This window comes from Monodelphis domestica, chromosome 8, assembly GCF_027887165.1.
Source record: "Monodelphis domestica isolate mMonDom1 chromosome 8, mMonDom1.pri, whole genome shotgun sequence".
NCBI lineage: Eukaryota > Metazoa > Chordata > Mammalia > Didelphimorphia > Didelphidae > Monodelphis > Monodelphis domestica.
In genome coordinates this window covers 186637891-186709979 of record NC_077234.1, presented here as the reverse complement: position 1 = coordinate 186709979, position 72089 = coordinate 186637891, and the positions used below count along the sequence as shown (strand labels likewise).

The 72089-nt window shown below is 38.2% G+C and overlaps 1 long non-coding RNA gene across 1 annotated transcript; it reads right to left on the bottom strand.

Moving 5' to 3' along the window:
• Positions 1-40277: 40277 nt before the first annotated feature.
• LOC130455909 (uncharacterized) lies at positions 40278-64587 on the bottom strand. The gene is made up of 3 exons (XR_008914181.1): positions 64368-64587; positions 49633-49803; positions 40278-43022 (listed from the first exon to the last, which is right to left on the bottom strand). It is a non-coding gene; the product is annotated as an uncharacterized LOC130455909 (long non-coding RNA).
• Positions 64588-72089: the final 7502 nt, after the last annotated feature.

Below are 72089 nucleotides of genomic sequence, written 5' to 3'. Positions count from 1 at the left end.
ACAAGAAAAATATAATTTTATAAATATATACATCTTTTTGTTAAATGATGCCTTCCTTAGTATGAGAAGATAAGAAAGGGAGGGACACACTTAGGAATTTTAATGTAATAAACACATGAATTTAATAATTATTTAAAATTTAAAAAAAGAAACTGAAGCCCAAAGAGATTAAGTTGTTCAACCAAAGTCACACAAGCAGTACAGCTCAGAAACAGGATTTGAACCCAGATCTTCCACATACAAAAGCAAAGGTTTTTTTCCACTTTGCTCTGTATCTATCCTGCATCGTCCCTTTTTTATAGTTTCTGCTACTAACACTTTAACTAGGGCCCTCATTACCTTTCACCTGCACTGTTGAAATTGTTTCCTGACTTCTTTCCTAAGGAGTCTTCCATAACTAGCATTCCTCACCTTTAATCCATCCTATTCAGTGCTGTCTGGCTAATTAGTCTTCCTAAGGCTGAGTTGGGTCATGTCACTCTGTTCTTCAAAAATGTCCATTATATCTCAATTATTTAATTGATCTTGGACTTTTTAGTCTAGCATTAAAACCCTTTGTAACCAATACCAAGGTGCTATCTAATCATCATTCCTTCTTGAGTAGTCTACATTCTAGGCAAAGTGGATTATTCAATATGGATTCACCTCAAATAAACTAAAAATCTTACTGATAAGATGGCAAAGGCAGACTGCAGACCGACAACTATATCTTCTCATGTTTGCCCCAAGGCATCCACATACCTTCCTTGACTTTTCTTCTCTTTTTCTTTTTAAACCTTTACTGTCTGTCTTAGAATCAATTGGCTACAAGGCAGAAGAGTGGTAAGGGCTAGGCAATTGGGGTTAAGTGACTTGCCCAGGGTCACACAGCTACGAAGTATCTGATTTGAACCTTGTCTTTTCTTGGCATCAAGAAAATAGCTGTGGGCCAATGAGACGATCAAAGAGTAACTCTCTCATTTCATCAAATGACAGTTCATCTCTTTTTTTCCAATCATACCTTTACTTTGATTCTTCTTCATAGTTCCCTTGTTTATGTTTATATGCCATCCTCTACTTAGCTTTTGAAGTATCATAACCTGACCCCTTCTTTTATACTTTACCAGTCTTTTTATACTTTACTCATCCCCCTGTACGTTGCAATCTGGCAACACTGGCCTCCTTGCTGTTCCTCAAACACAATATTCCATATCCCAGGTATGGACATTTTCACTGACTTTCTCCAGTGCCTGGAATTCCCTCATCACCTCTGCTTTGTGGATTCCCAAGCCTCCTTCAAGTCCCAGGTAAAATATTATCTTCTCAAGAATTCTTTCTCTATCTCCTTCACATTTTTTAAACCTTTACCTTCCATCTTAGAATCAATAATGTATATTGTTTCCAAAGTAGAAGAGCAGAAAAAGGGCTAGGCAATATGTAAACCTCAAAATTTCTCAGACTTATGAATGTTAGGGGTTTCCCCCATTGGGGAATCTTCTACTTAAAAAAATTCCCTAGCAGATAGTGAGAATTCTACTTGAATGTGAGGGCTCCTTGCCTTGGGAATATCCCTACTCCACCCTACTTAGGACTGCTTTAGGACAGAGAGCTCCTTGAGAACAATGAAAATGCTTTGACCCATGCTTATGGAAAGGACAGGAAGTTCTTTGAGTCATGACTATTTTAGAATTGATACAATGGGATACTAAGTACCTATAAAGGTGGGGCAACTTGTAAACTACTTAAACCTAAAAGGGTGATAACTTATTCAGAGGTTTTTTCTTAATGAAATTTGTCGACACAGCAGCATTTTTTCCTGACTTACTAAAGAGATTAAAACTACTCAGCTGTGAATTCAAAGTGGGCGGTCCTTTAGAAACATCTACAGTGATTGGTAGATGTAAGGACTTAGGGGAGGTGACATAGGAGATTTTGCCCTTAAAAATAAGAGCTCAGAGAAGAGTTGGGGCTGATTCTGAGGGAGCTCATTTTGAGAAGACTCATTCTGAGGATCTCGATTTCTGACTCTCATTCTGAAGGAGAGCTCCTTGAGGAGCTCCTCTGAGGGTCTCTGTCCCTCTGGGGTAGGAGCTCTGGAGGCTCTTGAGAGAGGCCCTTTGAAACAATCTCTGGCTGGAAGACTCTTTGAGGAAAGACGCTGGCCTGGTGTCACTAAAATCCTTGTTTAGTCAGACCTTGTGGTGAGTGTTAAAAAACTGACTGATTCCTCTCTTAAGGCTCAGGTCTAGGCCATATTGGCTTGAGGCCCTTCATACTTATTCCTTTCTTACTCTCTCTCTCTTTCTTTGATTACTCATTGTATTGTTAATTAAAATCTCTATAAAACCCAATTGACTTGGGCATATTCATAATTGTTCTATATTCCCTGTCTCCCAAACATTTTAATTATAACAGTTTATGGCTCCCACTCTTTTATCTACAACAATTTAAGCCCCTCAACCAATTTTAATTGTAACAAATAGGGGTTAAATGACTTGCCCAGAGTCATACATGTAGGAAGTTTCTGAGGCCAGATTTGAACCCAGAACATCCCATCTCTAGGCCTGGCTTTCAATCCATTAAGTCACCTCGCTCCCTGCTCCCTTCATATTTTAGTAGAATTTTCTTTTATTTTTTAAAATTACATTTAGAAACAATTTTTCATAATTCTTTTCTGACATTTTGTGATTCAGATTCTCTCCCTCCTTCCCTTCTCCCATAAATTGGTTAGTGTAGGTTTTACCAGTGCTTTTGTAAAATACATATTTCCATATCCCCCATGCCATGACAAGACACAAATCACACATATAATAAAACTCATGAAAGAAATGAAGTGAAAGATGGTCAGATCAGGGAGCAATCAGATTCCAAGAGTTCCTTCTTTGACTTTGGATAGCATTTTTTATGATGAGTCCCTTGGTCTCCTTTGTATTAGTGCCTCTGTCTGTTAATTATCTCCAATGTATCCAGTATATATTTTGTTTGTATGTAGTTGATTGTATACTATCTCCTCAATTAAATTGTGAGCTCCTTGAAAGCAGGTATTATTTTCTTATCTTTCTTTCTGTTGCAAGTACAACACTTAGCATAGTACCAGGTACATAGAAGGCATTTAATTAATGCTTGTTGTTGACTTATGTGTTATAGGCTGCTCTCACCCACCATGCACATCCCCACCACATTATGAGTGATGTTCATTTTTATTTATTTGGAGGCTGTTGTATTCCATGATTTGTAGTCACACAACAGAACCCTGAAAAATGCTTCAATATTTCAGTAACTCAATGAATGTGTTGTCTTTGATAGTGTCTTTTCCTTTATTGGGATGGATTATAGCCCTCCACAAATGTCTGATCCTAATCCATTCTTTCTGATGTTTGTCCCTAAATCCTCAACAGAAAAGTCAAACAATATGGTGGAAATCTTTCTGCTAATTTTTTTAAACCTTTTTTTCTAATTAATAGAATTTATTTTCAAGTATCCCAGCCTCTCCTTTTCCTCCTTACATCACAGAAGTCATCATCAGGCAAAGAGATATGTATATTTAAAGATTATCTTTCATGACTCCATTTTTTGGTTCGTTTTCTGAAGGTAAACATTTACAAGTTATTATTCAAGTATGAAGTCTATATACAATGTTCTCTTGGTTCTACTTATTTCACTATTCATTATCCCATGTATTTCCAAGTTTTTCTAAAATTAATCTGCTCATCATTTCTTATGGCATAGTAGTTTTCCATTATAATCGTATACCACAATTTGTTCAGCCATTCTCAATGGATGGACATCCCCTTGATTTCCACTTCTTTGCCACCACAAAGAGAGCTACTATTAATGTTGAAACATATAGATTCTTTTCCTTTTAATTTGATCTCTTTTGAAAACAGACCCAGCCACACTAATGTTCTGCTGGTGGAGTTGTGAATTGAGCCAACCATTCTGGATGGCAATTTGGAACTATGCCCAAAGGGCTTTAAAAGACTGTCTGCCCTTTGATCCAGCCATAGCACTGCTGGGTTTATACTCCAAAGAGATGATAAGGAAAAAGACTTGTACAAAAATATTTATAGCTGCGCTCTTTGTGGAGGTAAAAAAAATTGGAAAATGAGTGGGTGCCCCTCAACTGGGGAATGGCTGAACAAATTGTGATACATGATGGTGATAGACTACTACTCTGCTGTAAGGAATGATAAACTGGAGGATTTCTATATGAACTGGAAGAACCTCCTGGAACTGATGCAGAGTGAAATGAATAGAACCAAGAGAACATTATACAGAGAAAGTGAAACTCTGTGGAACAATCCAATGTAGAAGACTTTGCTAATACAAGACAACCCCAAGGGGTTTATGAGAAAGAATGCTAACCACATCGAGAGAAAGAACTATGGGAGTAGAAATACAGAAGAAAAACAAATTATCTGTCATTTGTTTATATGGATATGTGACAACAAAAATATGCTTTTCAAGACTGTGAATTATCAAAACTGTAAAGGTTTTGACCAAACTGTAAAGTTAATTTTTAGTGTCTTGATTTATATTAAAAATAAGTGGTTGCCATGGGAAAATTCCCAAATATGAAAATACCCAAGTCAGCTGGGTTTTATGGAGATTCTAATTAATACAAATGAAGGAATTAAGGGAAGAGAGAGAAGAGAGAAAAATAGGAAGAAGGGTCTAGGCCTGAGCCTTAAGAGAAACTAGTCAGTCTTTTATCACTCACCACAAGATCGTCCCAAGCAAAACTCCAGTCCTTCACTGAAATACTCAACTCCTGAACTGAGTTCAGAGACCCAGCTCCTCCAAACTAACTCCAAACTCCAACTAAGTTCAGAGACCTCCTCTGAACTCCTGACCTCCTTTTAAAGAGAATTTTCTCCTATGTCACCTCCCCTAAATTTTCACATCTACCAATCACCGTAGATGCTTTTCCCCAGGACTGTCCATTCTTAGTTCACATCTTCTTTTGTTATCACCTTCTTTGATTAGATTATATCTTCTGAGTATTTCACATCTCTTTGCTAAGCTTGCCCTTAGTAAATTGCTTGACCTTTTAGTGATTAATTTAACCTTTATAGGTACTTAGCACCCTTTTGTATTAGATCTAAAAATAGACCTAGCTTAGAGTTTTTGCTTCACTATAAGTATGAGTTGGGGACTTTTCATTGTTCAATAAGGAATTTGCAACTTTATCTTCCCCTAAGGCACTGTCTGAGCAGGGTGGAGCAATTTCAAAGTTCTCAATACAGTCCTGATCAAGTTCCTCCATTTGTTACAATAGGGGAATAGCTTAATCAAATCTTCTGAAGTAGAGTCTGAGCAGTTTTAAGATTCACAGATATATGATTGGGAGTTTTGATTTTAAAAGCTTGTTCTATTGCAAAAATGAATAATATGGAAATAGGTATAAGTAATAAATGTAAAAATGGAGACTTGAATCCAGGACTTCGATCCCCAAAAGTCCTTGCTCCACTTCCCCAGAATGCTTTGTAATCTCACTGAATTCTCACCTGGGCTGAGAGCAAATTATGATATAAAGGGTCTCTGTCATAGGCGGGGTCTCTTCTCTTCCTGTCTCTGCTGGCAAGCAGATGTCTCTCATGATGTGAGTGAAATTGGGCCTCTTAGCCCACCTAGCACGTGCCTTTCTTACTTGTATTTTTCTTAAATTCTCAACCTTTAAGAAACCTCTAAAAATATAATACTCTTTGCAGAGAGAAACTTTTCTAATTTCTACCTGCCTCAGTTTCCCTAAATTTAAATCTTAACATAACATCTGTATAACCCAATGGAAGTGCTCATTGGATCTATGAGGAGGGAGGGAAGAGAGGAAGAAAAGAAAATGAAATATGTAAATGTGGAAAAATATTTTTAAAATAAAATTTAAAAAAAGAAAAGAAAACAAACACAGCAATAGTATTCCTGGTTCTAAAGTTATACACAGTTTTAGAATTCTGAGTGCTCTCGAAATTGCTCTATAAAATGGTTTAATCAGTTCACAATTCTACCAACAATGCATTAGTGTCCCCATTTCCCCACATCCTCTCCAACATTTATAATTTTGCCCTTTTGTTATTCTAGACAATTTGATAGTACCTCAGAAACTTTCTTTGAATTTTTTAGATTTCCTGGATGCCAGTAAAATACTCTGGTTATTCAACTATTCTTTTTCACCCTCTTTCCTCATGATTGACCCACTTCCTTTTCTGATTTATTAGCTTCAGTTTCTTCATTACTAAAATGGAGATAATATCAACCTCGCAAACTTGTGAGAATCCAAAAAAATGTTTCATGTAAATCACTTTGCAAATCTTGAAGTACTATAAAAATGTTTTAAAACCATTACCTTCTGACTTAGAATTGACATTAATTATTAATTTCAAGGCAAAAGCATTAAGAGCTACTCATTTGGAGGTAAGCTCAGGGTCACAGATCTAGGAAATATCTGAGACCAGACTAGAACCCAGGACTTCTCATCTCTAGGAGTGGCTCTCTATCCACTGAGAAACCTAGCTGAAATGCTAGCTGTTACTACTTATTTAATATTTATTTCTAAGAATTTCAAATAGATATAAGACCATAAGATGGAGAGCTAAAAGAACCTGAGTCCTTCTGATCCAATCTTTGCTTTTTGTGATAATAATTTAATGCTGTACATAATTCTTTTCATTGCTTGTTGTTGCTAAGTCTTTTCAACTGTGTCTGACTCTGTAACTTCATTGGAGGTTTTCTTAGCAAAGATAATGGAGACATTTGTCATTTCCTTCTCTAACTCACTTTACAGCTGAGGAAACTGAGGCTAACAGGGTTAAGTGACTTACCCAGAGTTGCACAGCTAGTAAGTGTCTGAGGCTGTATTTGAACTCAAGATGAGTTTTCCTAATTCCAAACCCAACACTCTAACCACTGCACCACCTAGCTGCCCTTCATTGCTTGATCCTTTTTCAGGAAAAAATTTAAAAAAATGCAATAGTGGGAGGAATAAGCATTTATTAAGTACCTACTATGTTTTACGCACTGTGCTAAACATAAAACTGCAACTATTATCTTTTTGATCATCATAGACCCTGTGAGGTAGATACTATTACTGATCCCATTTTACCATTGAGGAAACTGAGACAAACAGAGATTAAGTGCCTTGTCCAAAGTCATATAGATTTGAACTTAGATCTTCTTTGCTCCAGATCCAGCACTTTCTTTAATGCATCACCAACTGCCCCAAAGATCATTCAATGCCATGTTGATATCAAAGCATTGATCTTATCATGTAATTTCCTTTTCAAGAAGCTTTCATTGTTCCCTATCGCCTCATCTCAACTTAATATTTAAAGTCCTGCATGGTTTTGTTGCAACCTGTTCTTATTTCATTTTATTCTTGTGGAAAGGAAAAACTGTGAATCAAGCTTTTGCATTTCTGCCCACTGAGATGGAGCAGACACCAGCTGGAATGTGATGGGAGGGGGAGTGACAGTTGAAGTGAGAGAAGAGAATTGTGGGAGAAACTACTAACTGAAGGTCTTTGCCCTCTGAACTCTGTTGTAGAACAAAGATCTGGAGCTCTAGATCCCAACCTGTGGGAAAGTCTGACCTCCATTTCCCTTACCCAGAAGAAAAGAAGGTTCCTGTATGTTTGAGAGCATCCATTACAGGAAGAACAAACAACAGCTGCTGAGAAGGGGCTGGTCCCTTAACTTCAGGAGGTCACCCTGAAGATCCTTTCCATCCCTTGACCTTCCCAAGAAGGACACTTGCCACTTGTTAGGGTAGGAGAGAGACACTGCTTAGCTAAGAAGATAGATAAGTTGAAGCTGAGCTATCTTGGCTCAGCTGAAGAAAAACTAGAAACCCAAGTAGGGTTTCCTCTTCCCTCAAACCTATCACCTTTCTTGATTTGCTTTAATTAAATAGAAAATTGCAGTCAGATTCATCTTGAAGGGAGAACAAAGAATAAGAGGCTGGTGGCTAAGATAGCCATTAGCCTAGGTGAGATGAGAACCAACAGTAACAGTCTTTTTGCCTGACAAGGGGAACCCCTGGGGTTCAACTACTAGTCAAGCCTTGCTAAGTAATCTCCGCTTGTCCCCAGAAGTTCTCTCAAGGACGCTGGTCCTGTCATCCTTTACCTAACCTTACCCAGGATACCTTTCTTATGGGTTGAGTGTGAGGGGATTTCAAAGACAGCCTTTCAGCTACAGAGGGAATTCCTCCATTTTACCTCTCCAGCCCTCCAGCGTCTCTCTGTCCTTTCACCTCCTCCATTCCCTCTTACCAACCCTCCCTTATCCCCAGTACCTCTTCAATCCTTTCAAATTTACATTCTTCACATATTCTCCTTTTCAAGCAAATTGGGCTACTGGGCATTTCCCATATGCAACATTCTATCTCCTACATCTGTACCTTGCACAAATGTCTCTCTCATGCCTAGAACAAACAAACTCTCCACCAACTTCTACCTTGTAGAATCCCAAATTTTCTTGAAAACATAACTCAAGTACTGAGTTCTTTCTTGATTCCCAAGTTATTATTACTTTTTTCTTACTGAAATTACATTGGACTATTTGGCAGATATTTTGTATGAATTTACTCATATATGGTAAGATCTTACTACTGCCTCCCTTCCTTAATTCCTTCCAGTCTTCCTTCCTTATTTAACTTCCGTCCTTCTGTTTTTCCAACTCTCTGTCCTTCCCTTCCATCCTTCTTCTCTCTTTTTGGCCTTCCTTCTTTTACTTTATCTTTTTTCTTCCTTCCTTCCTTCCTCCCTCCCTTCCTTCCTTCCTTCCTTCCTTCCTTCCTTTCTTCCTTCCTTCCTTCCTCCCTCCCTCCCTCCCTCCCTCCCTTCCTTCCTTCCTTCCTCCCTTCCTCCCTTCCTCCCTCCCTTCCTCCCTCCCTTCCTTCCTTCCTTCCTTCCTCCCTTCCTTCCTTCCTCCCTCCCTTCCTTTCTTCCTTTCTTCCTTCCTTTTCTTTCTTTCTTCCTTCTTTCCTTTCTTTCTTTCTTCCTTTCTCCATCTCTCCTTAAATATCACTGCTAAACATCACTCCTACATACTGCCAATTATGTATCTGTTACTACCAGCATAGCTCATCTGCTTATGAGCCATGATATTATGTTAACAATATACAACTCCTTTAGGTATAGACAAAATGTCTCATTTTGAACTAAGTTGTTCTAAATCTAGAAATTACTAAATTAAAAAAGTCAAAAGTTATCTTTGTTTTCTAATCTTTGAGTATATAGGAATAAAGTAAAGGACTAAAGTAAACTTACTGAACAGTTAGCTGTGACTTAGTTGAAACAATATTTAAATCTTGTTGAAAAAATATAATTCAACTAATTTCATATTTGTAATGAAGATGAAAATAATGAGATATTCATATAGCACTATAATTTTTAAGTGCTTTCTTGACAATGATTCTATGAATCTGGTGGTGGAAATATTACTGTCTTATTTTGCAAATGAAAAAATTAAAAAATAAAATGTATATTATTGTTTTGGTGAAATTTAGATATCTGGGTTTAATGCTGAGGAGTATAGTAGTGAGCTAATGACTAGGATAAGTTTTAAGACTTAGAACATTCAATCTAACTCAGAAGGTGTTGATGAAAGACATAGAGTGTCAAATGAGAAACAGTTGAAGAAATTGGTAATATTTAGATCCAAGAAGAGAAGGCAGATGCAGGATGAGACATTCATTTTCAGGCATAAACAATAAGTGGATTTATTTTGCATAACTGTGCATTTAATTCAATAAAAGTCTTTTATTTTGAGAAAAAGGAGTTGGTGCTATTGCTACTAAAAACAAAAGAAAGAAAATTGAATTAATGATTTATTTAAAAAATAAACAAAAGAGAGTAGAATAAAATTCAGACGTGAACATAGCCATGAAATTCAAGGCAGTGTTGAAACTACAACAATAAATTTGAAATATACAAAAATAGCTCAAACTGTAATATCATGGAGATTCGCGATTTTGTATGCAGTTTTCTTTTTCCAGTCTTTGTACAGTGAAATATTCATATCTGTTATGTTTGTAAAGTTCATAAAAATAAAAAAAGAATTTTTTCAAAGAAAAGCTATCATGAAAAAGAGAGACTAGACTTCTTCAGTAGCTCTCTGTAGCAAAACTAAAACAAATACAAATTACCAGGAGGCAGATTTTGTTACCAAAATAAGGAAAATTTAAATAAATGGGTTTTCTATCAATTTCTTGCATATAGAACAATGGAACAACCTTAATGACAGGAGGAAACATCTTTGGCAAGCATACAATTTAATACTTCACTTAATATGAACAATAATAGAAAACACCTTTGGCAATCAAAGAACTGTACTTAATACCTCACTTAATATGAATAATAATTGAAAAGCCATTGAAAAAAGTTCTCTCTTTTGTAATAAAGGATCTTCTATGACTTTTTTAAAACCACATAGAATTTGCCTTGGACAAAAGTATTTAAGGTGATATTTTGCTTTATTGAATTATTCTTCCTTATAAGCACAATAGAATCATATTCTTTCCACCTTTCATGCAATTATTCCACTAAAGAAGTAGTTTGCTGCATTTGTCAAAAGTATTTGCTAGCATCAAGAAGAGGAAGATTCCAGGGCAGCTGGGTAACACAGTGTATTGAGAGCCAGGCCTAGAGATGGGAGGTCCCAGGTTCAAATTTGACCTCAGACACTTCCCAGCTGTGTGACCTTGGGCAAGTCACTTAACCCCCCATTGCCTAGCACTTACCTAGCACTTTCTGCCTTGTAGCCAATACACAGTATTGATTCCAAGACTGAAGGTAAGGGTTTGAAAAAGAAAAAAAGAAGAGGAAGATTCCCTATAGATCAAAGTTTCTATGCCTGCAGTCTGTAAACACATACATATATATGTTGATAATTACATTTTGATACAAGTTGTTTTTCTTTGTGATCCTTTCACTTAATTTTATTCATTTAAAAACATTATTCAAAGAAGTCCATAGACTTCACCAGACTGCTAATGGGTCCTACAAAAATAAATTAAGGGCTCTAATCCCTGTAGATAGTGAGGTCTCACAGAAACTCACCTTTGTAGATGACATTGTGCTTATTTTATTAAGCCCCCAATTATTGCAAAGATTTCTGAAATTCATAATCACACACACACAAAAGAAATCGCCTGAACTATCCACATAGGAAAAATCAAATGAATGAAATAAGCCAATTATTGTACAGATTATGAAGTGAATTTGGTTGAACAAGCCACAGGATACATTAATTCACATGCCTTAGATAGAAACTATAGATAAAAATTACTTAGGATCCAGAACAGAAAAAAGACAGTGATTTTTTTTTCTGTCTTTTAACCAGAACCAGGAGTTTATTAGCACGGGGAACTCCTGGTGAGGGGTTTCCCTCTATCTATCCAGATAAATAAACGTTCTGCAGCTTATTATCTTAGAAAGTTGTTTGGGGTAATTTGCCCAGCGCCACATAGCCACTGTGTTAAAGGCTGTAATTGAAGCCCAAATCTTCCCGACTCCAACACCTGGATTACAATTGCAAAATTATTTCATGCTTATAAGGTTCCAAGTCTTATCAATACTTTTCTGGTAATGCTAATTGATAAGTCATGGAAATTCTCCAAAGAATTAAAGGTTTGGTTCATCCAATGAACAAGGGCAAGGCACATGCTGGACATGAGTAGGCTATAATATATTACTAACAAAAACCAACACAGAGTAAGTGGCATGGAGGATGTCATGAGAAACATACAATCAGAATAGGACATGGGCCACTAAATGTACTAATGAACAACTCCCATGCTCCATTGGTTAGCCATGTAATGGCAAGAGACCTAGAAGGTTGAGGGTCTTCAACATACTGAATAGACAGTCCAGTGAGGATTCATTGGAATGTACATCCAAGAAGAAAGGAATGTATAGATGGAATGTACTCTGTACCATGGAAATGAATATCAAAAGTGACAAGATTACAGAGCCATCCAATTACAGAAATATACATTAATCAGTGGAAGGGGCTACCATACAGAGTAGAGTCTCAGAACTAGAAGAGTTCAAGCACTTTACAATATTAAAGGGATTACAGGTATCTCTTCCACATCATAGGGTTTAGGGGTAGAATGACCCCACAATAGGAAAAGTCTATAAAAAAAATTGACCTTCCCTTTGGACCAGAGAAGACTAAATTGTTTTCTTTTTCTTTTATGAGTGTTTACATTACTGACATGTGCATTGTACCCCCCAGAAACTCGGGCAAACTATTATCAGGGAAATTCCTTTGCTCCCTTACATCCTCATGACTCCTAACCTAAAACATCCAATGACCCCTATAGGACTCTGAGATGATTGTCCTCCTTTGATCCTCCTTTAGATTTAAGATGGACAAAGAGATGCACCTCCAGGCTACACCTCGATTCTATCAGGCTGTATCTCAGACATCACTCTGTTCCTTAAAACTAAGGAATCTTTTATGAGAGTCATTCCCTATATCTCCAGGCAGACCCCAGTCAGATGACCAACCCCCCTCCCCCACCAAATGCCTGAGTGGCTACCACTCTAGAGTCATGTCCATACCATGACACAGCATCTATTGTAAGAGTATAAATCCCCAGAATTGATAGGTTCTGGGAGCAGCCTTCCATCTTGCTGTTCCACTTGCACTATTCTCCTGACCATTCTCAACATTACTGTCTAAATTAATAAATTTCTCTTTTTATTTTTAAACTAAGTTTTGGAGTCTTGCATTCTTGCAGAAAGGTATCCTTCCGGAACCCAAGGGGTGCACCTCTTCACCCCCACAACAATTACCTTATTGTAAAATTTGGATTAAGTATTTAGTCAAAAGCTATGAATAGGTCAATGTTAAGTGAAAATGAGTTTCTAAACTTTTTCTGTGCCATCTGCTGGCCTTCACACATCTTCTGTGGCTTCCTCAAAACTCCCCCAAATTCCCATTTAATTTTTTGTGCTGACCCACATACAATATAGCAAAACCACAATGGGAAAAGTGACAGTGTGACAGGGATAGTGGTTTATTTTCATCTTTCTCTACCCAGAGCCTAGGATATGACCTCTTAATCAATTCTCTTTAAGTTAATTTGGAGGATAAAATGAGATATTTGTAAAAAGCAATTAGCATAGATAGATAGATAGGTAGATAGATCGATCGATCGATCGATCGATAGATAGATATAGTATATAGTAGAAACTTTATAAATGTGTATTCTCCTCCCTTCTCTCTATTGCAATTGTCCAAGCATGAAGGCATGAGGGTCTGTGTCAGACCATGTCAGAGAAGGATCCCAAGGGTATCAGAGGGGAGGAAGTGACATATACAAGAGATGAAGCGAATGCCAAATTGACAAGACTTAGCAACAGAGTCCATTCAAGGTGGTGAGAGCATGTGAGCAGTTGAAGATAACATGAGTTCAAGCCTGGGTGCTGCCTTTGATAGTAATAGAGAAGTTTCAAAGAGGGGAAGATTTGAAGGGAAAGATCACGAGTTCAATTTTGGACAGTGGAAAGAATGCTGAGGGTGAAGTCAGAAGACCTGGTCCTCCCTCTGTGGCTTTGGACCTCAGTATCCTCATCTATAAAAGGAAGGAGCTGGGCTAGATCATCTCTGTGGCCCCTTCCAGTTTTAGAGCTATGACCTTAGGAAAGAATATCATAGGAGAATTCTCTGTTGGGAGAGTTGTTGGACTAGCTGACCTTTTAGGTCACTTCCAACTCTAAGAGCCTATAATTTGTTGCCAGGCCAAAAAGTCTGAACCTTTTCCTGCTGCCAATATGGAACCATGAAAGTGATTTTTTTAAGCAAGATTAATTTGATTTCAATCAGATCTTCCCAGATTAGAGAGCCTGGCCCGTGCAAACAATCGCAAATAAAGCAGTGCCTTAAATGTTTTTGGAACTTGGAGGCATCATGTGCATGCATTCGGAAAGGGAAGGAAGGCTCTGAGGGGTAACTCCCAGGGGCCATGTGGTGTTAACAGGCTTTGGGCTCTGCCAGGTCAGAAACCACACATTGCTTAGCATATTATGAGAGGATAATAAATATCTCCTGATCCAGCACAAATCATCCACACCACATGCAACTCCTTCTGACTTCAAAGGCAGCCCTGGATGTGAGAAAAGCCATTACTGCCAAGAGAATAAGATTTTTGATTTTTGTGTAACAGGAGAGGTTGTTGAATGAAAATTGCCACCTTGGTGGTGCCTAAGCTGGTAGCTTAGCATTTTTTTTAAACTCTTACCTTCTACCTTAAAAGCAATACTATGTATTGGTTCTGAGTCAGAGGCACAGTAAGGGCTAGACAATGGAGGTTAAGTGACTTGTCCAGGTTCACATGGCTAAAGAGTGTCTGAGGATTTAGATTTAGCTGAGCATTTAGAGATGGAATAGAAGTTTTTTAATTCTTAGAATCACAAATTTAGACCTAGATCAGGATCATTAGATATCATCTGTTAAGTAAGATAACATTTGCAAGACACTTTGCTAACTTTATAGCATAGACATTAGCTTCTAATCTAACTCCTTAATTTTATTTTTTCTAAATTCCTACAATATTCTTTTATATGTTTTAAAAAACTTTTAATATGTAACTTTCAGCCCCCTCATTTTATGGAGGAGCAAACACAAAGCCAGAGAGAATATGCACTTTAGAAAGATTAGCTTGACAGCTGAGTGAAGAATGGGGATTGGGGGAGAATGGGGGAGTGGGAAGAGATTTGAGGTAGAGATAAAGCAAAAAAGGCTACTGCCTACCTTGAAGCTAAGGATAAAATAAAATAATGTTTGTAAAAAGCATTTAGTGAGGATAGTTAGGAGGTTTGATGGATTGAGAGCCAGGCCTAGAGACGGAAGATCCTGGGTTCAAATCTAACCTAAGACACTTCCTAGCTGAGTGACCCTGGCAAATAGATGATAATTGAATTCATGGGAGTTGATGAGATGGTCAAGTGAAACAGAAGGAGAAGTAGAAAGGGATAAGAAACGAGAGCTCTTGGTGACACCCATCACTATCTGATAGATCTGGATCCAGCAAAGAGGATAAAAAAAGAGTTAAGAACAAATAGGAGGAGAATCAAGATAAAGAATATGTAAGAAAAGAGAATATCAAGAAGACGGTGGTCAACAGTGTCAAAGGCTACAGAGGAGTCAAGAAAGAAAGAGGATTAAGAAAAGGCTATTAGAAGTGACAAATTAAAGATCATTAGCAACTTTGAAGATAGTAGTTTTGGTTGTATGATGAAGTAGAAAGTCAGGCTACAAGGGAGTAAAAGAGAGAGGAAATGGAGGTATCATTGATAGGTGTTCTTTTCAAGGAGCTTAGCCACAAAAGGAAGGCAAAATATGAGGTGATAGTGGGGATGGAGACAGTAAATAAAGTTTTTTTTGGAGACAGGAGGGATATTCATATGTTTGTAAGCAGTAGAAAAGCAGTCAGGAAACAAGAAGAATTTAAAAACAATAGAATGGAGATGATAGAGGGGTCAAGCTGTTGAAGAAGACAGAATGGGATAGGATCACTTTCACAGGTAGTACATTTTTCCCTGGAAAGGATGCTTCTTCATATGAGATGGGTGAAAGAAAACAGTGGCAGAAGGTATCTGGAAGATGAAAATTAAGGAGGAGAAGGAAAAGGTAGCTTCAGCAAATGACCTCAGTTTCTTCAGTTAAATATGAAGCAAGGTTCTCACCTGAAAGGGTTGGGAGGAGGAGGAGCTTGGGGAGGTATGAAGAGGAATGAAAAGACTCAGAAGAACTGATGTGTTGAGAGGAATAGTGACTTAAATAGGGAATTGTAAAAAGATTGCCTTTCCACAGTGAGGATCCAGTTAGAATTATGTAATATAAATCTGTAGTGGACCCAACAGCATGGTTTTGTGATTTTCTCCAGTAGTATGTGAGTGGAAGAAATGGAAGTGGATAGTAGATATAATTAAAGGCAGAAGCTTGGTAGGGAAAGATCAGCAAAAGGATAAACAAGCAAAGGATTCCAGAGAAAAAGGACGGGTAGACTTGAACTGGTTCAGCAAGGGGTAAAGATAGGGAAGAGAAGAGAGTAGGGATGAAAGAAATAGGAATGAAAGAGTGGAGATGAGTGACTGGAGGTCAAAGCAAAGATTAAGAACAGAGTTTTGGATTTTAAGGCAGAGGGAGAGGTAGAATGACAGTAGATTACAATCAGATAAGAGAATTTCAGAATTCATGAATATGGAAATGGTGAATTAATGAGTAATGCTAAAATCAAGGAGATAGTCATCTTTGCATGTAGTAGATCATGTGAACTGAGTAAAATGATGAAATGGGAGAGTAGGGTATTCATGAAAGTAACCCTAGTTTGAGGGCAGGTATTGGGAAAGAGAAAAATACTGTAAACTGGGCACTAAAACCTTTGCGGAAGGAAGGAAAGTATCCTAGAGGTGGAAAGACAAAACCTATTGGAATGTTGATTTGGTGGTGGAATGATTAAATGAACTTGAATGTCTTCAAGGAAAGGTTACAGAGTTTGGGGGAAGAGGGAGATATCCTGGAAGTGACAATGGGTGCAAAGAGTATTCTAACTCCCTCATCTCAAGCATTTTTGGGGGGAGGGGGAAGGGAAAGGAGGAGGTGAAGTTTCAATGAGAGGCAGAACATAAAAGATGTAAGGAAAATATTCAAGATGACATCAAATGTGTTATCTGTGGAAAAGGAATTTCAAAGAGCACAATGCAACAGATGCATAGTTTTAGTGTAGATATGGAGGGGTTTGAGATTGAGAGGATTGAGAAGAGAGGAACATCAAGGAGGGAATGGAGAATGATTGAAGGATTATTGAATGATGAGAGAGGTTTGGAGTTAGTGATTCAGAATCACCAGTGTGGGGAAGGAATGATCAGGTAGGATTTTGTTAATCATGGAAGAATTAGTTTATGTAGATCATTGATGGAGCAGCTAGGTGATGTAGTGAATAGAGTGTCAGGGGTAGAGTCAAGAAGACATCTTCCTGAGGTCAAATCCAGCCTCAGAATTTTACTAGCTGTGTGACCTAGTGCAGGTCACTTAACCCTGTTTGCCTCAGGTTCCTCATCTATAAAATGAGTTGAAGAAGGAAATGGCAAACCGCTCCAGTATCTCTGCCAAGAAAAGCCCAAATAGGGTCACAGAGAGTCAGACAAAACTACATCAACAAGGTTATTGACATCCTTAGGTGTTTCTCATTTTTATTCTCTTATGTTCCTCTACCTTTGCTCATGCAAGATCATATCTGAAAAAGATCTCCACCCAACCCAGATCCTTGAATTGAAGTCTTTCTCTTCCTTTAAAATCCAGTGTGAGAATCAGCTCTTTTGTGAAGCTTTCCCTAATCTCGAATTTCTCATAATACATTGCCTGGAGTATACTTTAGACTTATCTCACTCTCTGTTGTGCTTTCTTTACTTATTTTTTTCTAGCCCTCTTTTACATTTCATACTTCACAAACTTGTCCCTGAAGAAGCGAATATACATTTTATTCCCTACATTGGAGAAACGAGGAAATGAGATTTGGAATATCACATATATGTCAGATTCAATTGATATTTTGGTAAGTTTTGATGAATTACTTCTTTTTTCTCTTTTGCTTTTTGTTATAAAAGATGATTTCTGCTTGGGAGGGAAGAAATGAAGGTGATATCAACACACAAGAGAGCTATAAATTTTAAAACTCAGCTTTGGGGAAAAAACCCAATAAATCATAATTAACCTTTATTCCAGAGACCATCTCATGACACAAAGAGCCCAGGATATTTGAGGTACCTTTTTTTTTTACCTTTTGACTCATAGGTCCTTTCCCAAACACATAGGAAAATGTATGCATTATATGCTCTAGTTTACTGTGTCTAATTCTCTATATGTAAACACAGTCCTTGGGGTGTATGGGGTGCTCAGGGAGGGGTAATATCTCTGGTATGGAGGGGCTCTCCAGCCACTGACCCCCACCTGACACCCAGCTCTCACTTGTGGCTCCCAGTAGCTGCTAGCATGTGGCAGCGGCCACACCCCGGGCAACAGCTTCCACAGCCCGGCTAAACCTTGTGAGAGTAGCCATCAGGTCAACGTCGACCCCTGGTGAACTAGGGCTTTGCTCACCCAGCATGTGAAGACTGTTTTGGCGGAACAGGCGGAAGAAACCAACAAGAAGGTTCAACGGCTGAGATGGCGACGCAGCAAGGCACTATGGAGTGCTTAGGGCGTGATGGAGCACAAAAGACAACACGGCCATCCAATGCAGCTGAGGAAGTCTCCAGGTGTAACGACTTTTCGTGCCACTGGACCCAGGCTTCCAATGCCGAGAGAGTGGGACTGTCTCTGTGCATCGACTCTTCCACTTAAATCTTCATGCACAGGTGTCTTTGTGCAAAGCACAAAGACAATCATCATCCTCGGTTCGAGAGACAACCAACAAAGACAGTCCAGAATGTTAGAGAAATAAAATAGAAATACTTAAATGGGTGGTTGAATTTAATTTCCATAGCCATTTGAAATCACTCCACCTCCAGTGGAGGTCCTAACTCACAAATCTTGACTCATTTTCCCCATGTATGGGCATATGGGGTTATTGTTGTTGGAAGGTGGAATTTTTCAACAACAGTAATAAAAAACATTTCCCAACAATTATTGTTTCTCAAAAGAAGAATAAGCTGCTTTGAGAGGTGGTGAGTTCTTCCTCACTAAAGATCTTATTTTCAAGGAAAGGCTGGATGATTTTTTTTGTTGTTTGTGTAGTTACGGAAGATAGATATAAGGGGAATGACTGATACAAGATACAATCACCTACAAAAAAATTTAACTAATGTTAAAAAAAAAGATCACCACAGAGATAGCTAGGTGGCTCAGTGGATAGAGAGCCAGACCTAGAGACAGAAGGGTTTCTAACCTCAGGCACTTCCTAGCTGTGTGACCTTTATTAGGTCACTTAATTCATTAGGCAAGTCACTTAACCCCTATTGCCTAACCCCTACTGTTCTTCTGAATAAATACTCCGAGTATTTAAAAATATATGGGATTTTAATAATAATCAAAAGATAGGGGAAAAGAAAAAAAGGATTCTTTCAGTCAAGTGAACAGAGCAAAGAGAGTCAGAGATTCACACCTGCAGCACTTTACCAAAAGCACAAGCTCAGCAAAAAGAGCCCCACTGCATGGGTCTCAGCCAAATTTATCTCCCAAGCATCCTTATGTAAAATTAGGATGTAACTTAAAAGGATGCTGGGAATGTAGCTCAGGTGTGGCAAATTTTCTACCTGCACAGAACCAATACTTAGTATTGATTCTGAGACTGAAAATAAGAGTATCTTAAAAATAAGAACAATGAAGAAGCCAAAAAGCATCAGAAACCAACTCTACTAGTAAATACTTAATTTCCCTCCTGGGTCAAAAGACATGGCAGCTACAGGAACCATTAGTTCACATTATGGAGCAGGTAGGTGGCACAATGGATAAAGAACTAGGCTTGGAATCAGTAAGATTTATCTTCCTGACTTCAAATCTAGCCTCAGATACTTATTTGCTGTGTGATGCTGGGTAAGTCCTTTATTTTGCCTCAATTTTCTCATCTGTAAAGTGATCTGGAGAAGGAAATGGCAATCAAGTCTAGCATCTTTGCCAAGAAAACCCCAAATGGATATCCATCAATTGGGGAATGATTGAATAAGTTGTGAGATTTGATTGTAATGGAATACTATTGTGCCATAAGAAATGACAAACAGGAGAGTTTATTAAAACCTGAAAGGACTTGCATGAATTGATGTAAAGTGAAGTGAACAGAACCAGAACAGAAACAGAATGATCACCTGTTATTGACTTAACTATTATCAGCAATGCAAGGATCTAAGACAATTCCAAGGAACTCACAATGAAAAATGCTACTCAGCATCACAGAAGGAACTAATGGAGATGGAAATGCAGATTGAATTTCTTTATTTTTTCACTTTATTTTCTTCATGAGTCAGCTCTTTTTTCAATTTCAATTTATTTTTATTTTTATTGTCATGCAAAGCATACTTCCATATTGGTTATAGTTATAAGAGCGAACTCATACATAGCCAAAATCCCCAAATAAGATCAAAGATACACTGATGTGAAAGATGACTACAACAGTTCTTTCTCTGGAAGTGGAGAACATTCCCCAGCAGTCTAAGTAACAACTTTATTTTTTAATAGAAGATGTAACTTTTAGGAAGCATTAAAAATTTAAGGTAAATAAAGCTAAAAAAAGAATTAATCTGTAGATATGTATGAAGTTATCTTGGTTCTACTTATTTCACTATTCATTATACTGTATAGTTCTTTTAAAGCTCTTTTTAATTAGCCTGTTCATCATTTCTTATGGCACAGTAGTACTCCATCAAAATCATACACTATAATTTGTTTAGCCATTCCCCAAATAATGGGTATCCCTTCCATTTCCAATTCTTTGCCACCATAAAGAGAGCTGCTATAAATATTTCATAACATTTAGGTTCTTTTCCTTTTCCCCTGATTTGGAAAACAGAACTAGCAATGGTATTGAAGATTCTAAGGGTATACACAGTTTTAAAACATTCTGGGTGTAATTCCAAATTGAGCTTCAAAATCTTTGTTCAGGTCGGGTCTTTTCTTTATGAATCCTTAGAAGTCTTCTATTTTATTAAATGACCATACTTTCCCCTGTAAGAATATAGTCAGTTTTGCTGGGCAGTTGATTCTTGGTTGTAGACCTAGTTTCCTGGTTTTCCAGAATATCATATTCAATGCCTTTCGGTCCTTCAGTGTAGATGCAGCCAGATACTGTGTTATCCTCACTGTGGTTCCATGGTATCTGAATTACTTCTTCTCAGCAGCTTGTAATATTTTTTCCTTGGTCTGGTAGTTCTTGAATTTGGCTATAACATTCCTGGTTGTTGTCAATTGGGGATTAAGTACAGTAGGTGCTCTGTGAATTCTTTCAATCTCCACTTTTCCCTCTTGTTCTAGAATATCAGAATAGTTTTCTTGGATAATTTCCTGTAGGATGATGTCCAGGCTTTTTCTTTTGTCTTGGTCTACTGGTAGACCAACCAATGATTCTCAAATTCTCTCCTGGACCTGTTTTCTAAATCTCCTGTTTTGTGGATAGGGTGTTTCATATTTTCCTAAATTTTTCATTCTTTTGGTTTTGTTTTATAGTTTCCTGCTGCCTTGTTAAGTCACTTGCTTCTAATTGTTGTATTCTAGTTTTTAAAGACTGAAATTCACCCCTGGCTTTTTGGTCATCCTTCTCCTTGTCTGATTTTCTTTGGAGGTCATCTTTCATCTTATTTGCCTCATTTTCAAGCTTTTGATTTTTTTGATTTTGGCTTTCAAGACACTATTTTCTCATTTTAGTTCAAGTGCCTCTGTTTCCAGATGACTTATCTTGTTTTTTAAGTTCTTTTCCCAGTTGTCTTCAGCCTCTTGCAATTGTGTTTTGAATTGTACTTTGAGTTCTTCCAAAGCCTGTGTCCAATTTGCTGGAGTTTCTGTGTTTTTGTTTGGTGTTCCTTGATCTTCCTCTGTTCCATTTGCTCTTTATTCATTGCCTGGATAGAAGCTGTTGATTGTAATTTCCTTTTTCTTTTTCTGTTGTTTGCTCATATTTGCTCCTTCTTTTCCCCCTTTAGTTGCGTGTAGTCTTGCACCTCTCATTATGTGCTGGATCTGTGGATTTGGGCTTTTCTGTCTTGGAGTTTAGTCAGCAAGACTCTCAGAGTAGCCTGTGGGAAAGGGGTGTTGGAGCTTGAGCTTCCCTGCCCTTTGAAGGCTTGATAAAGATTAAGCTTGGCAGAGTTGATCTTGCAGAGCAGGATGTGCCCTAAGGCCAAAACCTCAGGAAAAGGGGGCACAGCAATATGGAGTGTCTCAGATGCAGTTGTGCTGCCTACTCTGAGGTTCTCCTCTAGCTGCCTCCCCACTACTTGTGTTCAAATCCCTGAGCCTGGCATATCTTTGCCCGCAAGCTACTCCCTCCAGACTAGCACCCTTGCCCACCCAGAGATTCTAGCCACTGTTGGAGGCTCAGTATTGTAGGTGGGGGAGGGGTCCTGGGAGCTTCCTTCTACCTTACCCTTAAACCCAAGTCTTCTCAAATTCAGGCTTTCAGGTGGTGTACCTTTTAAGTTGAGTCTAGCAAGAGGGTTCCTTAGCTCTGTCTTGTTGTTATATTTGGTTTTCAGTCCCCTAGGAGCATTTTGTTTTTAATTGGTGAGGAAGGGTTTTCAGAGAACTTTCACTGCCTCTACACTTCCATCTTGACTCCACCTCCTCTTCAAAATCTTTGGATCAGTTCCAGCTCCATCAATGAAGTATTCATTCATGTTCTCATTGTTCCACATCCCCTCTAACATTTTTCATTTTGCCCTTTTTTCATTTGAGCCATTTTGATAGGGGAGAGATGATATCTTAGAATTGTTTTGGTTTGCATTTCTCTAATCAGTAGTGATTTAGAGCATTTTCCCACATACTTATATATGACTTTGATTTCTTCATCCTAAAATTGTCTAGTCATATCTTTTGCCCATTTATCAATGACTCTTATTCTTATAAATTTCACAGAGTTTTATATATATATATATATATATATGTATATATATATATATATATATAAGATTTAAGACCTCTGAGAAACCATCTATAAAATTTCCCCCAAATTTTCTGCTTTCCTTCTAATGTTTGTAATACTTATTTTGTTTGTATAAATTTTTTATCTTTGGAGGCAGCTGGGTGGTTTAGTGGTATAAGAGTCAGACCTAGAGAAGGGAGGTCCTATGTTGAAATCTGGCCTCAGACACTTTCCAGCTGTGTGAGCCTGGGCAAAGTCCCTTAACCCTCATTGCCCAGCTCTTACTACAATATTGATTCTAAGATGGAAGGTGAGGTTTTTAAAAAAACATGTTATTTTTATCTGTAAAATGGGGATAATAATAGTACCCTATCTATCAAGGTTATTGTGAAGATTAAATGAGATAATATATATTTTTAAACCTTCTGTTTTAGAATCAATACTAGGTATTGATTCCAAATCAGAGGAGTGAGAGCTAGGCAATGGACTTGCCCATGGTCATATAGCTATGCAGTATCTGAGATGAGATTTGAACCCAGGACCACCTATTTCTAGGCCTGGCTCTCAATCCACTGAGCCACCTAGCTGCCCCCAAGAGATAATATTTTTTTAAACATTTAAAAATCTTTCAAGTGTTACATAAATGCCAACTATTATTATTACTTATTCATACCTTTTTGACCTATACTCCAAAATTAAAGACAGAAACCAAAAGTTCAATCTATACCAAAATATTCATTGCAGGATTTTTTTGTAGTAACAAAGAAATGGAGACAAAATAAGTGTCCATCAATTGGGTAATGATTGAAAAAAATTTTTGTATGAAAATATAATGAAATATTGTTATAAAATAAGGATGAACAAATATGAAGAATTTAAAGGAGCATGGAAAACATTTTTTAATTAATGCATCAAGAATGGAGCATAAACAAAATACCAATATATACAATGACTACAAAAGTCTAAATAAAAAAGTTCAATAAAAGACAACTGAACTCTGAGAAATTTAAAAACAAATGAAGATCCTGGAGAACAAATATTTCCCCCAGCAGTAGCAGCTATATAACTAGATAGATGGATGGGGGAGAGACAGAGAGAGAAAGAGACAAAGAGAGATGGATGGATGGAGGGAGGGAGGGAATGGATGGATATAGATAGATAGATAGATAGATAGATAGATGGATGGATGGATGGATAGATAGATAATACAGTAGGATATAATTTTATGAGAACTCAACATACAAATTCAGGTATATGCAATTGGAATTTTAAAAAATAAAGTCAAAATATGTATTATATAATAATACATTTACATAATTTGTTTTTTGGTTACTAAGAACTCAGTTTTCTTTTGTTGAATTTTGTGTTTTTATTTAGACTGGTGTAGTCCTTGTATATATTGATCTTTTTTATGCTCCATTCTTGATGCATTAATTAAATCATATGTATATCACATTACCTGCCATCTTGGGGAAGGGGAAGGGATGGGTGGGGAGGGAGAGAACATAGATTACAAAATGTCAGAAAACAATTATTGAAAATTGCACCAACATGTAATCTGGAAAAAAAATTAAATTTAAAATAACAGCAATAATATCCATCAAATATAAGAGTAGTGATGCAGGTAACTCTAATAAGCTTAATAAAATTCATAAAGTGCCTAGGTGTGTTTGTATAAGAAATATTTATAAAATAATGAGGTTCTTGATTACACATGATTTTCAACTTAGGCAAAAGGTCTTAGGATGTAGTGGTCATATAAAATGAGGTCCTACTATAAAAGCAAACAAGACAGTCCTTATTCCCAAGAAGCTTAAGTTCTACATAAGAGACATATAAAGAGATCTTGGAAATGTAAGGGAACATACTTGTGTGTGGATATGTAAGGAGATGGCGAAGATAAGATAAAAAATATCCTATAAAATTTCAGGTGATCCCTATAAGCACAAACTATATTTTCCCTTTGTTGTTTTTATTTGTCAGAGGGTATGTTCATTATAGAGGGAGCAGGGGGGGGGGGAACTATGTAGACAAAAAAATCAATAAAAATGTACTTTAAAACAATCGGATTTATTCAAATGTAGAATGGGCTGCCTCAAAAGGTTGTCCTTCATTGGAAATCTTCTTTTGACGCCTGGGCCTCTCTCCTTTTTCAGGCCCTCATCATTTCTTGCCTGGATTACTTTGCAACATCTCCTAATAAGTCTCCCGGCTTCTACCCTTTCCCCTCTCCAAACCACCCTTTCCATGGCTGCCAAAATAATCTTCCCAAGGCCAGCATCTTATGATGTCATTCCAGCCATAGGATTAAGTTTTCAAGCACAAATACTTAACTAGGAAGGGGCCTAAGAATATAAGTGGAAAATGCAGAGAAAGCATTTAAACATTTCTTACAAATGACCACAAAGTCTTTTACTCCTGAGAGGGCTCCCTGGCTTGGAAACTCAATTGTAGATTATTGTCAGTCATTGAGCAGTGTATTCATTGGCCTCTTGGGAGACAAGACAGCTTTTGGAGGTGGTGTTCCACTGCCTGCTTTCTAAGTCTCTACACAGGCCCCAGCCTTCTCCACCCTTTTTCCTGAGCATCATTCTAGGGAGAGGTCTCCCAAACATCTGCACAGTCTCCACCTTAATTCTACCTTTAGCCAATTTACTTCACCTACTAGGCCAACGTGAGGGAGGATTATTGGGGGATTCTCTGGTTGAAATCATCCAAGAGGAAATAGTTTTTCTCCCCAGCATCTTCTCATCACTAATGATCCCAGCCTTGAGCCAGGACATGAATCCCATAGCCCCAGAAAGCCTCCACCTCATCATTACATAGCTCCTCTTGCTGGGGGCTTAAGTCAGCTTCTTGTCTGAAAGGTATGATGAGATAGTGGGGTTTGGGACCAGCATCAGGGAGGAGAAAGTGTGTTGGCAAAGTCAACACTTCTCAGTTCCCCCATCTCCACCCACTGGAGTGTGGCAAGGATCTGGGAAGGGAACTGGAAGTACATCATAAAGATGTATTAATGCAAGTAGGGAGATCTCATTACTAATTGCAGAGTCTAAAGTGGACAAAATGGAAGGAAATACATCAGGCAGCTTGTGTGTGGGTGGAGGGGTGAGGGTATCAAAAGGGGGTGTCTCACTCTTATTTAAATTATTGGAAGTAGGAAACAGACATACGAGTTCCAGTTCTGTTCTGACCAACTAGATAACTATTTCTCTTTGTGGTGACTGGATTTTATAGATATATAATGCAGTCACTTAGCCCCTGTCAGCATATGGCCCTGTACTCATGTATAATACAGAGTTAACAGACCAGATCTTCACCTTTCTTGAGTCTACACTTGGATATACCACATCGATGTGAATTAATCTAAAAGAAAAAAAAAAAGATCTGAGAAGCACTGGATAAGAATACAACTAAATGATAAAGAGGCAGAGTAACAATAAACACAAAGAAGCACAGAAGCATATTGTGGAGTGATGTTCAATTCAATATTTATTAGATGCCTACTTGTGAATAAACAATGAGTGAACAAATGAATAAAAAATATTTATTGAGGACCTACTAAGTGCCAGGTGCTGGGACAACAAAGTCAGAAATGAGTCAGACCCTGCTGTCGAGGTACTCCTATTCTATTAAGGGGAGTCAACCCATATGGGAATTAATGAATAGGGAAGAGAATTTTGTCGTGGGGAGTCACAGTGATTGTGAGCAGAGCCACAGAGAAATTCACAGGAATGCCCCTTTCATAAGTAATGGCGGCATTGATTTGATTATTGTTCTTAAAACCAAAGTTGGAAATTGGCAGGGATTGAGGGAAAAAGAAGTGGAACAGGGTGAGGAAAGTATGTGAACTGCTGGCAAGATGCCATCAGCCACAGGACAACTGGATAGTATCTGAACTATGTTCTGGGATGACTTATTTAAAAATATGGAGAGGTGACACCAGGAAAAAACATTGACCAAATCACTGAAAAATAGGGACTATCTCACTTTTCTATTTATATCCCCAGAGCTTAGCATAGTGCTTTGTACACAGTAAACTCTTAGTAAATGCTTCTTCCATCCAGTTATCTATCTAATCCATCCATCAAGACCATTCATTCATTCATTCCTTCAAACAGGGCTGGGGTGATGTGGGGCAGAGGTAATAGCTCCCTTCTACTTACTGTGCTTTGAAGAGAAATCTCTTCTGCCCTCAGATACCTTCCCCATAGCTTAACTTGATGCCTGAGATTCCTCCTCACTCATTTGGGTAAAGGGCTTGTGTCTCCAGAGAGTAGCACATTCAATAACTTGTTTCAACATTAAGTAGCTAATTTTCGTGCTAGACATACCTGTGAGAGTTAATGATAGTATAGAGAGCAGTAGTCTTCAAGTCAGGAAAGCTTGGGTTCACGTCCTGACTCTGATACATATTGGCTGTCTAAGTAGAGGTATAAAGTATGGCGAGGTGATGTTGCATTCATCCATCCATCAAGACAGCTCAGCTCTAGGGCAGCGAAGCTCTAGGGAAGGTATTTGGGGGCAAAGGGGACTTGTCTTCACTGAACATCTGCACGTCAGCCCAGCCTTGTTTGCAGGAAGCTTAGTATACTCAAAGCAATAGAAAATCAAGACAGTTCCAGCTCTCAAAGAGCTCACAATCCAGTGGAAGAGAGAAGGTAGGTATCAGTTGCAAGTAGGATGGAAAATTCCCATGGTCCTTGGGGTATAGCAACAAAACGGATGGTGATGTCCTTCTTTAATGCCATTTCCCCTGACCGAATCATATCAGTTTTTGATACTGAACCATTTGACACTGAGCTAGAATAGAGAAGAAGAGGGAGATTGGGAACAAATTGAAGGAAAAAGCAACAAGGTTTGGCAACTGACTTGCTGTGCAAAGTGAGAGGCAGTTCAACTTAAGAATTATTCTGAGGTTTCCTGTTGTGAGCAAAGCACTGCCTGAAATACTTTTCTTATAGCATCACACAGACTTTTATTCAAGAATATATATTTGCTCCTTAACGAGGAGGACATATTTTCCTATAAAGGGACCTAGGAAGAATCATGCCGGGAAACTCAAATTTCACCTCTTTTTCATACCTCTCCCTACAGTAGACCCTTGGGTTAGGGTGAGGGCCAGGGGTAACTGAGGAGCAAGGTTTGTCCTAAGCCAGATTGTGTAGGAGAATTAAAAGTATTTCCACGAACTCTTTCAACTCCTTTCCTTCTCTGAGGACCCCCCCTCCCCCTTTCAGGGGGTCCAGAACCTTCATTTCTTTTCTTTCCTTTTTCACTTGCTAAGACCTGATCTCAGCCCTGATGGACAAATCTTAAAGTGTTACCCCTCTCAGAAGCATTTATATTTTAATAAGGCATGAATCCTTAATTCAGATCCCTAAGGATAACATTTCTGGCTCCGTGATAGACCAAAGGGGAAGTATGAAAGGGCAAAACAACTTTCTTGGTAGCTCCCAGGACATCCATACCGTGATTTCCTCAGCTGCTAATACTCTTTCCATCCTCAGGCACCTTGCATCTAATATTGGGTGTATACCTTTGTGGATACATGTTGCCTTCTCCCTAGAGCAGGAGTTCTTAATCTGGGGATACAGATTAATTCTGTAGATAGATTTGTGAGAAGGAAGCTGTCTACAAACTTGGACGGGAAAAAAGTTACAAACATTTTTTCATTAATCATTGGTTTCCTTTGTAATTCTTTGTATTTCATATATGGACACATGAGTGCATGAAATAAATATGTGAATGGAAAAATGAATGAATGAATAAATATTTATTAATGGATTATATATGTGCAAAGAGCCATGTTAAGTGCTGGGGATACAAATAGTAAAGTGTGACAGCCCCTACTCTCAAAGAGCTCCCTTTCAAATGGGGGAAACAACACACTTGAAAGGTTTTAGCTATAAGTCAGATGGAAAGGTTGCATGGTTCTTAGGCTACAGCAACAAAGTAGATATTAACACTTCTTGAATGCAATTTCCACTGATAAAACCACATCAAATTTTTATGTTAAACTTTTTGACAATGACAAGGACTTTAATTGTCTATTATTCGGGGAAAGAATTGACAGGTTTCACTAGACTGTTAAAGGAGTTCATGGGGGGCAGATGGGTGGGTCAGTAGATTGAGAGCCAGGTCTAGAGACTGGGTGTCCTAGGTTCAAATCTGGCCTCAGACACTTCCCAGCTGTGTGACCCTGGGCAGGTCACTTAACCCCCATTGCCCAGCCCTTACCACTCTTCTGTCTTGGAGCCGCTACACACTATTGACTCCAAGACGGAAGGTAAAGGGTTAAAAAAAAAAAGGAGTCCATGACACACACAAAAAAGATTAAGAATTCTTGCCCTGAGCCATAAAACTGTGTATACCCTTTCACCTAGTAATATCACTATTCAGTATGTAACCCAAAGAGATCAAAGATAGGAGGAAAGGACCTCCTTGTACAAAAATATTTAAAGCAGCTCTTTTTGTGGCAGCAAAGAATTAGCCACTGAGGGGATGTCCATCCCTTGGGAAATAGCTGACCCATGATTGATGATCATTAAAAAAGTCTAGAAAGACTTATATAAAGGGATGCAAAGTGGAGTGAGCAGAACCAGGAAAACATTGTACAGAATCACATCAATAATGTATCATGATCAATTGTGAATAATAACTATTATCAGCAATGCAAAGATCCAAGACAACTCCAAGAGACTCATGATAATAAAAACTATCTACCACCGGAGAAGTAACTGGAGTCTGAATGCAGATTGAAGCAAACTCTTTTTCACTTTATCTCCTATAGCACTGTATGTCTTCCTTCACTATATGATGAGCATAGAAATATATAATGTTTGATAGCACATGAATAACCTATATCATTTTACCTGATCTTTTGGGGAGGGGGAAGGAAAGGGAGGGAAGGAGAGAACGTGGCTCACAAAATATTAGGAAACATTATATGTTAAATGTCAAAAAATAAAATGAATTTTTAAAAAGAACTATTGCCCTATAGAATGTAAGCTCCTTGAGGGCAGAGACTATTTAACTTCTGACTTTGTGTACTCAGGGCCCAGCACAGTGCCAGAGTAGGAACTTAATAAATATTTGCCAAGTAGTTGATTGACTATTGTTTCCCACCTACTCTTTATATTTAGGTGACCAACCCAGCATGAGTGAGTAGGAAGAAAGAAACTAAAAGGGCCATAGCCACTTTTGGAGCACTTGGGAGCATTAAAACATTTCATCCTTCCATTTGTGAATCCAAAGGGCAAAACTAAAAAGCCTGGAAGTTACCAAAAAAGAACAGATTTAAGTTCCATGCAAGAAAACTTTCTTTCAGAGTTATCTGAAAGTAGAGTGGGCTACACGGAAGGTAGTGATCTCTCCAGTGATGGAAGTATTCAGATAGAGACTGGGTGACCAGTACAACATCAAAGATTTTTAGGGAAGCCTCCTATTGAACTTGGGAATTAGACTAGATGGCCTCTAAGGTTCCTTTCAACTCTTAGATTCAACGTTTTTGTATGAAGGCCCTGGTTCTGTTTCAGGATCAGTCACAAACTAGTTGTGTGACCACATTTAAGTTATTTTATTCCTCTAACCTGTTTCCTTGTCTGTAAAGTGGGAATAATGATGCTTATACTATCCATCTTATAGGCTTGAACAAAAAATTGTAAATTGTGAACTTTAGAACTGTGACATTTCCTTCTTCTTCTCTTACTTCTTTCTCTTCCTCCTCTTTCTTCTCCTCCTTCTCTTTCAATCTCTCTCCTTCTCTACTTCCTCCCCTTCCTTATCCTTTTTCAATCATCGTTTCAATGATGATATTCAATCATCATTATCATCAGCATATCATCTTATTATTATTATTATTACTATTATAGTAGTTATATTAGATTTTCTAAGCCCCATCTAGGTGTTGTTTCATAAGTCTAGAGGACCATCAAGGACCTATTTATTAGGAATTAGCCATCTCTAATCCTCTCTTAATTATGTGACCAACTCATCTCCCTTTTTTTCATTCACTTAGCTTTCACATATATTTTCCAATGTTTTTTTTTTCATGTTATTGGAAGCTAGATCTGCCTCAGGTCAGTCAGTTAGTCCAAATTTGAGTTTAGAATTAAATGAGTCATTCACAGACTATCTAATAGCTAACAAAAGGAGTTTTTCTTAATCATGATATATAAAGGACATTCAGTAAGAAAACAGCCCTAGTTCAGGTCATAATGACTCTTATTTCCGTATGGAAATATGTCTGGCCAACAGGGTGTGTTGAGTTAGCAGGGTATGCTGTCTCTCATGGCAGTAATGCATCTGGCAGGTAGGAAGGACATTGATTTCTCATGGGCTAACCTCTTTTTATGACCTTAGGCAACTGGGAAACCATTCAAAGACTCAAGTCTTAGCCCCTAAACTTATGATATCTTGAAGGCAGTTTCCTTGCAAAGAAAAAATTAGTCTAGCATTGCATAGGCAAAGACACTAAAAAATATTGCTCCTATAACTCACCCAACTCATTCTCCATGATATTCTACAGGCTATTCTACATATATTCTATATGTTTCTATATTGCCTTTCTGATAACCTACAATTTTTGATTCTCAAGCATTGGTATTCACATAATCTTCAGATTTCTTGGGGAAATTCCTTAGAACATTGTATTCTATGGAGGATTTAGTGGAGGATATGAACAAAAGTCCTATAGGATTAGAATATGATCTGCACAGTTAGAAGGAATACTCATATTGATGAGAACAGTAATCCACTGAAATATTGAAATAACACAGCCTTATTCCAAAGGACTCTTAGTTTCTTTGTTCATCTACAAGCATTGAGATATGTGAATTGATACACCTATAGAATTATCTTCAGACTGTCATTAATGAAAAATTGGACCAAGACTTCAAGATAATCATATGGGAGGTAGCTGGGTGGCTCAGTAGATTAAAAGTCAGGCCTAGAAATGAGAGGTCCTAGGTTCAAATCTGGTCCTAGACACTTCCTAGTTGTGTGACCCTGGGCAAGTCACTTAACTCCCATTGCCTAGCCCTTACTGCTCTTCTGCCTTGGAACCAGTAAATAGTATTGATTCTAGAACAGAAGGTAAGGGTTTAAAAAAAAGATAATTATATGAATCTTCCCATTTTGGCTATACATTTTTTCCATGTAAGTGATGGACCATTAGATGGCAATTTGGAATTATTCCTAGAGTTATAAACCTGTGTATACTCTTTGACCCAGAAATACCACAATTAGGTCTATTTCCCAAGATGATCTGGGGGAAAAGAAAAGAACCTACATGTTCTAAAATATTTATAGCAGCTCCCTTTGTGGTGGCAAAGAGTTGGAAATTGAGGGGATGTCCATCAACTGGGAAATGGCTAAATAAATTGTGGTATAGGATTATGAGGGAATACTAATGCACTGTGACAAATGACAAGCAGAATGGTTTTATGAGATAGTGCGGAATGATATGAGCAGAACCAGGAGAATGTTATACAGTAACAGCAATATTGTTCAAAGAGTAATTGTGAATGACCAGGTTTTTCTGAATAAGATGAACATTCAAATCAACTTTGAAGAATGCATAAAGGAAAATATTATCTAACTCCAGAGAAAGAACTAATATAAGGAAGTATGTATTGTATGATCAACATATATTTCTATATCAAATGTTAGCTTTCTCTAATGCAGGGTTGGGAGAGAAAGGAGACAACTCAGAACCGAAAATGTGACCCCCCCCAAAATTTAATAAATATAAAAAAACCAAACAAAAAACGAATGATGGACCACAATTCCATTCAGAGCCTTGTGGACATACACGTTTTTGGCAGAAGATGTCATTATTTCTACCAGTCCAAATTGAGGTCAGTGGAATATACCTCCCTGTTACGCAAAGTGTAATAAAAGGTGTCAGTTCTTCCCTCTGTAAACCAGACTGAAAGCCATCCTCTCCCATCCCATCTGCCAAGGCAGCTCCTTTACTCCTCCTCACCTCTCGGTGAAAATTACTTTTTCCTACCACAGAAGGGTGGGGCCAAATGAAGGAATGTACAGAAATGGAGCCATCTGCCAACTCCTTCCTTCCAAACTATTCATCTTACTCTTCCTACAAATTCTTTCCCATCCTATTTGTACTGTCTCTGGTTTTCCATGTAGAGCACACTGAAAAGGGACCATCCTGCATATTTACATGCTGCACTGCAGGTGTTAACATCGAATACCTCTCCATGTCCACCACTCAGATCTTACCATGATGCACCAACAATGGGCTGGGGTCCCAAAGGCTGTCCTGGCAGAATGTGAGACCTGGAAGGTCCTACCCGGCAGGAAAGACTTCCAATACAGAGAAGAGCAATGCACCCATCATCAGAGAATAAACCCAAATTTGTAAGACAATCAGAACAGTATTAACTTGAATTCATGATTGACATTATGGTCTCTTTCCCTTAAGAGTAATGGGAGAAATGAGTTGTTCCAAAATGCTCACATTCTAATAATGGGTATGGGTAAGGTCCAGGGGTGAGCTGAGTTCCCATGCTCAAGCTGATCGTTAAATTTTCAGTATGAGTATTTACACCTCACAAATGGACATGTCTTTATTTAGTGTTTTGTTGATTATCTAGACTTAAAGAAACCGATGGAGAAAATGTTAATAATTCAGATTAAACATTAAAGTATTGTGAATCTTTTTTTTTTCTTTAGACCCAATTGTTAAACATTTACTAGCGCACACCTGGTAAGATCCCTTTATAACTGGGGAGAATTACAATGAGGACAATGTTGGTGCCACTGCTTGAAATATGTTCTTGTTGATTGGATCTGTTGTCTTCTGCTCATTACTTGCCTAGCCTCTCCATTTTGGTTGCCTCAAACAGTCTCCATAGTTCTAGGTTATAACTGCCACAAAGGCTTGTCTCTCCCACTCCACAATCATACATTCTAGCAGAGTTGCTGATTATTGCTCTTCCTTCTTAGTGAGAAAAACTTTTTTCCATCTTCTTTGCCCAATGCAGTATAAGAATATTTCTCCCCAATTGCCTGGAGATAGGGGAGGAGAAAAGGAAGAAAACTTTTCCCTTCTATCTCCACCTCCCTACATAATAAAGTGAGATTCTTAGGATCTCAGGAGAATAGACGTGGAGCAGAAAGGGACCTTAGAGGTCACCTACTACAACCCCTGGGGATGAGGGATTAACGTCTTCAAATACCCACAAACGTGATCAGATGTATGTTAGTCAAATATATGTTAAATCACATATCCAACCAGGGAACACCTCTCTCTTCCCCACTGAAAATATGGAAAAGAGCACCAAAGGCCAATTAATTCATCTCTGTCTATCCTGAAAGCAGCTTGATGCATTGGGTAGATTTGTCCAACCTGGACTTCCCCAAGTTGGAAACAGACTGTTGCTTGATTTTGATCTGGTCTACAGTCTTTAAGTATAAAGTCTTTGGTCTTCCTGATCAGTTCATTATCCCACTCTTCACAGTAATTCTTCCCAACCTTTCCATCTCTCCTCAAACCTCCCATGGCTTCCCCTTCCATCACTCTCAGTTGAGAAACTTGCCTCATATTTTATAGAAAAAATTGAAGCCATTAATAGTAAACTGTCTCCTCTGTCATCTCCCAGCCTCCCTCAGGTTCTTTCTGCTACTTTCTCCTTCCTTACCTCCTTTTCACATGATGAAGTAGCTTTCCTCTTTTCCAAGGCTAATCCCTCTACCTGTTCAAATGATCCCATCTTCTCCAACATATTGCCTACTCTGTCATCCCTGTTCTTATTTTCCATCTCTCCCTCTCTTCTGACTCATTTTCTCCTGCCTATGAAAATGCCCATGTTTCTCCCATCCTAAAAAAAAAAAAAATCTTATTCCATATTTCCACCTCGTTATCACACTATCTCTTCTGTCCTTTGTAGCTAAAATCCTTGCAAAGGAAAAAGACCATTGACACTAGGTGTTTCCACTTTCTCTCCTCTTGATCTCTTTTTTAATCTTTTGCAATCTAGTTTCCAACTTCTCTCCAAAGTTACTAATTATCTCATAGTTTCCAAATCTAATGACTTTTTCTCTATCCTCATTCCCCATGACCTCTCTATAGCCTTTGACACTATTATTTGACACTCTCTCCTCCTTGATGTTCTCTTCTCTCTGAGTTTTTGGAATACCACTCTCTCCTGGTTCTCCTTGAGTCTATTTGACCATTTCTCTGACTACTTTGCTGGATCATCTTCCAAATTGTGGCCCCTTATCTTAGATATCCCTCAGGGTTTATCCCTCTTTTCTCCCTCTATACTACTTCACTTGGTGATCTCATCAATTTCCAAGGATTTCATTGCCATCTCTGTGCTGATGATTCTTCAAATCAACTTGTCCTGCCCCAACTTCTCTGCTGACCTCTCTAGTCTTGAATCTCCAACTGCCTTTCAAATGTTTCAAACTAGTTGTCTAGGAGGCATCTTAAACTTGATATCTCTGTCCTTAAACCTTTTTTCCTCTTCCTTCCCTAATATCATAAAGAGCAACACCGTCCTTTCAGTCTCTCAGGCTCATAACCTAGGAGTCATCCTGGATCCCATGTTATGTCTCACCCACCCCATCCTCATTATTACTTTATTGTCAAGACATGTCAATTCCATCTTTGTGACATCTCTCAAATATGCCCACTTCTTTCCTCTGACATTGCCACCCATCTAGTGCAGACCCTCATCGTGTCATTCCTGAACTATTCCAATAGCCCACTGGTGGGTCTGACTGCCTCAATATCCATTCCAATCCATTCTCCATTCAATAACCAAAGGGATTTCCCTAAAGTGCAGTTCTGATTACATCACACACACACACACACACACACACACACACACACACACACACACTCTCCTCAACAAACTTTAGTGGCTTCCTATTGCCTCCCGGGGCAAATACAAAATGTTCTTTGTAGCATTCAAAGCTCCTTATAACCTGGTCACTTCTTATTTTTCAAGTCTACTTTGTGGTGAGTGAAAGATGAAATGACCAAAGAACAAATGTTTGCACTTCTGAGTACATAAATTTATTAAGCAATATACACTGATTGCTCAACAAACTGGCATCAGACCTCCCCAGCTTAAGTCTAGACCCAAGAGACAGACTTTGATATATTAAAAACAATGAATCAAATAAAGACAATTAATTAAAAGGAAACATGACAACGTTAGGTAATCTGATTTCTAAATGGAGGAAAGATTTGGAACTTTTCAAGTTTGGAAGGGGAGAGTAAACAGGTGCAATTCTCTGAAATCAGAAAATGAGATGTCCCTTCTAAGCATTTGTAAACAATCAAAGGAACACGGAAACAATAACTGATTGGTCAGTATGGGGTCAGTTTATAGACAAGACTCATGGGTTGCTTGAAGTGTACAAATTGTGAGAAAACTCTACAACAATCTTTGGACCTGACTGGATTTCTGGTCAGTATAACCTACATCCTTAGTTGAGGGTCTCTCAGCAAGCAGACAGAGATAGGTCCAGTTTCCCAGCCAAGAAGGACTAGGTTCAAACAGTGCAACAAGGTACTCTCCCTATTTTCCGTAATTTTCAGTCAAGATAGAAGTTGGACTAAATCCATTGCTGAACAGAAAAGGATCTGAGCTAGACTGAAAACTGAGTCTCAAGAGGGAATCAGGAAGGTTCACTCAGTTTCCACAATCAACCACTTGCTATCCTAATCTCCTCAGGTCTCCAAGCTTTCATCTTACTCCCCAACATGTCCTCTTTGATCCAGTGGCACTGGCTTCCCTGCTGTTCCACAAACAAGACACCCCGTATATCAATTCTGGGCATTTTCTTTGGCTATTCCCCGTGACTGAAATGTTTTCCTTCCTTAACTCCAATTACTAATCTCCTTGGCTTCCTTTAAGTGTCAACTAAAATCCTGTCTTCTCCCAGAAGCCTTCCCTAACCCCTCTTAATTCCAGTGCCTGCCCTCTATTGATGATTTTCTGTTTATCCTGTACACAATTTGCTTCATATATATTTGTTAGCACATTGTCTCCCTCATTAAATTGTCTGCTCCTTGAGGGTGGGGACTGTCTTTTGGCTCTTTTTTGTATTCCCCAGCACTTATTCCAATTCCTGGCACATAGCAAGTGCTTAATGAATGTTTATTGATTGATTGGTTGACAAGAAACTGTCTATGGAGAGAATTTTTTCCCCAATTCTATACGCTTGGTCATTGAATACATTGAATAGAGTTAAACTAAATAATGCTATGGTCTGACTTGGCAAAAAGTGAGTATGGGGAAGGGTGTGCAGGGTGGAAAGGAAGACATCAGCAAATACAGCTCTTTGGCCTGGCACAGCCCAGCACTTAGGGTAAACAGAGCTAACTCAGAAAAAGGGACACCCTATAGTTTCAGCTTTCCAAAGCCATTGGATTCTCAGGGTCCTTCTATTAACGGATGCTAATCGGTATATCCACAAAAGTTAGATTGGGACAGAAGGTAAACACAACTGTCCATTGTTACAGAAATATATTTCAAGAGTTCTTTGGATCTCGGATCTCCATCAAGTCCTTCATAATCTTTTCCTAACATAAATAGATTAGGACAAATATTTCTAGAATAGTTAAGCCTCCAGACGCACAGGTTAAAACTAAAAGAAAAAAATTGAGCTAGCCATTTTGGAGAACAATCTGGAATTATGTTGAAAAAGTTATAAAACTGTGTATACCTTTTGACCCAGGTTTATTTCCTGGGGTGATCAGAGAAAGAAGGAAAAGAAACTATGTTCTAAAATATTTATAGTAGCTCTCTTTGTGTTGGCAAAGAACTGGAACTTGGAAAGATGCCCATCAATGATTGGGGATTTTGACTTTAAATGATCACTCTATTGCAAATACTAATAACATAGAAATGGGTTTTGAACAATGATACATGTAAAACTGAGTGGAATTGCTCATCAGTTCAGGGAGGGAGGAGGGAAGAGGAGTGGGAAAAATCATGAATCATGGAACCATAGAAAAATATTCTAAATTAATTAATAAATTAATTTTTTTAAGTTGCCCATCAACTGGGGAATGACTAAACATGTGATTGCAATGGAATACTACTGTGCTATAAGAAATGACAGATAGGTTAAATTTTAAAACCTTGGAAAGATTTGCACGAGATTATGAGGAATGAAATGAACAGAACCAAGAGGACATTATACCAACAGCAACAGAAATATTTTTGGAAGAATGGTTTGTGTATATCCACCTCCAAAGAAAGAACTAATAAATAAAAACAAGCAAGACATGATTTTCTATATGCTTATATCTTTTTCAGTGAGGGGAGAGGAGGAGGAGAATGACTGAGTATTTTAATGTAATAAACATACTAATAAATTAATTAATTTTTAGAAAAAATAAAAGAAAGAATAGAAAGAATACAAGCCACTATGGTTTCAAGGAAAAGACATGAAAAGTCAAAATACTTATCACATTTATATGGAGGATAAACCCTCTGCAAGGTGCTGGAGCTTGTGATTAGATTAGAGGACATTGCACAATTCCATCTGTCCTCAAATAGCTCTTATTCCAGTGAGTTGCATTATCTAAAGTTCCAACTATTAGAATCATTCCTTGGAGTTAAAACATTTTAACAAAGATCCTATGGAAATGAACATAAATTGGAAAAAGGGAAATCAGCTTTTCCCCACTGATATTTCCATACATATGGTTAAGTTCAAATGGATTTTTTTAAATCAGGTTAGTTAAAGGTTATAGAATAATAGGTCTTAGAGTGGGAATAGATTTTACAGGTCATTTAGTTCGATCTTTATTCAATTATGCAGAAAAGTTACTAAATTATTTACACTATTTGACCCAACAATTCCATGACTGCACATGTATCTCAATGAGGTCAAAGCCTGAAAGAAAGAAAAAAATCAAAATATTTATAGCAGCACTTTTTGCAGCAAGAAAAAAAGAAATCAAGTGAATGCCTATTGACTGGAGAATGAAGGAATGAATTGTGGTATATGAATATAATGGAATCATAAGAAGCAATATATATGGAGAATCCAGAGAAACAAGGAAAGGCTTGTATGAGCTGATATAGAGCAAAAGAAACAGAACTTAAACAATAGTATACACAATGACCATAATAATAATAAAAATGAAAACAACACTAAAAAGTAACTGAATGCATATTAAGTATAATGATAAAACATATCTCTCTGTAATCACTACAGAAGTGGGTTATTGTTGTTCAGACCTGTCTGATTCTTCATGATTCCTTTTAGGGTTTTCTTTTCAGAGTGTGAAGATTGGCTCTCCACTGATTGTAACAATGAAGGTATTTAGCTCTTCCTTGATTGTGAAGATTAAATTGTAATCCCCTGTCTATTTTTAGATTTTAATCCCCAAAGTGTAAGCACAGTACTTAAAGTTGAGTATGGAGATCTACCCATTTTGGATTTTAACCACAAAAAACTATGAATACCCATTTCAAACATTGAGTGGGAGGTCTGTGACCCATGTGTGAAAGAGTGGGCAGTCCTGGAGTGGAACATGGGCTGTGATTGGTAGACCTAAAAATTTAGGGGAAGTGATGCAAGAGAAAAAAAGTCTTTAAAAGTGAAAACAGAGACACACACAGAGACATTTGGAATGAGGACACACTTGGAGTGAGGAGACACACTTGGAGTGGAGAAAGACTTGGAGTGGGGAAACACAGTTGGATTGAAGAGATATACTTGGATAGAGACTCACACTTGGAGTGGAACCTCCTGTAAGAAGCAGTTCTACTGGAGTTGAGGCTGATAAAGAATCTGCTGATTGAACTGACACATGGTAAGTATAAAGGCTGACTTTGGTAATTCATTTTTGGGATTTAGTAATTAAATCCCTGGTGACCAATTAAATATATTCAGTCCAACCATAAATTTAACAGTCAATACTAGAGTGGTTTGCCATTTCCTTCTCCATTTTATTTTGCAGATGAGGAAACTGAGGTAAATAGGGTTTGGTGATTTGCCTGGGATCACACAGCTAGTAAGTGTCTGAGGCTGGATTTGAACTCGGATCTTCTGGGCTCTAGGCCCAGCATTCTATTCACCATGCCCCCAAGTGAACTAGCATCTCTAGTATGAGGGGTTACCAAATCCTTTTAAGGTCTGACCTTCCAATTCTGGCATCCACTTTTCATCTAACTCTCACCTCCAGTAATTGTAAGAAGGTGTAGCATTTACATTACCTCGAAAAATAGGTTGAGGGTAACCAGAAGGTCTCAAATCTATCAGTAACTTGGGGAATGTCTATCCAAAGTATTTGAAGACTTCCAGTAGTAAAATGGGAAGATGAGAATAATTTATTTCTGCAGCCAAAAAGGTGGCTGAAGCAGGTACTATGGAATGTTTAGACCTTGGTCACACATGGAAGACCCCGCGGTTGTCCACTACCTTCTAGACCATCATTCATCATCCTAACTTTTGTCCTGCCACTGGACTTGAATGACTCTGAAAGAGAGAGACTGACACTTTGCACAAATCTGCCTCAGTTAGATCCAATACACTTACAAGTCAATAGCACCCCATGATGTCATTGGTCCTCTATAAAATGAAGGATGAACAAGGTAGAGGTTGAGAATGCAGGCATGAAATTTTGCATACAATGTCAGATGTGATCATTTTGCTGATCAATTTCATTAAACTATTTTTCTTCATTATAAAGGAAAATTAAATAATGGCAGTAAATCAAGAAATATATGGCATCAATAAACTTTTTTTAATTAATTCTGGTCTTCTGGGATGAAACCTAGATTGGAATACTGGTTGGATCACTTCCTAGCTATGTGACTTTTGGCAAGTGATTCCATTCTTTGTTTTAGTTCCCTCAGATATAAAGTGAGAGGTTTAGAATAGATGATCTCAAAGGTCTTCTCCAGTTCTAATAGTCTCATTTGTGTGTTTTTTTGTTTTAATTTTTATTATATTTTTCTTTTCCAGATTACATGTAGATACAATTTTTAATAATCACTTTTCTGACATTTTGTGACCCATGTCCTCTCCCTCCCTCACCTCCTCCTCCCCAAAATGGCAGATAATATAAATTACACATGTGCTATATTGGAATAAATATTTCCATGTTCATCCTGCTGTAGAAGAAGGGGTCCTGAGACCAAAAAATCTGAGAACTGGGAGTTACCAAATCTTATCAAATGAAATTTAATAAAGATAAATATAAAGTCTTATAGGGATTCAAAAAATCAATTACACAAGTGCAAAAAGGGCAGGGTGTGGTTAGATAAGTGTGTTAGCAGAAACCAGGGACATTAGTGAACTGCAAGCATAATATTAATAAACATAGAAGAAAAATTATGTGTTGTTAGTTGCATAAATAGGACAGTGTCCCAAAATGGGAAGTTATGGTCCTATTGTGTCCAGGAAAAATGTTTTAAATGTGTAAACTGAAAAGCAACTCAAATGTAGGAATTTACAAAGGTCAGTAGACTAGATGGCTGACCAGAAAGTCACATGAGTACAGATCCAAAGCCAGGGGATGTCCTATATAAAAAAAGATCCAGAAAATTCTACAAGCAGAGGTAAGCCTCAAGTGGCAGCAACTGAGAATTTGTTTCAAATCCAAAGAATCAATCTGAGTGAGAGATGACCACTGAATGCTAGCCCTGCCTTTTCCTCTCCTGTCTTTCCTTCTCAACATAGGTGTTGACTGGAACACTCAGGGCTTCTATTAAGTTTATGATCTTGGGCAAGTAAGTCACAATCTCTTTGACCCTCATTTCTTTCCCCTACCTCATTTAGTAATTAGTAGAAACAATATTCAAACCCAGGTCCTCTGATTCAACATTATTTTCTCTTTCCATTATGCTCAACTGTCTCATAGAAGGATGAATTAAGGAGGGGATACACTTGTTCTTTGGATGAGAGGCTAAGTGACTTTTCTTCATTGTTACAATCAGGGGAGAGCCAAATCCAATCTTCACACCTCTCAGGGAAGTCAGTTAACTCCAACGGGAAGTTATCCCTCCAAGTTCCAAAGAACACAAGAGCCAGCTCTCAGCTCCAAGCTTCAAATCCCCATTTTATTTTGTCCTGCCATTGCTTTTTGGAACCCTTTTCTTTGATTTCCAACTATGAGATACTTGATTTTCAAACCCTATCTTTTACAACTGTACCTTCTTATTTCTCTATTCTAATAAGTAGAATGCACTAAATGGAAAAAAGATAATCAAAAGATCATGGAAGAAAATTGTTATTTAAAAATTAGAATTGGGCACCTAGAAGCTAATGACTTCATGAAACATCAAGAAACAATATAACAAAATCAAAAGAATGAAAAAATTTTAGAAAATTGAAATACCTCATTGAAAAAACAACTGACCTGGAAAAAAGATCCAGGAGAGACCATCTAAGAATTATCTGACTACCTGAAAATCATGATAAAAAAAATGGTTAGATATCATATTACAAGAAATTATCAAAGAAACTTATGCTGATATTCTTTTTTTTTTTAAATAAAAACCCTTACCTTCCATCTTGGAGTTGACTCCACAGCAGAAGAGTGATAAAAGCTAGCAATGGGGGGTTAAGTGACTTGCCCAGGATCACACATCTGGGAAGTGTCTGAGGTCAGATTTGAACCTAGGACCTCCCATCTCTAGGCCTAACTGTCTACTGAGAGTTAATCCACTGAGCTACCCAGCTGCTCCTTGTCCTGATATTCTTGAACAAGTGGGTAAAATAAAAAATAGAAATTGAATAAATCCACAGATCAACTCCTACAATAAATCTCCAAATAACAACTCCCAGGAATATTTATAGCCAAGTTTAATTGCTCCAGGTCAAAGTGAAAATACTACAACCAGCCAGAAAGAAACAATTCCAATATCATAGGACCCCTGTCAGGATTTCACAGTATCTGGCAGCTTCTATATTCAAGGATCAGAAGACTTGGAATATGATATTCTAGAAGGTAAGGGAACTGGGTTTACAACCAAGAATCACCTACCCATCAAAATTATATTCTTTCAGGGGAAAATCCAAGCATTCCTAAAGTAAAACCAGACACAAACAGAAAATCTGATGTCCAAACACAAAATTAAAGAGAAGCATAAAAAGGTAAATAAGAAAGAAAAAAATTAAGGAACTCAACAAGGTCAAATTGTTCCTACATAAAAATATGATATTTGTAACTTTTAAAATTTTTATCATTATCATAGTTTTTATCTTATCATTATTATATTATACATAATATGTTATACATAGAGAGGTAGTTCTTAGCTTCTTCCCCTTTACTCAGGCTCAACTGCCAGGGCCAGAGACAGAGTCAGAAGTTTTAGATCCTGCTTCTTCTTCTCCTCCTGTGGCCTGCCTCCCCTGGGAACATTCCATTTGGAACCTTCTTCTTGATTGATAAGCAGGTCAGGTCTCTAGCCTTGTTTCTTGCATCTTGGCTTGTCCTGAAAAACCTCTCTCTCTTCAAGTCTCTACCACAGAGGAAAAAGAATAATGCACTGAGAGTAATAGGAAGATACAGGTAAAATTGAGTAAATTATATCACATAAAGAGGTGCAGGAAAAAAATACTATTCCAGTGGAGGGGAGTATGAGGGGAGGATGGAGTGTACTGATGCACAATACTTAAACCTTACTTTCATTGGAATTGGCTCAGTGAGGGAATAAAAGCCAGACCCTTTAGGGTATAGAATCCTATCTTACCCTATAGAGAAGTAAAAGGGGAGCAGTAAGAAATGGGGTGGTGTGGAGGGGAGTAATATAAGAAAGGAAGAATTGGAGGAGGTTGTTAAAAAACCCTCCTGAGAAGTAGGAGGCTAATAAGAAGGGTGGTGGTGGGAAAGGTGTAATATAAAGGCAGGGCAACAGGGAGAATGATTTAAAGCAAAACACTTGTGTGGAGGTACAGAGTAAAGGAGAAAGGGCAGGATTAAAAGGGGAAAATGAGATGGAAGGGAATACACAGATAGTAATCATAACTGTAAATGTAAATGGGATGAACTCACTCATAAAAGGGTGATAGCAGATAGTGGAGTCAAGTAAAAAACAGAATCCTACCATATTTTTTTACAAGAAATACATTTGAGGCAGATATACACCCATAGAGTAACGGTAAGAGGTTAAAGCAGTGTGTATTGGGCTTCAATTGAGATGAAAAAAAAAAAGCAGGAGTAGAAATCATGATCTCAGTCAAAGCTAAAGCAAAATTAGATCTGATTAAAAGAGATAAGGAAGGTAATTACATCTTGATAAAAGGTAGTATAGATAATGAAGTAATATCAGTACCTAAAATATATGCAGCAAATGGTATAGCCTCCAAATTTTTAAAGGAGAAATTAAAGGAGCTTAAGGAGGAAATAATAAAACCAGACTAGTGAGAGACCTCAACCTTCTCTTATAAGAACTAGATAAATCTAACTAAAAAAATAAACAAGAAGTAAGTAAAAGAAATGAATAAAATTTTAGAAAAGTTACATTTAATAGAAATCTGAAGAAAATTGAATGAGGATTCTTTTCAGCAGTACCTGGTACACATACAAAAACTGATCATATACAAGGGCATAAAAACTTCACAACAAAATGCAGAAAAGCAGAAATAATAAATACAACCTTTTCAGATCATAATTCAATAAAAATTATAATCAATAAAGATTCATGGAAAGGCATATTAAAATGAATTGGAAACTAAAAAAAACTAATTCTTCAAAAGTGGTGGGTCAGAGAACAAATCTTAGAAACAATTATGCTTTCATGAAAGAGAATAACAATGAAAAGACAACATATCAAAATTTATAGGACTCAACCAAAGCAGTACTCAGGGGGAAATTTATATCCCTGAATGTTTATATCAACAAAATAGAGGAAAAGTAGATTAATGAATTGGGTATGTAACTAAAAAAAACTAGAAAAAGAAAAATTGTAAATCCCCATTTAAAGATTAAATTGGAAATACTAAAAATCAAAGGAGAGTTTAATAAAATTGAAAGAAAAAAACTATTGAACTAACAAAAAGGACTAGGAATTGGTTCTCTGAAAAAATGAACAAATTAGAATACTAGTTAATTTGATTTAAAAAAGGAAAGAAGAGAATCAAATGACCAGTATCAAAAATGAAAAGGGTGAATTTACCTCCAATGAAGAAGAAATTAAAGCAATCATTAGGAGCTATTTTGCCCAATTATAAGACAATAAATCTGGCAATCTAGGTAAGTTGGATGAATATTTACAAAAATATAAATTGTCCAGATTAACAAAAGAAGAAATAGAATACTTAAATAATCCTATCTCAGAAAAAGAAGTTAAAGAAGCCATGAATGAACTCCCCAGGAAAAAATCTCCAGGGCTGGGTAGATTCACAAGCGAATTCCATAAAACATTTAAAGAGCAATTAATCCCAATACAATATAAACTACTTGGCAAAATAAGCAAAAAAGGTCTACTAAACTCTTTTTATGACACAAAAAACTGTTGATACCTAATCCAGGAAGGCCAAAAACAGAGAAAAGACAATGACAGACCAATTTCCTTAATGAATGATAAAATCCTAGCAAAGAGACGACAGAAATATATTAAAGGATTATTCACTATAGACAGGTAGGGTTTATACCAGGAACACAGGACTGGTTTAATATTAGGAAAACCATCAGCATAATTGGCCATATCAATAACCAAACTAACAGACATCACATGATTATCTCAATAGATGCAGAAAAGCCTTTGGCAAAATATAACAATCATACCTATTAAAAACACTAAAAAGCATAGAAATAAAATGACCTTGCCTTAAAATAAGCAGTATCTATCTAAAGCCATCAGCAAGTATCATTTGTAATGGGGATAAGTTAGAAACCTTCCCAATAAGATCAGGAGTGAAGCAAGGATGCCCATTGTCACCATCATTTAATATTGTACTAGAAATATTAGCTTTAGCAAAAGAGAAGAAATTAAAGGAGTTAAAGTAGGCACTACATTGAAGAAACTAAACTATCATTTTTTGTGGATATAATGGTATACTTAGATAATACTAGAGAATCAATTAAAGGACTAGTTGAAATAACTTGCCCAGGGTCACATAGCTAGGAAGTTTCTAAAGCCAGATATTAACCAAGAACCTCCTATTTCAAGGCCTGGCTCTCAATTCAATGAGTCACTTAGCTGCCCTCAAAACTAGTTGAAATAACTTTATTAAAAGTTGTAGGATACAAAATAAATCCACATAAATCATCAGCATTTCTATATATTTCTAACAAAGTTCAGCAGCAAGAGTTAGAAAAAGAAATTTCATTTTAAATCACTCTTGACAATATAAAATATTTGGGAATCTATTTGCCAAGACAAACACAGTAATTATATGAACACGATTACAAAATGCTTTTCACACAAAATTAGATCTAAACAACTGGAAAAACATTAATTGCTCATGGGTAGGCCAAGCTAATATAATAAAAAAATGACAATATTACCTAAATTAATTTACTTGTTCAGTGCCATACAAATCAAAAAACTATTTTCCAGTACAAGAAAAAATAATGAAATTCATCTGGAAGATCAAAAGATCAAGACCATCAAGGAAACTAATGGAAAAAAATATGTGTAGGATGATGGTCTAGCAGTGCCAGATCTTAAACTGTACTATAAAGCAGTGATCATCAAAACAGTCTGATACTGGCTAAGAAAAAGAATGGTGGATCAATAGAATAGATTAGGGGTAAACAACCGCAGCAATCTGCAATAACTGAAAACAGGTATAGATCAAGAGGCAAAAAAATAGGTATAGATCAATAACTCACATCCTATCCCAAGAAAAAGTTAAAATGGATATATGATTTAGACATAAAGGGTGATAGTATAAGTAAATTAGGGGAACATAGAATACTTGACTTGTCAGATCTTTGGAGAAGGGAAGAATTTAGGATGAAACAAGAGAGAGAAAATTACAAGATGTCAAATGAATAATTTTGAAAGGGTTTGTACAAATGTTCGGTCTGGTTTTGTTTCAGATTCCAAGGAAGAGAAACACATGGAAAAGCAATACACAAGAGGTACTTTATTCAAGCTATAGCTTGGGCCTCCAGGAGAAGTGGAAGACCCCGAGCCTTTCCTAGACCTGGCTTATATAGAGAGGATAGGGATGGGGGTTGTCCTGAAACCCCAGAGCCAAAAGGGAAAACACATCAATCTTAGTCTCTGCTACCCAGATGTTTCTCTTTAACATAGGGTCATGGTGACCTAGGTCAGGTCAGTGAAACCTGAAGTTCTGAGATAACATATCCTTATGGTACTACATAAATAAGGATATGTCAATCTTAGTTCTTGGGATAAGGGATCCATTAGGGGGTCATCTGGAGGGCAAGTTCCCATGATATCAGTCTGTTTTTTCACAAACAAAACCAATGCAACCAAGATTAGAAGGGTAACAACAAACAGTGAAAAAAATTATATAAATAACTCAATCAAATTTATAAGAATATAAGTTATCCTCCAACTGACAAATGGTCAAAGGATTTGAATAAGCAATTTTCAGATGAAAATATCAAACCTATCAATAATCATATGAAAAAATGTTCTAAATCTCTTGATTAGAAAAATACAAATTAAAACAATGCTGAGAAACCACCTCACACCTATCAGATTCGTCAGCCAGAGGGCAATTTAAAACTATGCCCAAAGAGCTCTAAAATAATGCATACTTTCATCCAGTAACACCATTACTAGGTCTGTATCTAAAAGAGATTTTTAAAATTGGGAAAGGACCTACTTCTACAAAAAATATTATAGCTGCTCTTGGCAAATAATTGGAAATTAAAGGACAATGGCTGAACAAATTGTGGTATATGATGGTGATGGAATACTACTATGCTGTAAAGATGAATAGGATGACTTTAGAAAGAGTTGGAAAGACCTATATGAACTAATGCAGAGTGAAATAAGCAGAACCAGGAGAACACTGTACACAGTGACAGCAATATTGTGGAATGACCAACTGTGATAGGCTTGGCTACTACCAGCAAATGCAATGATCTAGGACAATTCAGAAAGACTTATGACAAAGAATGCTATCCACCTCAAGAAAAAGAATATCTCAAAAGCATACTGTTTTTCACTTATTTGGGTTTATGTTTTGGGTTTTGGCTTTATAATTTTATTCACTCACAAAAATGAACAAAATGGAAATATGTTCTGCAAAATAACACATGTATAACCCAGATTGAATCACCTAACAGAACAGAGAGAGGGCAGAGAAGAGGAGGAAGGGAATAAATTCAATCATGTAAGTTAGGGAAAATTATGTGGAAATTTATTACATGTAATTGGTAAAAAAATAATTTAAAAAGAAATTTTAAAAGCTTCAAGGTCAGAGATATGGTCTATTTCAATTGCTCACCTAAGTCACTCTCTATAATGGAAACTTATTGAATACTCAAGACCAGAAGTTTAGCACTGAACTGAATCTTAGTGATCATCTAGTACAATTATCTCATTTTAACAAATATGCAAATTGAGACACAGCAAAGGACAATGACTTTTCCAGGGTTTGTTATTGTTGTTGTTCAGTCATTTCCACTCCTTTCTGACACTTTAAGAACTTATTTAGAGTTTTCTTGGGAAAAATACAGCATAGATCTGCCATTTCCTGAAAGAGAGTGAGAGAACAAGGGAAGGAAGGAAGGAAGGAAGGAAGGAAGGAAGGAAGGAAGGAAGGAAGGAAGGAAGGAAGGAAGGAAGGAAGGAAGGAAGGAAGGAAGGAAGGAAGGAAGGAAGGAAGGAAGGAAGGAAGGAAGGAAGGAAGGAAGGAAGGAAGGAAGGAAGGAAGGAAGGAAGGAAGGAAGGAAGGAAGGAAGGAAGGAAGGAAGGAAGGAAGGAAGGAAGGAAGGAAGGAAGGAAGGAAGGAAGGAAGGAAGGAAGGAAGGAAGGAAGGAAGGAAGGAAGGAAAGGAGGGAGAAAATAGGATGAGGGTCAAAACTAGATGATGTGAAAAATAAAATACTCCTGTTGTAATTTAAAAATCCATATAAATTCATAGTTTCAGAGCTTGGAAAAGTCTGGAAGGTCATTATGTCCAATTCTTCATTTTATAGGCTAGCAAACTGACATCCAAAGAGGTTATTTTAACTTATCTGAAGACACACAGCTAAAAAGTAAGAGAACTGGGCCTTAAGCTCAGGACTTTTGTCTCTAAATTCAGAGATTTGTTGCTGCTTTTCCAATGTCACCATGTTACCCACCCAAACAAAACAACACCATGCACACCAAAAAGAACTAGTACACACATGGGGGAAAGGTTGAGAATTAAGCAGTGAATTTTAAAGTCAAAAGACTAGAATTTGAATTCTGGTTCTCCTGCTTAGCATTTTGATTTCCTTAGGCTAGTGATAATCTTTCTGAACATCAGGTTTCTCATCTGTAAAAATGAGTGACTTGGACTGTGACCTCTAAGACTCTTTTGTTATTATTAGTGCTATAATAATTATTATCATCATAACACAGGATCTTTTTTTAAAAATAGTTACTACCAAGTGATGCAGAGCGAGAGGAGCAGAACCAGGAAAACATTGTACACAGAGACTGATACATTGTGGTACAATTGAAGGTGATGGACTTCTCCATTAGTGTCAATGCAATGTCCCTGAACAATCTGCAGGGATCTAAAAACCACTATCCACAAGCAGAGGATAAACTGTGGGAGTAAAAACACCAAAGAAAAACAACTGCTTGACTACAGGGGTTGAGGGGATATGACTGAGGAGAGACTCTAAATGAACACTCTAATGCAAATACTAACAACACAGAAATGGGTTCGAGTCAAGAACACATGTGATACCCAGTGGAATCGTGCGTCGGCTATGGGAGAGGTGGTGGGAGGGGAGGGGGGAGGAAAAGAAAATGATTTTTGTTTCCAATGAATAATATTTGGAAATGACCAAATAAAATAATGTTTAAAAAAATAAAAATAAAAATAGTTACAACCAACAAATGAATAAAATTCTCAAAAAAGAATCTCCCTCCAATGCATGGTGAAATAACCCTCCTTCCTTCTCACCACCTACACCACCTCCATGTCTGAGAAGGGGAAGGGAATTACGGTTCATAGGCGCCTTGGTTCTTATAGGTCATGGTCCCAGTCCCAAGTCCAGACCACCTCAGGGGCTCGAGTCCTATGCCAGGCTGATGGGCTGCACCATCCTCCTTGCAGCCCTGGATCCACAGTCATCTTGGCTGGAACTCTCAGGTCCTCCTGGATCACCTCCAACACCTGCAGCAGAAAACAAACAACAGAGAGCAGAAGCAAACATCTCGGGGTCATTTCTCGGAGCCAGGGTTAAAAAGGAGCAGGGAAAGGAGAGCCCTCCTCTCACTGGTTCAGTTCATGACATCTAGGCTGGGCAGAGCAGATAAGAGTCGCCAAAAAAGAGGGCAACAGAAAAAGGGTGGCAGAAAAGAGAATAGTTAAAAAAGGGTGGGGGGAGAGAGTGGTCAGCCTAGTCACACAAGATGCAGGAAGCCAGCTAAAAGAGATTACTCTTACTCAGAGAAACAGCAGATTCCATGTTAGACAAATTGGACACACCTCAGGGGCACCTTCACCTTACCACAACTGCCCAGAGAAGCCTGGGCTATGTTCTTTCTTGTAAAATAGAATCAATTAGCCCTTTAAAAAAAATAGTTCTCTCTATCTGACCTAGAAGAAAACTGAATAAGCAACATGCCCTGAGGAGGAAAGGTGTTACATAGAAGCACAAGATGTTATTCCTGGTGAAGATTAGTTGTGTTTGCCTATTCCATAAACTCATTCTGTTTGTATATCCTACAGGTATAAGGCATCATATTTACACCATTGGAGATAAGATCTGAAAGCTGCCTGCTCACTCTCCTTGCCAAACAAAAAAAAGGAAGATGGTCATCAACCCAGGAACACTAAGGAAAGTTCGCATTAGAGGGTTTTGCTGAACCTGGCTGCATACCATGTTTATCAACACGCTCTCCTGCCCTTGTTTAACAGAGGAAATAACTTGTTATGATAGAATATAGCTCATTGCTGGTAAGATCAGATAAGGAGAGCTGGACAAAAATGTTTCCTTAGCCAGCATTCCATTTTCCCCCCATTTGGCAGAAGCACCCAGTTTTATTTTGGAAAGGTCAAAGGAGTGCCTTGGCCATAGGGTAATATTTTCACAGTTTTAATGGCAACAGTCCCAAGTCCAGCCCTTCATGGTTCTGCCTCAGCTGTTTTTTTCACATAGTTATCATCCGTGCACCAACAATGGCTAGGTATAGAATGCCCAACATGTTATGGGACAAAAAAAACTGCATCAACCAATAACACTAAAAAGTCCACCTTTCAAAACCTTTCTTTTACAGTGCCCCCAAGCACGTTAACAAATGTCAAGTGTACTTTTGAACATGTAATATTTTTTATTTTTCTGTATGTTATATTAAAATACCCAGTCCCCTTTAGAGAAGGCATCATTTGACAAACAGATTTATGTATAACTCAAATTACATCTTATTTCTATTTATCAGTTCTTCCTCTGGAGATAGACATACACAAGTCATTCTTCAAACAATAATTCTGCTCCTGCATACAGTCTTCTCTTGGTTCGGTTCATTCCATTCTTCATAATTCCACGTAGGTCCTTCCATATTTTTACAAAATTAGCCTGTTTGTCATTTTTCATGGTACAGTCATAGTTTATCATATAACTCCGGAGAGAAATGTGGCATTCTGAAACTTGGGTCAAGACTATTTCTTAGACATCAGTCTCCAGGGCAGTAAAGCACGAATTGCTTTTGGTCACTGGCATGGGTCTACTGAGAGTTCTTTAAGGTCAGCCATGCTTATCTGACCAAGCACCATTGGATGGATACAAAGACAAAAGTGGAAGTCTCTGCCCTCAAAAAGATTCTCTCACCTATATGTTCTCACTGTGGATGGGAAAACCAAGAAGAAATGTCCAGCCAGTAGGACAGAGGGCTTTTGCCCACTTCTCTACTCAAGATCATGGCCCCATCAGACTGAAGGTGGGACCAGGCCTCTCCCTTATTGTTGTTCTGGTTTCTCTATCATGTAGGAGAGAGGTCCCTAGTGAAGTAAGTTGGTTCTAAGGATAAAATCAAGGTGCTGGCTCCTCACAAGTTGACTTCTTCACAGTCTTTCTCTCTTTTCAAAGAACTGAAGAGAATGTGAAATTGTGTTTCCCTTCCCTTGAATCTAGAAGCCAGGAGCCTAGGATCTCTTTTCTTCCAAGTTCTCAGCAACGCCACCCCTACCAATCTCTACTGATATGGAGTCTCATGTGCAAATGGGCTTTTGTAATACAGAGAAATTACTTGAGGCTCCTAATATTTTTAACATTTTGTGGTTCTATCTCTACTGTTGACTGGGAAAAACACAGAACTATTAAATAGCCAAAAATCACTCTTTAATCAAGGGAAAGAGGTTCAAACAATAGAGGGTCTCCACACAGAGCTGTGGGCCACATGACTGCACAGAGACTGAGGATTGAACTTTGGCCACTCTGGACACTGACCTCTGGGAAAGCCAACCTAGCTAGATTGGACAATTCCAAGGAACAAAAGAATCTGGGGAACCTATATACCATTTGGTGGAAATCCAGGGACAGGGAAAGATGATTGACATCACTATAGCTACAAAGGAAATGGGAGTGTTCAAACCACACTGACCAATACAATCAAGCTTGGGAAAGGAATCATAGCTAGAGGCTAGGGTGTAAGAGAAGGGGCTGCTTCCAATGGATACTAAAGGACGGTTCCTGCTCTGGTGTGGATCTTCTTGGGAAAGGGTCTGATACAATAGGGGCGACTACTCAAAACAAATAAGGTCCTTAGCATATACTTAGTCCTACCCAACTAGGATTGTCATTCATTTGAGAGTCCACTACTCAATCTGAAACTATTAACCTGGGATTCCCTCCAGGGTGGACTCCCACAGGAAGAGGAAGCAAGTACAAACTTTGGGGTCTTCAACTTAGAAGCTAGTCCTAAAACTTGGGGTTCATCAGATCTTACTACACTACAAGATTAGAGTTTCTAGATTCCATGTTGACACTACCCACTTCAAGAAATAATTAATTCTATGGAATGCACTTGGGAGAAGAGTAGGGGTAAAGAAGGTTCTCCAATATAAATCATATATTAAGTAAGTATACGGGAAGGGAAAATTTTATCTGGCTGTCAGTAAAAGCCAAATTCAATGGGGTATGGGTTGGGGGGGGGGGGGATAGAAATCTGCATAAGACAAAATTGACATAAATAGAGCAATTGGCAACCAGATAATACAGTAGATAGAGCCAGGCCTGGAGTCAGGAAGACTCCATCCTCCTGAGTTCAAATCTTGACTCAAATATGTATTAATTGTATGATCCTAGGCAAGTCACTTTACCCTGTTTGCCTCAGTTTCCTCATCTATAAAATGAGCTGTGGAAGGAAAAGGTAAACCACTCCAGTATTTTTGCAAAGAAAATCCTAAATGGGATCATGAAGAATTGGACATGACTGAAATGACTCAACAAGATTTTTTTTCCAAAACACAGGTACAGAATTTTCTAACTGAAACAGTCATTCAGTCAGTCAATAAATATTTATTGATTACCTACTCTGTGCCAAGAACTGTGCTAAGCTCTGGAGATGAAAGGAAAGGCAAAAGACAATCTTTGCTCTCAAGGAGCTCATACTCTAATAGGAGAGACAACCTACAAATAGCTATATTTAATATTATATTCATATTCAAGTTATATGCAGAATAAACTAGAAATAATCAACAGAGGGAAGGCATTAGAATTAAGTGGGATGTGAAAAGGTTTTTTGTAGATGTTGGCATTTTAGTTGGTCTTGAAAGAAGTCATAATTTATTATGAACCTGTGTAGGATTTTTCTAGTAAACCTTTTTAAAAATGGACACGGTTTCTTTTTTCCAGAAGACAAAGGCTCAGCTAGAAGTAAGACAGTGGAAAAAGCATTGCTGAGCTCATGTGCAGAGTCCAAGCATGTGTGCTTCCTCTAAATGAAAGAAATGTGACAGATGGAGAGGAAGGGGCAGGACACCCAGGATGGCACAGCTTGGGTGATTCCCCACTCATGTGCATCTCCTCACATTTTACTTGCATGTTACCAACCAGTACCAAATGGATGCTTTACTATAATTTCTGACAAGACCAATTGATAGTCACAAAGCCAAAAGAGGAAACTTAAAGAGGTTTGTAAAAATTTAAATTAAATCTCAAATAATAAAATATTATATTTTAGGAGGTTTATTAATGATCATTAGAAATCAAGGAATAAAGAGGATACAAAATGAAGACCACACATCCATGGCTGATCAGCCAGTTCAAATGTCCACCTTACTACCACCAAGCTTGGGACAGGAAGTAAAGAGGCAGGACCCTCCACTTCTCCGCCTAATATCCCCTGTCTACAGGAAGTACATAATGACAGGAAGTTGGTGGGCTCCTGGGAAATGTAGTTCTTTTTAGGGTAACAGTTTCAATTATACAGGTTGCATTCTAAGCTCCCACTAGTCCAACCTGAAACCTGCCTTGTTGGTGCTTCATGGCCCAAAGTGGTAAAACTTGATGAGCCTCCTCTGCTCAGGTTGACCTTTCTGGCAACAGAAATGCAGGAGGCTGAGCAGTGACAGCAGAGTCTTACCTCATAGCTCCAGACTTCCTACCCTCTGAGAGGTAGATGAAAGGTAAACACCAAAGATGGACAAGTCACCTTGGAAAGGATTCAGCAAGCCCTCATATTGTCCTCCCTGAGCCCCAGGCTTGTAGTCAGGAAGACCTAAGTACAAATCTAGCTTAGAAACTTACTAGCTGTGTGACCCTGGGCAAGTCACTTAAATCTGCCTCAGTTTCCTCATCTATAAAATGATCTGAAGAAGAAAATAGAAAACCACTCTACTATCTTTGCCAAAACAAACAAACAAAAAAAAAACTCAAACAGGGTCATGAGGAGTTGGACATATCTGAAACCAATCGCACAGCTAATAAGTGTGTGGATTTGAGGTAGGATTCAAACCTGGGTCTTCCTAATTTATCATCTGTAAAATGAGGATAATATTAGCACCAGGGTTATTGAGAAGATAGATCAAATGAGATTATACCTGTCAAGCACTTGGCACAATAGTAGACTATATAAATGCTCACTATTATTAAAATTATTGTTAAAATCATCGTCATCATTTCTTCATTGAAGCACTGGTGCTACAAAGATAAAGACCTCTTAGTTTTTGCCCTAAAAAGTTTCTATTTGATAGTCCCAAGTTATATAGTTCGTGGCTCATTCAGGACTAGAAGTCTAGCTCTCTCATTCTTAGCAATCAACCAACACATTTGTTCAGCACCAGATATGAGCAGAACACCCTGTCCTTAAGAACTTAAAGCCTAGATCTTCTTGTTTTTGTTACCATAACACAATGCCAAACCTCCCCCTGATTAAAGGTCTCATTGGCTGAGATATTAGTTAGTGATCTTGGGGGACCTGACATATCTACTTCCACCGATAATCTCTCTAGATCATGCTTTTTCATGCTTCCTGGTCTATTTCTGGCTTCTATAGCTTCAAGCCAAGAGATCTTATTAACCAATGACTTAGTCTTCACCCAGCAGAGGAACTGATAGTGTATGCCCTGTCATGTTTTGGGGTCATGGGCAGTATTTGCTGAGGACTCTTGGCAGAGTAGTGATGCCATGCAGCCTTGTTGTCTGCCTTCATTGGTGGATGCTCTTAATTTGAAAAAGTCTGGGAGGGACAGCTATAGGACTCAGATCTAGAGATGGGAGGTCCTGGGTTCAAATTTGGCCTCAGATACTTCCTAGTTGTGTAATTCTGTGCAAGTCACTAAATCTCAATTGTCTAGCTTTTGCTGCTCTTCTGCCTTGTAACCAATACATAGTACTCATTCTAAGATGGAAGGGAAGGGTTTAAAAAAATGGTGTCAAATGAAAATAACTCTCATGTTTCACCTCATATCCAGCAACCTATAAAATGTTATAAAATAATTAATTAGGGGTTATGGGAAGGCACATATACTACTCCACTGCTGGTAGAGCTGTGGATTGGTACTGCTCTGGAAGACAATTTGAAACTCTGCTAGAAACGGAACCAAACTGTCCATACCCTTTGACTCAGTGATACTGTGTAATTAATTTCTGTACCCTAGAACTCCAATTCCCAGCATTCCATGTTCCTTCTTACCTTACATGCTGACATGGGGAGGATATAAATTTGGTGAAGCCCCACCTCTTGCTTCTCTTTCAGTGATAGCATGCTATGGAGGGGAGGTGAGAGGCAGGAGAACTTGTTCATGTGGTTTTAATTTTGTTAGATAATTAGGTTTTTTACTTCTATTTCCTTTTTATTCCTTCTACTTCAAGTAATTATTAATAAACTCAATAAAATTTAATTCTTGAAGTGTTGGATATTAATTTAAATCTTATAATACCATGCCTGGAAATTTACTCCAAAGAGGTCAAAGACAGAGTAAAAAGTCCTGCACTGCACAAAATATTAGTTATAGCAGCACTTGTGGTAGGAATAATCTATAAATGAGTTCCCTGCTGAAAAATGGCTAAGATAAACGGGATACACTGAAATAGAATAATCTACGAAGAACCAAGATAATAGGGAACAAAATAATCACAATAAAGGAAAGGAAAACAATGCCAGAAGAAAGACATCAGAATTCAGATCAATACATCCACCAACCTTGACCTACAATAGAGTAGAAATATACCAAGGACCTGGAACTGAATCCTATATCTTCTACTATACAACCTTGATTAACCAATCAATCAGCAAGCAGTTATCAAGCTTTTATTATATGCCAGACACCATATATATATGTACACCACTAGGGGAAAAAAGAGATGCAAAAGTAGTCTCTGCCCTCATGGAGTTTATATTCTAATGAGGGAGACAACAGGTATGTATATCCCTATTGGTACATATAATACACGGCAACTAGGTGATACAATGGACAGAGTGACAGACCTGTAGTCAGAAACACTCATATTCCTAAGTTCAAATCTAGCCTTGGACTCTTACTAGCTGTGTGACCTTGGGCAAGTCACTTAACCCTATCAACCTCAGTTTCCTTTGTTATAAAATGAGCTAGAGAAGGAAATGACAAACCACACCAGTATTTTTACCAAAAAAACCTCAAATGAGATTGCAAAGATTCGGACAAAACTAAAAAGCCTGACCTTAAAAGCAACAACAATAACAACAACAATATATATATAAACAACAAAGACAGAATTTAAGTAGTCTTGAAAGAAGCCAGGGAAACCAAGACAAAATAAAGAGAGATCATAGGGACAGCCAGTATAGAAGTATAGAGATAAAAGATAGAATATCATACATAAGGAATAGAAAGTAAGCTAGTATAAACCAGTTGTAGAGTATCTGGAGAAAAACAAAGTATAATATAGAAAAGGTAAGAAGATGCTGGACACTTCCTAGTTTGTATGATCCTGGGCAATCCCCATTGCCTAACCCCTACCACTCTTCTGCCTTAGAACCTATACACAACATTGATTCTAAGATGGAAGGTAAGGGAGAAAGAAAACAAAGAGAGAAACAAACAAACAAAGGACAAGGAATGGTAAGAAGAGACCAGGTTGTGAAGAGCTTTTGCTTTGACAAAAAAAAAAAATTATTTGATCCTATAGTTAAAGGGAACAGAGTCAGTGATATGGTCAGATCTGACTTTAAAATCACTTTGAGCCATTCCCCAATTGACAATAGTCAAAGATATGATGAATAAACAGTTTTCATATGAAGAAATCAAAGCTATCAATAATCATATTAAAAAAGGTTCTAAGTCCCTCTAAATTAGAGAAATACAAACTAACACTACTTTGAGGTACCATTTCACACCTATCAGATTGCCAAATGACAGGTATAGGAAAGTGATAAATGTTAGAGGGGATGTGGCAAAATTGGGACACTAACACATTGTTGATGGAGTTGTGAACTGATACAACTAATCTAGAGAGCAATTTGGAACTATGCCCAAAGGACTCTAAAACAATGCACACCCTTTGATCCAGTAATACCACCACCAGGTCTGTATCCCAAAGAGATTTTGAAAATGGGAAAGGATCTACTTATACAAAAATATTTATAGCTGCTCTTTTGTGGTGGCATAGAATTAGAAATTAAAAGAATATCTATCAATTAGGGAATGGCTGAACAAATTGTGGTATAAGACGGTGATGGAATGCTATTGTGTTGTAAGGAATGATGAATAGGATGATTTCAGAAAGAACTGGAAAGATCTATATGAACTGATGCAGAATGAAATAAGCAGAACCAGGAAAATATTGTACAGATCAACTGTGATAGACTTAGTTACTCTCAGCAATGCAATGATGTAGGACAAAGCTGAGGGATTTATGACAAAGAATGCTATCCACCTCCAGAGAAAGAATTGTTGGAGACACTATATATATATATTGAAGCATGTGCATTTTTTACTTTAGTTTTCTTGGGTTTTTGGTTTTATATGATTATTCTCTTACAAAATTATCAATGCAGAAATATGTTTTACATGATAATTACTTGCCAGCTCCAAAGGGGGTAGAGAAGGGAGGGAGACAATTTGGATCATATAACTTCAGAAAACTTATATGGAAATGTGTTACTCTATGTAACTGATAATATAAAATATCTATAATTTAAAAAATCACTTTGATGGCTGAGGGGAGGATGGATTGGAATGAAACAACTTTTCTGGGCTTCAGTTTTCTTGCTTATAAAATGAAAAAGCCAGGTGAGATGGGAAGGAAGTGAAGGGAGGGAAGGAGAGAGGGAAGATAGGAAGGAAGGAGAGAGAGGAGGTTAGGAAGGAATGAAGGAACAAAGGATGAAGGAAGGAAGGAAAAAAGCAAGGAAGAGAGAAGAGATTCTTTGGAACTTAAAATTATATAATTGCTATTAAAATTTTTGTTATTATGAAGGGATAATGTAAAATAAAAAAGTAAAAAAAAAGAACTAGAAGGGAAAGTCTAGTTCAGGGATAGTGAGAACTCTCAAAGGAAAAGACAGAAACAAAGAAACTTGGGAATGGAAGTGAGAGGAAAGGCAATTTTGGGACTGATGGCTCATTCTTCTCATAGGTTTGAGGGATCATTCCTCTCACAGGGAAGCCAAGGACTTGGTACCCATCTACCACTCCCTTCAGGATCTTCAGCATTCCCCTCCCTAGGAAGTTGAGAAGATTGTCTTTTAAGGCAATAGCAGTGTCAAAATGCAGGTTGCCACCCATGGGAATCCCTACTTGGAAGAAGACTGCAGCAGCTGAGCTTGTGATACCAGTGGCAGTTGACATGCATCTATAACAGTGCCCACAGCAAAAAAAAAAAAGGCTCTGACAGGGGTGCAGAGAGGTGAAGTGGCCTACTTAAGTCTTTGAGTGGATGGAACGCCTGGTTACTCCCAGAAGGCTAGCCTGGTCTCTTTGAAGGTCTATGAGGACTAGCTGCATCAGGGCTACTGCTTCTCTGCCTCTTGAAGGCTGCAAAGTCAAGAACAGACCCTGAAAGTAGGGTCACCAAATCCATAATATATGTCGAATGGAGCTTTCCAAATTCTTCTCCAGGAAGATTTTGCTCCCATATCTTCCTATCTACTGAGGAACCCAAAGTCCCTACATGGTTATATCTGTCATCCAAAGTAGTGTCTAGAAACTTCCTCATTCTCTTCATCTGAAGGAGAAACATCAGAACTGATCCCTGTTGATTCTGGAATACTAGAGAAAAAGAAGGAAAAGATTTTTCAAGACCGCAACAGCTCTCCCTCCTTATCTTCTAATGAAGATGCTAACTCTGTTTTTAAAATGTTTAATTATTTTGTTGCTTTAAAATAGCCAGTTAACTCCCCTCCCTCCCTTCAGTACTCCCATCAGAGAAGGCATCATTTGACAAAAAGATATATGTATATATCAAACTACATCTTACTTATTCCTATTTATCAGTTCTTCCTCTGGAGGTAGACATATACCAGTCATTCTTCAAACAATATTTCTCTTCCTGTATACAGTATTCTCTTGGTTCTGTTCATTTCACTCTTTATAATTTCATGTAGGTCCTTCCACAGTTTTCCAAAATTAACTTGCTCATTATTTCTTACAGTACAGTAGTCTGAAGATTAAATTAACTCTCCCCTGCCCATTTTTAGATTTAATCACCAAAAAGCATATACACCTCACTCACACTTGAGTGGGGGAGGTCTGTGATCCATGTGTGTGATAGTGGATGATGAATCAGAATCGACTGACTGCCCAGCTTTAGCTATAATTGATACACATCAAGTGATGAAAAGGAATGATCTTTAAAAATGCCAAGAACTTCCTGTGAGGAGCTCTTGGTTCTTTCATCTTCCACTTGATCCTTGGAGGAGCTCAAGTTTGAGATCTCAGACTGTGTTCCTTTGGACTGACACGTGGTGAGTGAAAAAGGCTGACTCCTAGAAAAAGGAACTAAATGAGGGAGGCCAGAGCAGGGAATCGCCTAACCTTAGAAGTTTAAGCTGGTTGGATGCCCTTCAGGTATTGGCCCTTCGACAACAGTACCAGCCCCTAGCCATTATAGTGCCCTCCTGGACTGAGAACTGCGAACGGGTAGGTATCCCCTCTGCCCCCCTAAGAGAAAAAGAAGTTGGAAATGAGGGAGATATAAATTGAAAATTGCCTTGATAAATTCAGCCAGGAAAAATGCCAAGGTCCCGCTACAGACAGATAAACTTCAAACCTGGCCAAGGCTTCACTACAGACAGATAAACTTCCGACCTTGCGCTGGGACCTGTCCAAGGCCCTGATAAACTTCAGCACCAAGACCCCAGGTGCAAAAAACAACTTTCCAACAAGGGCATGCAACAGATAATGGACTGGAAGAAGGAAGGGAGGGGGATTATTCATGCTGAAAAGTATTTAAGACTGAATCCTCAGGAGGGAAATCGGAACTCTGATGACAGACATTCCCACTGGTGCGCCCCAGTCCCATAATAAAGGATCCTTTGTCTGTTGACATTGTCCTCGGTCTTCCTTGGTGGTGGATGAAATCCCGGACCTTAACACTAGCCTCAGGAGAGACCTACCCTCTTGAGAGAGGCTCCCTATATCCCCAGGTCCTCTGCTCAAGGCTGAGGCCCCTCCAGCTAAGAACTAACTAGCCCTGCCTGGGTTGAGCCAGGGCCAAAGCAAAATACTTTGTGTGTAGCCTAGATAGCTTACCCTATCCTCTCTCTGATTTTTCTTACTTTCACTCTTTCTATATTTTATAAACAAATTGTTAAAATAAATCTCTTTGTAATTAAATTCCTGGTGACTCTATTCTTAAATAATCCAGTCCAACCTCTTATAAAAACACCTCACATTTTCTACTCCTCACAGTAGTATTCCATCACAATTATATGCCACAACTTGTTTAGACATTAATTTTTTTTCATTAACTATATAATACTAGCAGCATCAACCCATTCAAAACTGAATTTGAAGCTGGGAGGAACATTAGAGAACATTTGGACCCAAACCGTCATAGGATCATAGCTCTAGAGCTGGAAGGAACCTCCAAGATCTAGTTCTTCATTTTACATTTACTTCTTTTCTTCCTTTCTTCTTCTTTTACTTCCTGTTTTCTTTCTTCTCTTCCTTCCTTCTTCCCTTCTTTCCTTCTCTCCTTTCTTCTCCCAACCTCTCTTCTTCACCTCATTCCTTTCTTTCTTCCTTCTTCTCTCCTTACCAGAATACCTTCTCCTCTTCCTTTTTTCTCTTCCTCTTTTTCCCTTCTTTCCTTCCTTCCTTTTTTCCTCCCTCCCTGCCTTCCTTCTTCCTGTTGTCTCCTCAGTAGAAGGAAGTGGTTCTGGGGCCAGGATAGCTATAAATTGACTTCCTCGATTACCCTTCATCCTTCTGAATTCCTCTAGCTCACACCTGCTGTGAGTCACTTCAGAATCACTTGACTACAGGGGTTGAGGGGATATGACTGAGGAGAGACTCTAAATGAACACTCTAATGCAAATACCAACAACATGGAAATGGGTTCGAATCAAGAACACATGTGATACCCAGTGGAATCGTGGGTCAGCTATGGGGGTGGGGGGAGGAAAAGAAAATGATCTTTGTTTCCAATGAATAATGTTTGGAAATGACCAAATATAATAATGTTAAAAAAAAAAAGAATCACTTCAGAGCTTCATAGACTGGCCCTACTAACCTGAGGCTTAGCTAGTCCCTTTAAGTGGTAGTTACTCTGCTTTGCTCATTCACATTTTTTCTTTGTTCACACAAGGAAAGCCCATTTGCACTTCAGATGCCGAATTTGCTGGAGAGAAGGCAGGGAGATTTTCCCAGCTCAGCCATGCTTTGGGGGGTCTCTCTGTACGATTTACCTGGCACTGAGCATAGGCTAATTTCAATTGTTATGTTCTTCTGTCAAATAGTCAAAATTTCCATTTTTCCTTCAAGTTTTACCAAATACTTCATATTAACTCATTTCTAGGGATCATAAGACAGAGCTAAAAGGAACCCTAAAGGTCATTTAATTCAATCATCCCCATTTTACAGATGAGGAAATTGAGTTTCAAGGAAATTAAAAGGTGTGACCAGAATCACATAATTACTAAGTGACACAGCCAAGAGTCAAACTCCTGTCTTCCTTCCTTGACTTCCAAGTCAAGTGCTCTTTCTAAAACATAAAGCCGTATCATCTGGCTAGCTGTATGTTGTTTAGCCAAGGGTAGGGACTGTATCTTTTTGTATCCATAGCTCTTCTCTTAGTACTTCCTTCATGTAACACTCTTCCCCGGGAGTAGGTGTTCATCCATCCATTCATTCATTCAACAAGAATTTGTTAAGTTCTTATTATGTACCAGGCACTAAAGATACAAAATCAAATCTATGAAATAGTTCCTGCCCTCCAGGAATTTATATTCTATTGGGGGAAATAACAGAAATATAGAGAAATAAATATTGTATACATGTGGCTATATGTGTGTGCATGTATTTACACATACCCATGCCTATATGTACACAGTTACATGCATTTAGCATATACATGCATGTGTGAACATAAAATAATATGTGGTCCCATCCACAGTATAAACAGTGCTGAAAGATAGCTGGGTATAGAGGAGAATTGACTTCTAAGTTGGGAAATCCTGCCTCTGAAACAGATTGGCCATTCTACCCTAGGGAAAGGAAGGGAAGAGAAAGAGAATAAACATTTACATAGAGCCTACTATGTGCCAGCTGGGTGGCACAGAGAATAGGATGCCAGGTCTCATCTTCCTGAATTCAAATCTGTTCTCATACACTAACTGTGTGACCCTGGGCAAGTCACTTAACCCTGTTTGCCTCAGTTTCCTTATCTGTAAAATGAGATGGAGAAGGAAATGGCAAACTATTCCAGTATCTCTGCTGAGAAAATCACAAAAGGGCTCACAGAGTCAAACAAGTCTGTAAAATGACTCAACAACAATTATGTGCCAGGTATTGGGCAAAAAAAATTTACAATTTCATCCTTATAACAACCATAGGAAGTAAATACTGTTATTTTCTTCATTTTACATTGGAGGAAACTGAGACAAATAGAGATTAAGTGACTTGCTCAGAGTCACACAGTTAGCAAATGTCTGAATCAGGATTTGAACTCAGGCTTTCCTGACTCCAGATCCAGTATTCTATCCCCTGTTCATCTAGCAAGCCCTGGATGAATCTCTTCACTTCTCAGTGCCTCAGGAACCTCTAAGACAGTCTCAGAGCAAGGACTTATCTGCCCTGATGGAGGAAATTCCCTCACTAGAAGTTCCCTGCACAGGTGAAATCATTGATCCTATCCCCTCCAAAAACAAAAACCTAAGCCCTATCCTCCATCTCCCTTCTATCTTTACTGAGCTGTGCTAGACAGACTTCTCCAGTCTTCAGCTTATCATCTTCCATTTTCTTTATTATTTCATCTGCCTCTGGCTCCTCCAGTCCTCATATGCCTTCACCTTCCTAGGTTTTTTGTTTGTTTCTTAATTAAAACCCTTACCTTCTGTTTTAGGATCAATATGATATTGATTCCAAGGCAGAAGAGTGGTAGTAAGGGGTTAAGTGACTTGCCTAAGGTCATGCAGCCCCTTCCTTCTTTATAGTCTCCAAATCAGAAAACAAAACAAAACAGAACAAAAAACCAAGCCCTGAGAGCACATTTGCTCCATGAACTGTCCAGTTCACAGCAGGCTGGTTCTCTGGCAGCCAAGAGAGCTTTCAAAATATGGGCAGGCCTAGGCAGCTGTCCTTGAGTTCAGACCTGCTGCCTTTGCCTTCCTGCAAGACACCTGGAGGGCTTTAAACTTGCTCTGGCATTGCTGAGATGTCCTCAGGTAGCCTCATTCCCAAAGCCTGTCGGCCACTGAAATGGCTTGATATTATAGATAGAAGGTTTGTAGACTGGACGTTTCATGGTTTGGTGTGTCCCTCAGAGACCAGGCCTGAGAAGCAGCTATCTGACCAGTCGACAGCTTGTTAAAACATTAAATTGGGTTTATTATTATCAAAGAAGAAGGAAGGAGGGGCAGGAAACGAGTGCCTAAGCTACAAATCTGGATACTCCTCCCTCCTTATATGGGCGAAGCCATCTTCAACTTCTTCAGGCTGCCCTTCTCTACTCTGTCTGCGAGCCCCAACACTAGCTACCTAATCTGATCTAAGGGGTCCCCAAATGACTGGAAGACAAGTTAAGAGTTCATCACCAGACCTCTGGTGCGATCACCCTTCTACGCCAAAGGCCAAGATGGCTGGGTTGTTCTCACCAACAAGGTTTCAGCTCTCTCTCATAGTAGTCAGAAACTCTTGGGATCCGGAATCTTATAGGAACACAGGTAGAGACAGGGATGAACCAGATCTCAGGATCTCCAGATAGCTGGAAAGCAGGAAGCTCCAGCTCTCAGGGAATGGGAAAATCACCTTCCCTCAGGCTTAGATAGTACCGCCAACAGGAAGTCACCTCTCTGCTCCCCTGGAAGGACAGGAACGAGGGATCCCAACAGTCTCAGGTGTTCGGTTTTATTCCTTCCCCAGACTCTGGAGCAGCTCTTTCAGTTCTGTGCGAATGACCAGACCCTCATTTGTAAACCCTGGCCTTTAGCATCTTTTGCAAAAGTCCTGCTTTCTTCCATTCTCCCTTATACCACTTCAGCATAGACTAAACTACCCTGCCTGAGTGAGCAGAGGCGACCTGGTTTCTCTAAGATGGAAGAGAGCAGCTTTGTCTCTGGCAGTCTAGTGGACCGCAGAGAAATTCAGTGGGTTAATGTGGAAGGGCCCAACTTCTTCCTGCCCCTTATGTGTGTGAAGATGGGTGACCCCTGAGGCTGATGCCCAGGTTAGAGATATCACACCTACTCACTAGATTTCAGGAGTGAGCAGGGAGCCAGAGGTCAGTTGATCCTTGGCCCAAGTACTCCCAGATAAGGCACTCTAAGACTCTCTAGTCTTCCACTCTGTTTCTCCTGTTTATATTGTCAGGATAAATTCTTTTTGAGTGATTTTGGATCTCAACAATCTCTTGCCCAATTCATTCACCCTCGTGGCCAATGGCAGTCCTAGACCAGACAAAGGCTGCTGTTAGGGATATAATATGCAGCCTATGGTTAGTGTCTGACTTCTTCATCTGGAGTTTAAGTTTTTGGCTTCATTACAAATCTGTTCCCCAATGCAGGCTAAACCCCATTCTTAGAATGGACTCTGACACTGTCTTTCTTTTTTTAAGCCCTTACCTTTTGCTTATAATCAGTATTAAGTATTGATTCCCAGACATAAGAGCAGTAAGTGCTAAGCAATTGGGGAGTAAGTGACTTGCCTAGGGTCACATAGTTAGAAAGTGTCTGAGTCCAGATTTGACTTGGAACCTCCCAGCTCTAGACCTGGCTAGAGTCCACTGAGCCACCTATCTGCCTCAAACCTGGCACTCTTCACAAGGTCCAGCTCAAGTGCCACCATTTTCCCTCCCTCTCTTATTTTCTCCTTATTCTATTTGGATTTTCTTCTGGACTTACTGAATAGTACTACAATTATTTGTGTGAATAGGTGTGTATTTATATGTATGCAGAAATATGTGTGAATATGTGTGTGTGCATAGTCTAATAAACATTTGCTGAACTTCCTCTCTTGGCAGAGGTGGGCTAAGGATCTGGAATATTTGAGATACTCTGGTGCACTGCTGATGAGCTGGCTGATTTTGCTGGACTCCTTTTTTCTTTCTTTTTTAATCTTTGTTATATGGTACGGTTCTCCTGGTTGGCAGCGGAATGATATGTTCAATCAATAATCAGCAAAATATGCTAAATGCCTACTCTGTGGCAGGCTCTATGCTAAGTGATCTGGATACAAATACAAAAAAAAAGGCATGAAATAACCCTTTATGTCATGAACATTTCTAATGTCCAGTCATTTCTAAATCATCCTTCTCTACAATCTGGCCACTTGTCCTCATGTCTCCTTGCCCCCTTCCCCATCTTGGACTGTGCCTCTGCCCCCTGGAACTACACTGGGTTCTGCTAGACATGCTTTTACTTTATCTTGCCCAGAACCAGGTCTCCATCAAACTCCCTACTATCCTTCTCCCCTTTCTGTAGTTGTTCAGTCATTTTCAGTTGTGTCAGTCTCTTCACGGCCCCATTTGGAATTTTCTTGACAAGGATATTGGAGTAGTTTGTCATTTGCTTCTCCAGCTTATTTTACAGATAAGGAAGTTGAGGCAAACAAGATTAAGTGACTCAGTCAGGGTCACACAGCGACTTAATGTCTGAGGTCAAATTTGAACTCAGGAAAATGAGTCTTGTTGCTTTCAGACCCAGTACTCTATTCACTGAGCCAACTAGGTGCCCAATTATCTTTCTCCTATTATAAGCTCCTTGGGGATAGCAAACATCTTTTTTGGTCTTATTTGTATCCTTAGAATTTAGCATACTGCCTGGCACAAAGTAAGTCCTTAATTTACCTTTCTCAATCTATCTATCCTGATAGAGAAGACAAACAGACAGACAGACAGATAGACAGACAGATAGATAGAGAGATAAGATAGATAGACTAGATAGATAGATAGACTAGATAGATAGACAGACATAAATAGATAGATAGATACATAGATAGAGTAGAGAGATAAGATAGATAGACTGATTAGATAGATAGATAGATAGATAGATAGATAGATAGATAGATAGATAGATAGATAGATAGATAGATAGATGAAAATGAAACAAATATAAAGGGAATAAATACATTGTTGTTAGCAAGGTAGTTTGGGAGGGAGAACAAATATTGTTTGGGAGTTCAACAAAGATCTTCTGAAGATGAGCCTCATAATTTTTATTAAAATCCTTACCTTCCATCTCTGAATTACTATTGGGTATTGGTTCCAAGGCAGAAGAGTGTTAAGGGGTAGGCAATGGGGGTTAAGTGACTTGTCCAAGATCACACAACTAGGAAGTGTCTGAGGCCAGATTTGAACTCAGAACCTCCTATCTCTGGGCCTGGCTCTCTCTTCAATGAGCTACCTAGTTTCTCACCATGTGCTACATATTTTAAAGAAGAGAGAGCTCTATAAGGAGAAATAAGGAACCCATAATGAAAGAGATAAACAAAAGCTCCATTTTAAAAAGTCAAGAACTAATAAATATTCGCTGAATCAAAGGAATCCAATCAAGGTAAATGGTAAAATATGCACAATGACATACATGAGCAATAGGCAACTAACAGGGTAGTGCACACTGGCATACATGTCCAATAGGCATCTGTACAGACAACAATGACATACATGACATTCAGTCACATGTTCAGAACACACATGTTGAAAACATGGCCAAAGACACATAGATAATAAGTCTCTTAATAGACATGACCGAGAGGCCCATGTAGAGTCCTCACAATTTGGATGGAAATAGATGGTACACATGGGAAATAAAGCATGTGATTCTCTTTTGTGTCATGGAAATTGGTTTTATCACTGAATAGTCAAATTACCTCTGGTGCACTCACAGAGAGACTCCCCTTCAGGACTTGAAAGCAGCTGATGCAATCACCTTTGGATTACTCATGGATTGGGGGATTACAAGTGCCCCCAGTTTCTTTTCCTCACCCTTTGTGGCTGGAGGAATAAGAAGACTGAGGGAAGGAGAGGTGAGCTTCATATTAAATCAATTAGTTTGCTACGTTGCACCTGTCAAAGGTCTGGTGAAATCTGAGACTTAGCTGTACATTTCAATTTCAATTAAGCTTTATTACTGCCTCCTTAGAACAGATTTGCCAAACCCCGGCTTGTAGATGGGCCTATCTATCCTGGGGGAAACAAACTATATAAGTATGGCTATTTTGGGATAATGCAGTAATTTTAAAATTCTAAATATTGAATAGACTGTCAGACACACTTCTTTTGCTGAATTGTTTTTTAAAATCGAACTTTTTTTGGTAGACATTGATTGTATCTTTTGGGTTTTCCAGTTCGTCCTCTAGAGGTAAATATTCACAAGTTATTCTTCCGATATTAAATCTATAGCCTTGTATAATGTTCTCTTGGTTCTACTCATTTCACTCTTTATTACTTCATGTAGGTCTTTCCAAGTGTGTTTGTTTTAATAACCCTTACTTTCCATCTTAGAATCTATACTGTGTATTGGTTCCAAGGCAGAAGAGTAGTGAGGGCTAGGCAATGGGGGTTAAGTGACTTACCCAGGGTCACCTAGCTAAGAAATATCTGAGACCAGATTTGAGCCCAGGACCTCCCATCTCTAGGCTTGGTTCTCAAGCCATTGAGCCACCTAGCTGTCCCCCTTTCCAAGTTTTTTTAATTAACCTGCTCATTGTTTCTTATAGTGCAGTAGAATTCCATCACAATTATATACCACAGTTTGTCCAGCCATTCCCTAATTGTTGGACATCCCCTTAATTTCTAGTTCTTTGCCACCAGAAAGACTGCTGCTATAAATATCTTGGAATATATAGGTTCTTTTCCTTTTTCTCTGAACTCCTTGGGAAACAGACCCAACAGCATTGCTGGGTCTAAGGGTGTGCAGAGTTTTCTAATTCTCTGGGCATAATTCCAAATTGCTCTCCAAAACTGTTGGATTAGTCCACAATTCCACAAGCAACCAAATGTTCCCATTTTTCCACATCCCCTCCAACATTTGTCATTTTAACTCACCTGCTAGGTAGGAGAAGATATCTCAGAATTGTTTGATAGCACTTCTCTAATCAGTAGGGTTTTTTAAATTCTACCTATATATGGCTTTGATTTCTTCATCCAAAAGCCATCCATATCTCTTGCCCATTTATCAATTGGGGGATGGCTCTTAGTGTTATAAAGTTGGCAAAGTTCTCTAGATATTTTAGATATGAGACCTCTAACCAAGAAACTTTTTTCAATTAACAAAAATTTCTCTTTTCTTTCTCCTATCTCTCACCTCATTAAAACAAAACTCTCGTAACAAATATTCACCATGAGCCAAAAGAAATTCCTACATTAAAAAATGACTCCCTCTCTTCTCTTTTTAAATTTTTGTTACGAGAGATGTCTCACTAGAGAGAGGAAGGGGAAAGGAAGATACTCAGAAATGAAAAAAAAACAAAAAAGGACCCAAATTTTGTAAAATAAGAAGAATTGAATTTGAACAAACACTGACCAAAGACCAGCCAGCATTTATCCCAGTATACAATAGTTCCTCTCAACCACAGACTTGATTGAAAAAAATGCAAGAAACACTTTCAGTACAACTCACACTGTATAAACTAGCCAAAGGGCGGAACACTAAAACTCAGGTTTAATTCAAATATTCTGGCAAAAGCAGGACAGTAGAATAGATAGAAGAATGATGGCTGTTAGGCAGGAAAATAGAGTTTCAGGTACTGTGTGGGACACATACTGACTAGCTGATCAGGCAGGAATAAGTCCTGAATCACTCAGTGCCCTGGGACATACTATAAGTCACAGATAAATCGATCGTTTGAAGTGATGAAGGTAACTTCCACTTTATGAGTTTCCCACACTTACGGAATTGCATATCCAGATATGCAAATATAGCCATAACTATAAATGTAATATAACAAGCACATTTTAGATTTTAAAATAAATATATGAAAATATACATGTAATTATTGCTATTTAATCATTTTTTAGTCAATTCTACTCTTTATGACGCTATTTGGGGTTTTCTTGGCAAAGATCTATCATTTCCTCTCTGGTTCATTTTGCAGATATGAAAACTGAGGCAAAAAGGGTTAATTGACTTGCCCAGGGTCACACAGCTAGTAAGCATCTGAGGTTGGATTTTAACTTAAGATCTTCCCGACTCCAGATCAGATGCTTTATTCACTGTGCCAACCTGCTGCCTCCAGCTGCTCCTAGCTGCATGTAATTATATGTACATATATAGATGGGTATATATACATATGTATATATGTGCACATATACTTCAAATATATATGTAACCTTGTCGAGGCATGCCCACATTACCTTAACATAGAGGTGCCCGGAGAAGCCTTTGGAGCATGTTCAAATTCCCTCATATGGAAGCCTTTGCTCCCCTGCCATGTGGGTGGCCTTAGCTTCCTTTGATTTGTAAGGAAAAGGTCTCCATGTTAGGCCACCTGAATATGTTTCAGTGGCTCCTCAGGGTGCCTCCCTGATAGGTGATATGGGCATAGCCAGACAAGCCCAGGTTATACCTTTTTATATATAACTCTGTGTGTGTGTGTGTGTGTGTGTGTGTGTGTGTATGAGAAAAAGAGAGACAGAGACAGAGAGACAGAGACAGAGACAGAGAGAGAGAGAGAGAGAGAGAGAGAGAGAGAGAGACAGAGACAGAGACAGAGACAGAGAGAGAGTGAAACAGAGATATATACAGAGAAACAGGAGAGAGAGAGGGGGGGGGGGTCTAATACTAGTACTTTCTTGGTTTCGTTTTTTGTTTTTTAATAAATTCCTTACCTTTTGTCTTGGAATCAAGACAAAAGCCAGGCAGTGGGGGTTCAGTGAATCGTCCAGGGTGAATAGCCCAGAGCTAATAAGTGTCTGAGGCCAGATTTGAACTCAGGAAGATGAGTCTTCCTGGCTCAAGACACAGCACTCTATCCACTGTACCACCCAGCTATCCTAGTACTCTGTTATTGTGTATATGGCCCCCCTGGTCTCCAAATGGAAACATATCTGGTCAGTAGCAGTGGGTATTAGGGAAATATAGAGTGACACCAATGATCCTCAGAACAGAGGATTGTCAAACTCCAAATTTATATCACACTGTCATTGTATATATATACCTATATATATGTATGTTTGTGCATATATACTTCATGCATGTGGATGTACATGTATATGTGTGAATACATACAAGGGACCAGTGACTCAGCACTTGACTTTTTCCCTAAGTGAATAACTGTTGTGCTCATGGAAAACAAAGTGGAGGTGGGGGCATTTCAAGTATCCCCTTATACATAAAGTCATTCCCAATTCCCTCAGCTGTTAGTGCCCAAATTACTTTGTAATAACAAATTGTAAGGGGGAAATGGGGTTAATGTTTGAAGGGTTGGATTTTATATTTTAAGAGTGTGGTCACCAGGAATTTAATTAATTAAAAAGAAATTTTATTTACAATTTATTACAAAATGTAGAAAGAGTGAAGCAAGAAATCAAAGAGAGGATAAGGTAAGATATCTAGCCTAAGCACTAAGTAATTTATTTTCACCACCACCCAAAACCCCCCACCCCTCTGGGGAGTTAGTTTCAGCAGGCCTCAGCAAAGCCAACAACCTGGGGAAGCCTCTCTCAAGAGTAGGTCTTTCCCGAGGCAGGTCTCTTCAAAGAAAAACCAGCAGTTAAGAGTCAGCCTTTCACTCACCATGTGTCAGTCCAGTCAGCAGATTCTTTATCAGCCTCACCAGGAAAACAGGGTCTCAGGGCCAGTCAGGAGATCCTTCTGCCCCTCTTTACCAGCCTCAACTGGAAAGCACGAAGAATTGAATTCTCACAGGAAGTAACAGCTCCTTTTAAAGACCTTTTCTCTTTCTTCACTTCCTGTGTCTTCCCCTTCTATATCTACCAATCACAGTTGAAGTCCTGTTCTAGGACTGCCCAGAAGGCAGTCAGTCGATTCTTATTCATTACCCACTATCACACACGTGGGCCACAGACCTCCCACTTCATGATTAAGTGGGATATTTGCACTTTTGGTGATTAGATCTAAATGGGTAGATTTTCATACTTAACTTTTAAGTACCGTGTTTACACTTATGAAGATTAAATTTAAAAATAGACGAGGGTTACAATTTAATCTTCACAATAGGGGAAAGTTAAGTATTTTCATTGTTATAATCAGGAGAGTGTTAAATTTAATATTCACAAAATAAAAAGTAATTTATATATTCATATGTTATATATAAATAAAAACAATACATATGTGTATATATTTAGTCATATTTTTATTATTCTATGTTAATTTATATCATTGTATGTCTTCATGTCTATGTGTATAAATAATATTATT